Here is a 72,089-nt window from a genome sequence, read left to right as displayed (position 1 = left end):
TATCTATTCGAATATTACAGAATAGTCGCTTTATCGTAGTCCTTACTGGTTGAGTTTTTCTTAAACAAAGGACTGTTCTGATAATTAAAAGCTTTTTATAATTTCTATCGATTTAAGTAAGCATATGAGTTCAAGTACAACAATATAGGATCCCTTGAAGAAAGAAGTAGAAATCGAAGTATAATAGTAAAAAATAATTTCAGTTTGTTCCTTCTGCAATAAATTAGCTTTTTTCTCAGTGTAATTTATATCGAATGGGATTAATAGATATATTTTAACAAATCATCAGCTCTTCAGCACAGTTCATTAGTGTAAACTTGAAGATTAAAATAAAGACAACTGTTGACAACTGTTAATCTTTAGCGATATCTCCAACAACTGTAGGGTCAACTGTCTCAGATATCGTCAAGATGTCAGTTAATTAAAAATAATATATTTTTGTTTTTAGATTTTCTTTTATGGAGTTAAACTCTCTCAGTGACGGTACTAGGCACTGGTAACGTAGTCGGCCTTATTTACCATTTCCTTTTTTATTTTGAGAAATCAAAGGAGCCTCACAAAAGTATGTTAATGCTGGTGACGTTCAGTGTTGACTTATCGCCACCTCACAATTTCCATTGATCTATTGCTATTTTTTTTATCTCGATTAACGTTTTCATTTTGATTATTATATTAATCTAGATCTTAGTCTACATACTCATTTTATTCGTGTAGTTCGTCTTGATCTTGTTCTACGTTCTCATTTCCATCTATATGTGAGTCTTGGTCTTGATCTATGTGCTCATGTTTATCATACTGTACATGTTGATCTTAGTCGTAAGCATCTTCTTGTGGGTCATTCATACTGACTTATACTGACTTATACTGACTTATACTGACTTATCTCTTTGTTTACCTATGTTAGTTTTCATTTGTTCGTTTGTTTTTCTATATTCGATATTTATAAGTTATTTTAATGAAATTAATAGTATTGTATTTGATTTTATACTTTTTTCTAGAATTTTGTTAAAAAAATGTAGAGCATATATGGTTCTTTTTAGACCAACAGAAATTTATCAAAATACCTATATGAAAAATTTTTGCAATGGCCTATAAACTAAAATTTACTTTATATTCAAAGAGTTAACCATTTGGAGGTCTAATAGATTTTTAATGGTACGTGCACACACGTTCCATTTCAAAAATTATGCGGTATTGAATAAACTGAATTTAAATTAGTTTTCTTCTCGGAAAATTTTATGGAAAAGTATGAAATCAAATTAGCGAATAGAAAACCAATAAATACATTGAATGTCTTTCATATTTCTACTGTCACATTATACAGTAATTTATATTAGAGATAAATAATTTGACATATTGTTGGCAGGATATATAAGCTACAGTGCTACAGTGATTACGAGATTTATGACTAATAAAATTTTTTTTAAAATTATTTGAATATTAAAATATTTTACTACTCACTTAATTATATAAAAATTATATATCGAAGTTATTATTTTTTTTATTTAATTTATTCTATAAAATAAAAAAATTTGAATAAAACAAAATATTTTGCTACCTAAAATGCATAATAAAATATATTGACGAAATTTTAATTTTTAAATAAGGAAATAATCAGAGATTAAATTTTTGTTTACTCTGTATATAACGTTTATTAAAACCATACATCATCTATAAAAATACAGAGACGAGTCAAATGCTTTAATTAAAAGAAAACAATGAAATTAAATATACATTAATCTGCTCATGTAGGCTTATTTTTTATTTATTTTGTAATACTTTCATATCTTTTCTGAAAAAATGTAATTGCAATGTTTAATTCAATATCAGTAAATATTGCAAATGATTTATTTTTGTATATTTCATAAATGTAATTAAAAATTCAAATGAAATTTTTGAAATATAAAAATATCATAAAATGTTATGAGTACTCAAATGCACTGTAATCACAAATTATTTTCGTATAATTAAAATCAGATATTTCTTCTTTTGGATTTTAAAGAAATTAAGCAGATAATATCAAAAATGTATAAGTTAATCTATAAAATTGAGTTATCTTGATGACTATCGTATTATGTTTGTATATTTTGAACTTCATCAAAGAAACAGACTTTATACAATACTAAAGCTTGAACAAAAGGCACTTGCGTTTACAGAACTATATCTAAACTGCACATATCTACATTTATCTAGCTTTTGTATTTGAAATACATTAATGTGAAATACTATCATTGTGCATTCTTCAGACTAATAATAAAATAGACATTAGTATTAAAGCAAATACTCTGTTGTCCTTTTACTTAGTTAAGTCATTTATACAATTACCATCCATTTGTAACTTTGTTATACTTTAAAAATAAAAACTAAAAATAAAAATAATACAAAAATATATCACGACCGACGTATAGGAAGAAAAAATAAATGAAACTAGAACCACTCCCATCCATTCCATTCCATTATATTTTATCTTTAATATATTGACCAGAAGTTTTCTGTTTTCTTTAGTTTCTTAAGAGAAAGGTTGAATAAAATTCAGTAAATAAATGATTTTCAACAAAATATATAAAAAAAGAATAAAAGCATATCTATCACATGAATAAAAAGATAGAAAAGATGTGATAAGTAGTTGCTAAATTTGTTTCCGAAAATATGATAAATTGTCCTATTTGTTATCACTTAACCCTTAATAAAAGGTCAGAAAAATATATTCTATGAAAAAAGCGACTTTATCGATATGTTGGATACACTCACATCTAGTGACAAGTTTTAGCAAACCTCAGATTTAGTCTTTTCATAATTATTAGAAATGATTAATGTGTTTGAATTACCATTTTATATGTCATCAAAATACTAATTTTTATTATTAATGTGCTGTAAAAACTTAAATGTGAATAATAACTTATTATTTAAATTTAAATTTTCATTTAAACTCAATAATAACTTGATAACGTACCAATAATCAAATCTGATTGAATAAATAACATTATATATTATATATTCAATAACATCATCATCATAACACATCATATTAACGTAATTATTAGAAATTATATGTTATTCGATACTTAAAATTATTAATTATAAATTATATCTTATATATATAATTCTTCTGTACGTGTGTTGACAGTGAACTCCTCCTAAACGGCTGAACCGATTTTGATGAAATTTTTTGTGGGTGTTCAAGTGGATTCAAGGAAGGTTTAGATTCACAATTTGGCCCAATGGATAATGTCTTTTTAATTAATTTTTTATTTTTTGAGTTCCATACACATTTATATTAGATATTTAAAATTTATTCATGCTTACTTTGATTTGTTTAAAAAGTTTAAAATCTTTAAAATGAATCGTAAAACTGCCGTTGCATTAAATGTCTAATATAAATGTATATGGATACCAAAAAACTGCATAATAATTAAAAAACCGTTATCCAGTGGACCAAATTGTGAATCTAAATTATCAAAAAAAAAGAATTATATATATAAAGATATAAATAACGTACAAAAAATAATGCCACGTCTTCGTGGACGAGGAGGAAATATTGGCCGACGGAGTCGGAATTCACAATTACTCTAGAACCGTCGGTTAAATAGATCGGCAAAAAACAATGAAAATGTAAGAAACCAGGATACAATCACACGTACTAATGAAAGTCAAGAGCAACCCAACGAACGCCAAGAAAATTAATTGCAAGGGGAAACAACGTTCGCTGGGTCAGCTAGTAGATATATATATATATAACTAAATATAGATTATTCAATTTTGATCACTTTTTTAAAGTATCACCTCAAAAATATTGCTCTTGTTGAGAGACATACTTGCAGATTCTGTTTAGAAGTCCAATGTCCAGCACTGACAAGCAGGAGTATGACTGTCAATAGAGGATGACCATTAGAATAAATAAGTTATTGGACTGACCGGCTTATAAAAAAATATCTCTCCAATATGAATGAACAACACTTATGATTAGTAGATAAAAGCATGTTTAGATTACCATACTGTACGCATTTTCAGTTTAATTCTTAATAAGCGTATGGCATTTTGATTGGCAAATGTCGAACGAAATGTATATAAGATTTATTTATTACACTCTATATATTTTGCCAGAGTAGCAAGATTACCCTCAAATTAACAGTTGTTTTATATGACTTAACAAATAAAGTATGATTGGATTTAAGTGTGTATTCAAAAAAAATTTGAATATCTACTAACACCATACGAAATAGGCCCCTAGAATGTATATTCTTACGGAAGAGGCAATAAAACTCTATATAGTAGGTTCTATACTTTTTTTATTGACGCAACATGGCTTAAAGACCTACTCTAAGTCCAGAAGGGGGCATAATAGTCCCGACGGTCGCAGTGCCATAATGTTAAATTACTTTAAAAATGTTCGACTAAGCTTTGTTAGGCCAGTTAATTTACTTGAGATTGCTTGAATTACTTGAATCTGAAGTAAGTTAACTGGTCTAACGAAGCTAGTGAAAACGTACTATAATCTAGAGAGTAAATCTAATTTAAATTCAGATTTACCAATCGAAAAGGCTATTAATCTAAAAGAAAGTTTATTTTTTTATTGACTTTTTTTTACCCGTCATTTATTTATTAAATATGGAACGCTTTTATTTTATTGACAGTAAAGCACCTTCAACCATAATACACCATAATATTTCAAATTTAAATTTAAATTATTTATTTTTTTTAATAGTTTTTACAAATATCTTATCATATTTATTTAATAAGGATTGTTGCACTTAAAAATATTGGTAGTCATATTGCATGACAAATACTGCAGTCAAAAGCGTAGAAACGAATATATCGAAAGCCATTGGTTTATCAAACAGAAATAACCCGAGTATTTTTATTTCTAATGGATTTTGTGCTATTTGTAAACAGAACTGTTCCACCTAAATTTAAAGAAAAAAAATATATTTGAAATATAATTCAATATAATTGAAAAAAAAAAAAAATATCTCACTGACACTTTGTTCAAAACGCACGTCCAAAACTTGTGTGGGAGTGCTTAACTTAAGCATCGCGGCCGTATCTTGGTAATATTGCAGTAGATCCAGCATTACGTTGAGAAATTTATTTATATCCGCATAATAACTGACAACTGTTAGTATCATAAGTATAGCGGCCCAAATGCTCATGCTAAGAATAAAAGCATTGGATTTGAATAACGCATATACTATAAAGAACATGCCGATGTTGTTAAGGTACATGTTGAACACAACGCAAATACCTTGTAGGCTAAACATATTAAGGATTCGATTCGTTAAGTCCTGAAGTTTACGATGAGCCACAGCGAGTTCGTCCAAACGGTCAGCGAGTTCGCAGCATTGTGTAAAATATATACCTGGTCGACGCTGACATTGATAACGTCTACCAACCATACAAGCAGTTTGCATAACAATTTCTAACTCATCATTCAGTATGCGAAAATGATGACTGACATAGAGTATGCCAAAATAAAAATGATAAGTCATGACAGTGAGTATATTGGTTAATACAAACATGGAAAAACCACTACGCACAAGACTCCAATCCAGTATGCTATAAAGTGTTTCAAGCGATAGCGCCCATAAAGATATTTCTGCAAATATGCTCAGGTAAAATTTTGTTATGATGCACTTTTCAAATTGACGCTGCAGTTCATCGCGTATCGGCAGATCTGTAAAATGCTGTACACGTAAATTCTGAAACTCCACAATAACTTCCATAAACTTGCAACGCCGTGTCCAGTTGAAGATTAACGTCACGACGACAGTAATACCGCGTATTATCGTCATAATGAAGTAGATGCGATGGTGCAAGTACTTTGAGTTCAGCAAAATTGTGTTGATTTTTTCATTATGCCATAGGACAACCACAACCACCAAGGATATATTCGCCCAAATGCTATAGAGTGTTATACGGAGTGTTGTGCGAACTGCTCCTGTTTTGATGTTGTATGCAAAACGTACAATCCCAAGTAACTGCGAGTAATAATACGAGAAGAGCAACACCAAACGTGACAGACGACGCATTCTTGTGAACTGAACGCATTTTGGGTACCAATTAGCCATGTTTTGTTTTTTCCGTGTATTGATTTTTGTACCATTCCTGCATTACTTTCAATCAGCTGAGTTCCTTTCATTGGAATTTTGATTTTATTTTATTTATCATTACGTGTTGCGGACTATCTTGATACGAGTTGCAAAGATTTGTCAAGTATTTGCCTTTAGCTCGAAATGTCAATAAGTTTGTGCAGTCGACAGGCCTTAGGTTAGAAGGTAATTACGTCATTTCCAGGTTAAGATAAAATTTTAATTTCCTAATTGCGGCTAGGAAAATTGTCAACATGACCTTGAAAATAGTCCATGGGTAGTAATTATGGTACTTTTTATACGTCATCACTTATACCTTCTGGTCAATGTTATTGATATTGATTGTGGTGCTGTCAGCTGTTTGACTTATAGGTCATTTTGTTTTTGTTTTCAATTAACAATGCGCTGGTAAGAGTAGAGTTGCCAACTTATGCTGAATTTTTCATGTAATAATAAGAGAGATTTTCTTTTCCAATATTACGGTATCAAAGAAGTTTCTAATTGAAAAACAGTTTTAGTCACAGAAACCAGAAAATATCAAACATTTCCTGTTAAGAAAAAATGACAAGTTTATTTATTATGAAATATTTAAACTGGCAGATTACTAGGGCGAAGGACTTAGTGTTCCAGTTTCCTTAATCTTAGTTAACTTCAAAATTAGTTTTAATGTTAACTCAAAATTAAATAAATAAATACATAAACAACTGGTAGATATTATTTGGAAAAATATCAAAGCCATTTATTTTAGCTAATCGCCAAAATCGATTTTAACAAGCCGGTACAACAAGCAACATAGCTCGTGCTGTTTAAACTTTATTGAGTGAGAAGATTTTTGGACGTAAACTATATTTTAATAATCTAAATTGTGGTTGGTTGGTAGGTTGCAGTAGCACGCCATTAAATAACTTCCATGTACTTTAATTAGCGATTTTTAGCCATTTGCTACCATATTTCTCGCAAGAACCCTAGTAGAAAAGTAAGGACTAAATCCATCACGCCGAATTTAGATAATTTAATAGGTCTTTTGTCTTCATCGATGAACAGTCTGATAAACTATCAAAGAAGTATCTTCCTAAAAGCTATATCTTTTGAACACCAAAGCCGAACATTCACAGAGAATATATGGTATATTATGTTTTCTTTTTACTGCGGGTTTCCACAACTCCTGCAGTACGGATTATGAGGGGTGCGCAGATTTTCTGCTTGAGTTTCAATACACCAATGAACAAAAATAACTACAGTAAGCCTTGCAGTGTTCACCCAGACTGTTTTGATGATTTCCTAGGATTTCCTATTTTTATTATAGGTAGGCCATGTTAACCTGAAAATTGCACATAATTTAAGTGCTTTCCTTCTGTTATTGGCAAGATGCAAAAAGCAGAAGAAGGTACTTCTCTTAATGGTTTCTAGGGTAACATAAACTAGTACCACCAGGGACACATCCAGGGAAGCACCAGAACTGGATAAGCTGTCAGCTTTCTCGTTTCCTTCGATGTTCCTATGTCCAGGAACCCAGATGAGAGTGATGCCAGCCAACTGATCTAGCTTGTCGATTGCTTCAATTGTGAATTATTATTAGTGAATTCTTTGTGACGGGTTTACGTAAAGAGTACTGATCTGTCAAGTTATGGCCGACAAATTATTGAATATTTGCTCAAAGCATCCAGAACTGTAATGTAATGATTTAAATGATGATAATATTAAGTTAAAATACCTTAAAATAAATTTTTAATGAATGTATTAATTAAAAATTAGTTTTATTGATTTTTTCTTTAAGAATTGCAAAGTAAAAAAATTTATAAAAAAATCATATTCCTATATTTAAGTATTCTTAATACCTGTATATGTCAGATAAAAGTTCGTCACTTAGTTTAATATTCACTTAGTTTGATATTATTATATTTTAAATAATGATTTTAAAACTGTAAGTGGGCTTTGAAATTTTTATATATGAAATATAAATCAACATGAAAAATTTAAAAAATTTTATTTTATATAAATTATATCTCATATTAAGAAAGGTTCGAAATTCGTTCTGGAACAAAATTGTTAAAAAAGTAAATGTAAAACTTTGAGTATGTTTAGCATTAGAAAACTGGGACAACGAATCGCACGTAGTGCGATTCAAGCGCGGGGGATAAGCAAGTCATCCGGAAGTAATGAAAATAACTCGAAAAATGATTCTGAAGCGAAAAAAGAAGAAAAAACTGACGAGACTAATGAAGTTGAATTTGAAGAGGTTGACGAAGATAATGTACCAATCATTGTCGATGTAGATGCGGGCGACCTATTTTTCTGTGAAAAAAAAATTGTAATATTTCCAGATATTGATAGTATGAATGCAGATGAAGGTGATACTCGTGCCGACAACACATTAAATTCACTACTATTGCCATTGCCGTCAACCAGTACTGCTGGTACATTGTTGTTAGATGAAATTCTACCCTCAGCTACTTCAGTTAAGTCTAAAATAAAAATTTTAAGCGACTCAAAATACAAGGGCGGTTCTTTAAAGGAAAAGCGAGGATATCTAACTGAAAATAACAAATCAGTTGATGATGACGATGATGATGATGATGATGATGATGATGATGGTTATGATTACTTTGATGATGATGACTAGCAGTCTTAAGAAAACTATACCTGACGAATAAATGAAATGTTCCTATTTGGTTTTTGCATGAATTATAATTTATAAACACATTGTCTATGTGACAGATAACTCAAGTTTAATTACAAGTTTTTGGACTAAAATAAGAATTTTTATTTCTTTTAAAAAATGAAGTTTTTGATATAATTATTTATTAATACTTTAAATTTTGAATGTTGCCACACCGGCCAGTTAATGCTATTGGATCTACTCTTGTCATACAAAACCAACTATTGATGGTGTATACAGATCAGTCAGTTGTTCTGTTTGGATTTATTGATATTTTGAATTTACTGTGTACCTTTTTAGTGTTTATATAATGATGTCCTTTTATTTTTTAAGATTTTTTTTTATTTGAGAATAATTTTTGTTTTATTTATAAGGCTAAATTCAGTGTAACATTTATTATATTTGTAGTACAATCTCTAATGTCATTTCTCTATTTTTATAAACCTAAAGAAAACTTCAAAGTATGGAAATACAATCATTTTAATATTCGAATTCGAATATTTCCTAAGACCACTGATGATGTGTACGTGGTAATACTCGAAACGGCGTTGTATGGTCAGCCAAATTTCAATAAATTAAACAAAATTTTTGTTCTTGTCTTTTCATTGCTATTTGAATCCGGCTAACTTTTAAATAGTGTCTTTTCGTCATAAAGACGCGTCACTCTCGGCAAGTAAAAGTTAACATTAAAAATTTATCTTTTGTCATTTGAGCCACACATTGATTTCAAGTTGTGTTATTTAACAGTAATAAGATAATAAGAGTTATTAGAATTTAATTTCTGTATAAATTATAATAAAGATACAACAAGTAGGACATTATTTGGAAGTCCGCTTTAAATTTGTTAAATGCACGTTTAAATCTACTGCGAATTTTATTCTAGGACTATTAATCCGACTATTTTACATATATTCAAAAAATTATAGTTTTAGTGTAATTGTAATAAATAATAATTTATAATATTTTTTTCAATAAAATGTTAAAAATATAACATTTTTTTTATAATATATTATTCTAATTCTGTCTAGTTTTATTTAAAATTATAATTTCAGTTATATGGTTATAAATAATAATTTTATTTTGTTTATAACTACATATTTAAGAATTTCTTAAATATTTTAACAAATTTTGTTGTGATATATAATATCATTAACAGTCAATTTGACAGTTTAATCATTTAATAATTCTAGAGTACTTGATGTCATATTGCATTATTAAGATTGCATTTGAAAATGTCGAACTTAAGATTGCAAATATCATTGGTTTGTCCAGGCGAGTCATTCCCATCATATTATATTGCAAAGGTATGTTAACAATTTGCTCACAAAAGCTTTTAATCTATAAAAAAAAATAAACATATTAAAAAAATCTTCATATTAACATTGATGTTATATAGCTCACACTTCTCTCTAGTCTGATGTCCATGCACTGCAAAGGCATAAGCATCCGTATAATAAAAGCACCCTTAGTGTATAATTCCAGCATATTCATCATATTTTTTAAAAAGTTATGCAAATCTGCGTAATAGGAACAAAGTATGATGGCGAGTAAGACCACACCCCACCTGTCCAATGGCAAATTAGCTGTTTTGAACTGTATGAATTTGTAAATTGTATAGAATGTGGCCACATTATTCAAATACATATTCAGTATCGAACAAGCACCCTGCGTATTGAACATTCTGTTAAGACGTAATGCTAATTTACGTAATTTATAATGAGCTATCGCTAACTCATCTATATCATCTGATAGTTGACAGCAGCGTGTGATATATACGCCGGCATGTCCATATCGTTTCCAGTTCTTACTTGCACTACGTGCAGCATGCATAATACGTAAGAGCTCATCATTTATAAGTGTAAAGCCCAGATTAACATTCAATACGCCAAAATAATACTCATTGACGACTAAATTTAAAACGCTGGTCAACACGCAAATTGATGCCATACCTACAACATCACTTTTATCTCCTTTTCCCATATACACTTGCATGGTTAAGCCCCATGATCCGAACTCAGTCAGTGATATCCATATGAATTTACTTATTATGCTGTTCTCGAATTGTTGCTGTTTCTCCTGTGATAGCTTTAACCGACTGAAATATTGGCGATGCAGGCGATTAAAGGTACGTATTACGGATATGAACTCACAACGCCTATGCCAGTTAAATAGAAAGGATATTACAACAGCTCCACTCCGTACAAACAGCGTCACTGAGTAGAGTAGTTGATTGATATATTGTGCGTTCCCAATCATTGTGCTTTGATGATATGGAAATAGGATTAACGGCACTAAAGCGAATAATAGCAAGTTTGCAAATATGCTGTAGATTGTGATGGCACGCGAGGTACGTACTCTTCTAGTTTTGGGATTGTAAGAGAATGGCATCAGACCCGTTATGCGTAGATAGAAAAATACGAACCGCAAAATGTAGCGTGTGACTCGACGCATTTTCCTGTACTGATTAATGCGATTGTAATGAAATTTAACCATTGCGCTTGTACCTGTTCAGACTTATTTAATATTAATTTAATTGACATTCGGAGTGTAATTGATAACTGATATTGCCATCACATTGTTGATATATCACACAACTGAATGCAAATCCAAGTTAGGTAAACAACTTTAATTATGTTAATTTGAAATTTATTGGAGAATGAAGTATTTGTACATACATCATGTATGAATGAGAAAGATAAAAATTTTAGATACTCTAGTAATATGAAGTATTGAGGATAATATATTTTTCATTCAATTGACCTGCTTAGGTTGGTACACCCATTTTATTATAAAGTTAGTTAATTTTTTACTCATTTCAATATAAAACACATTTTATTATTACATATTATTTGTTTTTATTGTCTAAATTGCATATAATTTATGGTACATTGATTCTATTCATAAAAAACTAAAAATAGTTGGCATTAAAATTATATTAATCCTTTTGGACTTGCTTGCACTTGATGATGGTCTTCAGTACATTAGGTTTTAACTTACTTAGAAGTGAAGTACGTATTTTAAGTATTATTTAAAAGAATTTCAGATAGACTTCAGAACTAAAACAATATCACAGAGTTTTTAGCGATGAACTATGTATTATAAGCACTGACCTAGAACTTAGTTTGATGAACTAAACACAGTAAGGTGTATATTTAAGAGAAAGAGTCAAAACAATGCAGTATTTATAATTATAATATTATAATTTTAATTATATAATATAGTTGTTAATTAATGCTCTTAATTTTTTTTATTCAAGAAATAACAAAGAACAGTTCTTATTAAGTTTCTGTATCCATATTTCATTGCTAAGCACTATATGTATCTTATTTCTAACCAGGGAATATTTTATTTTACAAATAAGATTCACAGGAAAAACGTATTTGTGATTATGTTTTAACATAGAAAAGTTTTTATAAAACTTATAATAAGCTAAAAAGTGTTATAAATAAAAAGACAGAGCTGAGGACTGTTACAAGATTATCTGTTGGGTCACAATGGTTCACGTTCTCTGAACAACAAACCATAAAATATAATATTGATTATATTTGAATCTGTCTGAAGAGATGTAATGTGTACTTTACTTGAAAGCAGTAACCTTTTTTAGTTACATTCACAATGATCAAGAGGATCAAGAGCTCCTACAACATATGATGTTAGGAAGTCCATAATAGGGTTGAATGTCTTCTATTAAAGTTGAAATAGTATTATATGGATATGTCTTCTATTGGATTTGAAGTGGTACAGTATGGATTTGTAGTTGCTGGCAAAAAAGATATTATAATCCATATTCTACTTTCACTGTGATTACAGATCGTTGTTAATTTCTTTTTTTATGATTGTTTGTTTAATAAATTAATATTTTCCTAATATCTCCCTTATTTTTTACTTTAATCATTTTTGATGATTCTGTATTAATAATAGTGCAATATATATAAAAATTCAGCTAAATTTATTATTTTAATTTTATTTATTTATAGTTAAGTCGTAAACTCCAGAAATAATATCTTATATCTTAATTGAATAACAGATACCTTTTTGCATTTTAATAGTCTCATATGTTATATTTCTTGAACCACTTTCAAATCGCGGTTTTATTGCGATTGCATTGCTATAGGTTATTGCAATCAAAATGATTTTCATGCGCTATAAAATAATAATATTTCATCACGTTATTATTTGAATAGAACAAAACTCAATGTTTTAGTGAAATATTGCTATACATAATCATAAATGCACATTAATGATATTTGCATTATAGGGCATACGGTTTTGTATTTCAAAGGATGCAGTTGCATTTGTAAATTTTTCATTATAACAATCCGGCACATTTGAGTTTTGAATTTATAATCCAAGCAATTTATTCGTAAATTGTTGATTATTCAGAACATATTTAGCTTTACTGGCTCCTACTGAGATAAATTCAAACCCAAAGTATTTTTAACGTACACCAGAAGTGCATCTAAACCAATTGCTTTAACTAGAATTTTAATACTTACAAACATTTCTATCTATATGATCATGGTCGTAGCGAAATGGGGTACATGGAAGTGCTAAACTATCATTCCTGCCGTAAACGTTTGGGCTCAGTAATATGAAGTAATATAAAATAAAATATATAAAAAATATATAAAATAATTTATAATATATAAAAGTGTGGTCATAATAAAAAACGGATAATGCGCCACTTGCTAAATGTAATAGATTTTCGGCGGAAATATGCCTATGAAACAGCTGTATTGGCTGCCCAAAAATTTACTTGAGTAAGTATTAAAAAACTTAATGATTTGTAAATATCTTCATTTCTACCATTTCTTAAGATGGATTCCTTGGATTCCTTGTTAATATTAAATTGATTGACATATTAAATTAATTTTCAACATCCGATTTGACGAAAGAAACTAACTTTTTATATAAACATTACATGGACATAAAACTATTACATAGTAAATAATGCAATAGGTTAAATAATATAACAATCTAGTGCTGGTAAAAATTTTATTTGCATTAATGAAAATCGCCTACTGCTCCCCTTCTTGGTAACGCCCATATTCATAATACGAGATGTTTTAATATGAGATATATTATTAAAGTCATTGTTCTGGTAAACAATACAACATTTTATTAATGTGACTACATGACCCAGAGGATCGAAATCCTTTGAAAATCCTTGGAAAATATATGAGATAAAATGTAAGCATTGTGTGAAACAAATAATTAATGAAGTTCATTATTGACTGCTGTTGGTAATATGGCTTCTGATGAAGATTATTTGTCCTTTCATTTAAATAAATTATTTTTCATATTTCTTAGGAATTTATGGAACACTAAATGAACAATCAACGTTCTTTGGAAAACGCTGGTGTTTTTGGTTAATAAATTGTTAATACGATTATAGTAATAATTTATTCATAGATGTGCTCTTGAAAGGATTTAAATTGATTAGGAATGAAAAACATATTTGGTATAAATTACAATTTTGTTTTTAGTATAATTTCTTTGAGTTTTATACTTCTTTACCGAATACATTTTTAAGGATTTAAGAAATGTTTTTCCTCAGTGGATTCTATGTAATTCTATACAAGATATTAACAAAGATCTTCCATTGGTAAGTACAAGCTTGAGTATTAGAGATTCTATAGGCGTAAATAAGTAACGCCAAATAACATGATGATAAATTGAAGATATGTTAAAAAAGTGCTGTATAGCATCATAATCTACAAAATATTAACATAATTAAAAATTACAGGTATGTGAATTTTATAAGCGTAGAACTTTTTTATTGGAAAATGATTTTGAGGTGCTTTAGTAATAACATTTAATATGAAAATATTAAAAACCTGCTAATTTATCGTGTAATGGAATAAATATTAATTTGTCGATCTTACACTGCGATGTTAAGATCTAAAACGTCCAGTGTTATATTGAAGATCTTAAGTTGATATATTTCATATATAAATAGAGAAAACTATTTAAAATTTTCCTCACTGTTGCTGGGATAACTTAATACTTTTTTTCTCTGTTGCATTAACTTAAGAGTTTAGTGGGAGCTTAGTAGCTCTATTTTGGCAAAGCAGATATAATTCATACTTACTCTTTGCAATCTTTATTAAGTAATAGCTGTGTCACCATATTTTGTATTTAGTAAACTTGATATTAGTTATAGATTTAGTTTAAATTGATAGTTTTGTCTTTAATTTGTCGGATTGTTAAAATTTAATCAAAGGTTATACTATTCAAATGTTGATCCATTGTTTATAAATTAATTTATCATATATATTATTTTTATTAGTAAAGTTATACTACACTGCGATCTGAAAGATGAATTGTGGTCCTTAATTGGATAAGAACATTTCTCAAAATCTGATTTCTTTAATGAAAGAGAGTTAAAGCTCAACCTTGTTTAACTTCGAATCCCTCTGTTTCATTAAATACCCTCCAATGTGTTTCTTCCACTTGTGCATCAGTGCCGAGCAATTCCCTAGCACATGGAATATGGTTTCTCTCTCTTCTCTGCAGTATCTGCAGTCTAAGTTGGATTGGATTCCAAACTTTGTTAGTTGATTATTTAATCTATAATGACTGGTAAGTATTCCGGTAATAATTCCTATGTTATTCTTTGTTAGTTCTATGCAATCTTTGAAGCGTCTTAGGTTTTAAGTCAATACAAATATTTTAGATTGCAATAGTCTTAGTATTTCATCTCAAAATAGTTTTCTTTCCTCTTCCTTTGCGCAGTTCATAAGAAGGAATAGAGTTCGTTTTTGCCTAGACCACAGAAAACTTTTTGGCTTATAATTATTGAAGCGGCGTTTCTTCTTGCGAATTTATCTGTTACTTCATTACCTTGTATACCAGCATGCCCCGGAATTCATACTTTTATATATATTATATACTGTATTACAATTTTTTTTTTTGTTACCTGCTAGTACTTTTTTGACTATGATAATTACGGTTCTGTCTATTTGTAATTGTGGTATACTAATATATTCTAAGCAACTAGTCCATTCCTTTTACAATTTAAGCATTTAGAAGATATGCTTAAGTGGACGTGAAAGATAATAGTAAAAATAATAGTAAAAAGGTACTACTAATAACACAATACGACGTGTCTTGGCTTCGTTCCGCACTCATGAGCTCTTGTGCACTTACGCTAGAGCTCATGTTTAAGCGGATAATCTTAAAACTTACGATTACTTTGAAAAGGAAGATCGATCAAGTAATTGCTAAGTTTTTGCCAGTTCACCAGCAGTTCGTAGATAACTGCCCAAAAATTTCTGGAAAAGGAAAAATGTATTATGACTCAAGTAGAATATTTAAATAATATTGAGTCTGCCATCAAATAACAGTTAATTGAAATAAAAATTTTATCGAAATTTAAATCATATGTGTATTTTATTTAAGTTTATTTTGGCAACCAAGTAATGAATACCTTCTTTCAAATAGAAAAGATAAAAGCAAATTTATAAATCAATATCAAATTACGAAATAAATATGCGATTTAAAAACTATATTGTTTATTTACTTACAATTTCTAATAAACAAATATAAAATGCACTTAGTTGATTAGATTTATGAATTGAAATTTTTAAATGACCTGGACGTGACTATCGTAAAAATATTACTTTAATCATAAAATTAAATTTTATGGTTATCTTTGATTCATAAGGTTTTGCCATTATTTCTAAATAAAAATTTTAAAAAGTTTATTCATAGAAAGATAAAACAAATATTTATTTTCTTAAATTAATTAAAAAATGAACTCAAAATTTGTAATATTTTTTTACTCTTTGCAAATTTAATATTTATTTATTTATTAATATTTATTAAATTTAATATTATTTATTTGTACTTTTAAATTTATAATATTTAAGTATAAAATTTGTGATTTTGGTATATAAGTATCCACTACAAAACTTCAGACGTACTGTCTTTGCATGAAATATTCTGCCGAAAAAATTCAAATTTATATAAAAAACTTTTTTCCTAGTAACGGTTCCTCTCCAGGTATTCAAAGCTGTAGCTAAAAGGAAAAATATATGTATTATTAACAAAAATTTAAAACCACATAAACTAGAGCTTCAAATACTACTCGAGTGTTAAATATGTCGATATTCGAGTATTATTGTTTCGACCTTTTGGTTTGAGCATAGAGAACTGTTCGAAGATATTCGAGGTACCAATGGTATTGAAATATTCGTTTATCTTTGAATAGCTCACACTTTTTTGAATAGTTTAAACATTTAAAATATTTGGTCGAAATCATCGGATTCGACTTTATTTTGTTGGTCCACCAACATAATACCCGAATAATTTGAAACACTAGCATAAAGTCGTTAATATATATGTATAATGTATACATGTATATTTGCATATAAGTATATATAACCTGTGACGAGTATGGGTTCATCTGAAGTGTTAGAAAAGGTGATGCTAACTACTTACACATATTTATTACGTGCACCAAATTATAAAATGTTGTGTTACAAAAAAAATTTCTAAAATGTTTATGAGAAGGTTATTTTCAGAACTTTATCTTCGACCCATATCACTAAAAACTATTTAGGAAATTTTAAAAATTTTATTAAAACAATTCTGCAATCGGTTGGAACTGTTCCGTTATCTTACAGGCTTAACTATAAGTTAAGCACTGATCGCATCAATTTTCAAAAAATTCGAATCTTGGCCACCATTACTTTAGATGTGCTGTAGTGTGTGAGTAGCTTATTCTAGCAATCAGTATCTGTAAATCTTATTATCATCTCCAAATCTATAACTTTCTGTTAATTCTTCTATCTTATTTTTATAGTAAACAGAACAATAAGTAGCAAATTCTTCGGAAGATCTATGATCCCTTACGCGTTGGCAACGAGTATCGGATTATCGGAGTAAATGGAATATAAGCTCTATGAGCTAAATCGCGACACAGACATATTTAAGCACATAAAACATCAGCGGTTTCGCTGGCTTGGTCACGTCGAGCAACTGGAAAAAGTGCTTTAGTAAGAAGGGTGTATGATTCAATACCCGCAGTTAGAAAATGCCATAGAGGACATCTATATTTTCGGTGAAAGGATTAGGTTACCAACTAAATGGCGATAGCAAGTCACTGATCGGGCTAGCTGAGGGAGGCTACCTGTCACTACCAAAGACGACTCACCTCTGTAATGGCCAACTAAGATGAAAAGAAAAGCAATGAGATAAGTGCATTACAAATTCTGCTTTCAGTATAGAAGTATGAGTTTATCATATGAGTGACTGTTTTTATTGCTAACTGGAATTATGAGATAAAAATATTCTCCAAGGGGGAGGGAAGAGGTGTGTTTGTGTTAGTGGGATTGGTTGATATGCGCTGTACTAGTAAATAATTTTTGTCGATGTTCTTTTACAGATAAATAAATTAAATTTATCAATAGTTAATAGATTGCGCTAGGGTGTGGACACGCCAGAAAACATTTTTATGGAACTCTCCCTGTATTATCCAACCGTATCACAAATTCCAAATTAAACAGCATTTGTTCACACTTTAAATTATGTTAACAACTAATCCACTGAATACCACTCTATATCTAGCTCTTTAACTATCCCCTTAACCGTTACTTATTCCTTGAGTTTTAGTTTAGACGAATTAATTTATTAAATATGAAGCCTACAATATAAACCCTGTAGTTTTCTAATAGAAAACTTATGAATGTTAAAAACAGTATGTATTTACCTTAGATGTAAGTTTTGTATACAGTGTGTACATAGTACATTAATGAAATTATACATAATACATAATATTTAAATAAAAATTGTAATTGTTAGGCTGTCTTCAATATACTCACATTAATCATTTATAAATTAGAATGTAAAATATAGATATGAATGTATGAATTCAGTTTTAGTGAATGAAATTTTAAAAAAATTTTATTTAAATAAATTAACTAATAAAAAAAACACATTATATTCCAAACAATATACAATACCGTATCTTCCATAAATAATGAAACCAAAGTAAGTCACGTATATCAACTTCAGCATTTCTGTGTGATTTTAGTAAACAATTTTCGCTGTAAATTAGTTTTGTAAAAGTTTAAAAAATTAAAAACAAACAAAATGTCATAAACTTTTAATTATGTGAGTTATTTACTACATAATTCATTTCTGAGAACAACAAACATTGTTTTGCATATAAACCCAATTGCAAATAATAGCAAATATTGCATTTTTTGGCTGGAGGAATGTTTTTCTGAATAATGAGTAGACAAAAAAATTCAATCTGTTTTTAATTGGTTATTTCAAAAAAGTAATTAACAGAATTTTTAAAGTTATGGAAGTGTTTTTATTTGAATAAATATGCAGAAAAACATAAATAGGCTTTCACTCACAGCATCGAGAATCATCTGCTCATTACAGATTTTTCTTATAATAAAATCTACCGCCGTATTGTTTAAAGTATTAGTAACATTAAAAATCAAGAATATAAACCGTATACGTCTTTGAAGTGGTTCGGTTTCTCGAGTCAACGACTCGGTTCAGACTTCTCTTCATCTAGCAAAATTTAAAAACGGGACTGATTCGGTTTGTGGTTTGTATCTGTGCAAATACAATCAGAACAGACGTATTCATCTCTATGGAATTTGTTTAGAGAAAACATATTTAGCTTAATTTATCTAAGTAAATTTAGTAAAGTGTGGCGTCAATATTATCATTTCACTGTTGCCCATAGTACGTAGTTTATAATATATTAAAAATTCCAAGTCAACTTATAATTCATTAAAATAAAATATGATGTTACACCAACTGTGTGCTGACTTATACAACTATTTACCTAAACTTTATGAGAATAGGAACGCTAACTAAGACATCACCTAACTAAAAACTCTAACTCAAACAATTACTCATTAAAATAAATTATGGATATAAAATAATTGTATGCTAATTTAAAAAATGATTGACTTAAACCTTATGAGAATTGTAAAACTAATAGCAATATTATAGTGCTATAACGCATCTTATAAAACGTGAACTAAAATGCTGCTGACATTGAATGAATTTAAAGTTGTTAAGTGCCATATTAAACAGCTATCATTTTGATTTTAGGAATATTTGTTTTCAATTCAACTATTATGAAATGAGTGTTGACATCTATGTTATCCTGCTAGTGCTTTAATATTTGACTTAATAGAGAAAAATGTTTAAGATTTTTAAAACTGTGTTCCTAAATTGTTTTACCTTACGTTACATACAGTGTTATGTAAAGTTGTATATTGCTGCCTACTTGTTTTCATATTCAGATATCATTAATTTTCAAATCACATAGAAAGATTTGTTGTTTCACTTAATAGATGTACATATCAACCCCATATTCACGGTCCTTAAAAAGCTGTTCGATTGATATCTTACAGTAAAATATTACTATTTAGCTATAGGACATCATACGTGGGCTACTAACTTAGGAGTTTTTGAGTTATGCTACCAGTACTGTTACCTCTATTAATATTTAAATGAAGATATGCATATAATAATCAAGCTCTATACAAGTATGCTAGTCATGGAAGGTAATTGAGGTAATTGTAAGAGTAGGTTACTGTCGCTTATATATTCTTTTACACGAAGGTAATACTATGACATATTGAATGGAATTGGCATTATATATAGTTATTACAGTGAATATACTCTGATATATATTGGTTTCCATTGCGATGAGCTTCTGTAATTTGTCGTCATTGTGTTATAATATTCAAGCAGATCAAGACCCGCTATTAATTAAGTTGCTGAACATCTTGTAAGTAAATAATAATATAATTCCAAAAATCGTTATTAACACATGTGGATTGTAAATCAAACATAAGCAATTTTCTTACTTATTAAAATAAGAATTCTCAAACTGCTAATAGAAGTTACCATTTATCTATAAAGTATAAATCCATAAAACTCTTATAAGGTGAAAAGCAGCGTATGGCTACGAGACAGAGTCATTAATCACAAATAATAAGTATCATCTTCTGAGTTTGAAGTATATAATATGGGTACTGATAAGTATGGTATTTTTCGCCCCTTACGGTCTTAGAAAATAAGATTTATGTGCTAAATTGAGCAATTGCTAAAGCACAACGACTTCGATGAAAAGGATAAATCCGTATACTCAACGCACTTTTTGGGTATAATGACTGAATAATGGCTGAAGTCTTATTATATTCTTAATATTATATTTTTAAAATTGTTAAGGGATTGTTAATCATATAGTGGGCAGCATTACTGAAATATATTTATCCACTGTATTTTTGATTTCTGATTTCTTGCTACCGCATAAGCGCCTATAGTTTAATCGTGACCTGAGTTTCAGGATGAACGATAGTAGAATTACTGAGCAGAATTTGCATTTTATATTGAAGAATGAAATAATATTCATAAATAATAAAATAGGTTGATTAATAAAATAGGGGCTACATGAGGCAAAATATTCCAGTGTATTGTTGGTAGAATCAAAGGATTGCTATAACGAGCGCAATTATAAAACAAGTAGCGACAAAATCCGATATATGACTACTATGATGATGGTAATGATTTTAATGATGAAAATGATATGATTTGTATATATTATGTTAGTGATATATTTTCTAAACAGTTTTCGTCATTATATTATTATATTAGTAAATTAATGTAACATAATCAGTATTACAACCAAGTAAATTTCTTGGACGCAGATATCAAAGTGCATATTTTGTACTTACCAACCATATGTAAAATTTATTAAACAGTAATATATATATATTAAAAAAAAATAAAGCCGTATGTACTGCAAATAATAAAATCTTTACAAATTTTGATTTTGTGAACATTTATTTTAAGTATATACGAATAAATTAGTTACTTCTTAATTAGTAATACTAAGGAGTTTTTATTGAGCTAATGTTTTTATAATCCTTTCATTCTGAAATTAATTTTATTAATTTTATAGCAAATAATTCACATTTAATGCTTATTCGAGTAACAACTATACTAAGTAAATATATATTTGATTAATATATATATTTTGGTATTATTATAAATATATTACAGTGCTTAAAGTTACAATACTAATACATTTAATTCAGTTGTTGCTTAAAAAACTAACGTGAGATACATTGAAATTGCATTAATTTATAATTCGGTGGAATATCTAATAGATACAACTAATTTAAATTAAATTCTTTTTTTCTTTCAACTTAATTACTGTACAATTAAATTTCGGTTGAAATTTCCAACTGAATGCGGCCCGTTTATTTGTAAACGAGACTAGTGACTTTGTAATGCTCCTGTTGTTCCTCTTGACGATGCTGCTATTGTCCCATAAAATTCACATTTAATAAATTCAAATACATAATAAAAATCAATTAAAGTGTCATTACAACACTTGCCACACCCACATAAATCACACATATTTTATATATACAAAGACCAAACACTACACACTGAAACACCCAGGGACATTTAATATTGCTGTTTGCATTCATCATATGAATACGCAATCCGACAATATAAATTAAAGAAACTCATCTTCCTGCAGCACCATCGTAACTGTTCCTCACCTTTTGTCGCTCAAAATAATGCTCTGCTGAGCAGAGGAGGCGTTGCCACTACCAGTACCATTTCCCTCTAAGCCACCCTTATCATTGCCTGTTGGTTTGTGATGCAATTGCATTGAAGGTTGTCTATAACAGCCAGACATGCCAACAGCTGTTGTATTGGCAATCGTATTGCTGGCTGTGCTGTTTTTCAAGTGTAAGGATGCACGATTATAGTTTGTAGTTGTGGTTACTGTATTTGATCGACGCATTGACATGATGCTGGTGTCCATCATGCCAGTAGCCGTGGAATGTTGACGTTTGCGTGGTTGACGTTTGACACATAAACAGCAAAGATAACAATTAAAATGCTGACGAAATACGCCGGATATAAGATAAAGTGCTACAGGATTTACGCATGAGTGTAAAAAGCTGTAATGAATATATAAAAATTAAGATATAGAAGCAAACATAGTCAACAAAAAAGTAATTAAAAAACTACTACAAATGTAACTTTTCTGTTGTGATATATTTTGTTTCGAAATCTGTTCCTAACAAATTCATCAGTACGAACTTTCTGCAAAGTACACAGGATAATAATTTTGGAAGAATTGTTTGGATTTGAGAATTAATTTATAAAGATTTTATGGAGCAAAAAATCTATTATAGAAATTCACATATACGACTATCTACAATTTGCAAATTAAATACATTTTTTTTAATTTCAATATTATAAAAGATACAAGCAGATTCTGATAAAATTACATTTACAGTAGTTTTAATTTCTTCTCTTAAATTCTGTGTCAATTATTTGAAATCGTTATTTCTTGTGTATGTCTATGGCTTTACTTACCTTGCACAAAATCCTATCATTCGTATGGCATGCCAGAATTCATCGAAGTCATCTTTAGCTGTAGGATTCAAATGAAACCATAATTCAAATAGATGGTATGGAAAGAAGCAGACAAAAAACACTGTAATGAATGCAAGCGAACAAAAAAGGATTAAAAGTTATTATTGCTTTTCCTTTGTACTTACAATAAATGATATATTGAATTATTGTTAATGATAAAAAATGTCTATTAAAGCTAATAGAGATAATTAAAGATGAACTCACAAAAGTCATGTGAGAATCTATAAAAGCCTGAAATAGTCTTTTATACTAAATTTGGAATAGAATACCTTCATATTAGGAGTGCATGAATTGTATTTAGTTTTAATTCAAATTTTATTAAAATATATTCAACCTTTTTTATGGGCACAATATAAATACTGTGATATTATCTAGTCTCACTATGATCATCTCGATTGGTCATTTAAGTTTTATAAAAAAAAATTTTATGCCTCTATAAAATTAGAGCAAGCCCCTTTATGGTTGAAAAAAATTATTGATTTGAGGTTGAGAAACAGCACCGAGTTATTTGAATTCTTAATATTATATGCTATCTGATTATATGCTATCTGATTTATATATAAGATATCTGATTTCATCAAAAAATGATTTTTTTTGATTTTGGTTTATAGTTGGTGGCACCTGTGGCAGTCTATCTTGCACAAAAACGCGAATAACTGAGGTCATGTTTTTATGATAAAACTGTGATACCACAAATTTGTGGCAGTCAAGCTATTTTAAAAGACTTTAGCTTAAGATGTTTCTATTTTAAGCAAAGAAATCGTTTAGTTGTTTTTATAAAAGCCTAATCCACACAACACATATAAAATTGAGTGTCTCTTTCATTCACTTTCAATCGGACTTGTCGGACAAAATTAGAAGCATTGAGTATTTTATTGAAATCCAACATTATAGATAGGATACTATTATACTAAACTGTATAATAGTACTACCGTACACCATACTGTACTATTATTGTATACTGCTTAATATACATAATATGTATATTATACTGTTTACTTAAATGATATATACCATACTTATTCTTATTTAGTTTATATTGTAAATCTGCATTCAACTTTTATTTTTTTTACATAATACATACATAAGGATTTGCTTCAAATTAATCTCTTGAAATTCGATAAACCTATCAAAAAATTAATATAGTTCAATTTACTACCAATACCTAAAAGATTAAGCTGTTAAGCATTACAGATTTTTCAATTAACCTAAAAAAATTGACCTCTGTTAATGTTGCTGTGCAACAAATGTGAGTAAGATTAACATTGGTAAAGCACCAAAGCCAATAGTCACAAAAGTTTGTAATTAAATGAGCCCAAATAGAAATAATAATATTAGTGACTCTTACTCCTTTAGTGACATATGGTAGTATTACACCAATTGTAATATGAATGGCTTAGTGCCAACAACATGTCTAAATGGATTTTATTAAGGGTAAAAAAAATCAGAAACTAATTGAGTAAATGTTAGTTATGCGATTGTTTTATTAATGGAATTAACTTTATTGGTAGTGAAAATAATTTGAGAAAGCTAAATATGTTTCTCAAATAAATATTATATTAAACATATAATATGAATATAGTTAATTGTTGAATATTTGCAGTATTGATACCAAACTAGTATACTAATTTGGTATATTAAACAAGTACACTTTTACATAAAAACTAATATATTTAAAATATTATTTTGAACTCTATAGGTATGGACGTGACTGAAGAGGCGCGCACCCAGTAGAGGCACCTGCAGAGACCTGCTGTGTTAGGCCGAAATCCGGTAGCGGTTTGTTATGGTTAAACAAGTAAGTAAATAATATAGTAATGGTAGATTCCTATTTATATTACTCTCAATTGGAAACTAGATGGTTAGAAAATGTACTGCATGAAAAAAGATTCTTATTTTTATATCTAAAATTATGATTATGATTTGATTATGATTTGATTGCCAAATAGTTTATATGCAGCAATGGAATATATTATATTATTTGTTTAATTACTTTACAGAAGCTGTAGGTAAGAGAGAGAGAGAGAGATTATCTTTTACAGTACATTTTATATAAATTTTATATATAATATAAACCCACTGTTGTTAAATTTTTACTTACTTTACAAAAGCTGTAAGATTGGCTTTTACAGCGTATTTTACTTGTGAATGTTATATGAAATTTAAGCTCACTTTTAAGCTTACTTTACTAAAATCTTAAACTTCATAAATCTGACTTACTATACAAATGTTTTTATAAAGACTTCTTTTATAATAAATATATAATTTAAATAATGTTTATTACAAATGATTGAAGTTTACTTCTCTAAATATCGAATTCACCATCAATTATACACCATAATTAATTTAGTACTAATATTGAGGTATTTTATATGATATAGAACTTTTTTTCATATAATTTATAATTGATAAGAGAAAACTTTGAACTTACCAACAACAAAAGCGACAACCATACGCGCCACATGGCGTCTTGCTCGTGCTTGTGAACGGCTTTGTATTCCTAACATTTCACCGGGCATCTCCCTAGCGCTCATATGTAAACGTCTAGCCATCAATATGTAAAGGGCGCCAATAATCGATAGAGGGAAAATATAATAAATAAGCGCTTTACTAATTACGGTGTATCTGAAAGTAAATAAATATTAAATACATTTTTCGACAGAATTTCACTTTAATCTAATATTATTAATAAATTAATGCGAGATAAAAATGTTGTTAACAGAGATATGTTATTGTTAAAAACAAAAAAGCCTTCGATTTATATAATTTATAAATTATTCTATTTTAAACAAAGATTAAAATATTATAAAGATTGTAAGATTATAAAGGTTATAAGATTATAGAGATGGAAGGTTATAGGGTTAAAGATTATAAGTATAGAGTTATAGTGTCTTTAACTTTTTTATGGGTGAATTTAACATTTAAAGAGAGATCTTGATGCTTCTATATCAATAACTACATAACATATATAAAAATTTCAATTTTTATTATAATAAATATAAATTTTAATTTTAATCACTGATTATAATTTTATTGCGAGAATAAACATAGATTATAAGATTATGAGGATTAAATATTATGAGATTAAAGATTATAAGTAGAGGAATATAATTTTTTAAGGTCGATATACTGTCGTTTAAATATGTTTAACTTTTTTTGTTAGTGAATTTAGTATTTAAAAAGAGATCTTGATGCTTCTATATTCACAACTACATATAGATAAGTTTATATTAATTTTAAATTTTATCACTGATTATAACTTTATTGATTATAAGATTATAAAGATTAAGCATTATAAGATTAAAGATTATAAAAACAAAAACATCATGTTTTTAAGTTTTATATATTGCTCTTGAAATATTTTTAACTTTTTTATGACTGAATTTAGTATTTAAAGAGAGACTTTTATGCTTTTACATCAAGAACTATATATATAAATAAATTTCATTTTTTACCATTTATAAAAATTTTAGTGCGACATTATTATTATTTTTATTATTTTTAAAGCTTTAACGTGAAATCGCCCAGCAACCGGTATTACGGCCAAAAGAATCCTATTGCAACCATTTCACCTTACGCAAAGCCCATTAAAGCTTTGTGAACAAAGTCCAGAACTAAACCTAAAGAAGAGCTCTTAATCTGTTATTACAGCTGAACAGTCACAAAGAATATGTCACAAAGGTATAATCTGCATTTCGAATTAGCAAATAATCGTAGTTTATGAAGGTGATATTTCAGGCCATAATGATCCTTAATGAAACCCGTTATCAGCCTTAAATCACATTTTGAGAATTTAAGAATATTTTTGTAGGAGTATTGTTTTATCAGTGCTTTACTTTGTCTTTGTTCTTTTCAGTACTCCAGCCGCATCTTATTTTCCCTCTCCGTAATAGTTTGTTTTGTACTGGTCTAGTTTAACTTACAAAAGGGTTGAGGGCCTGTGAAAGCAGTTTTTGATGCAGTTCTGGCTAGCTCATCAGTAACCCAGTAAAGGCTTACCTTATTCCGAGCTGAAAGTAACTGTAGGAGCTCTTACACTTACGGATCTGTTTCGAATTGAAAGCCCAAGAAGACAAAGCTTTAAGAGCTGGCTGTCAGAGTAAATGACTATTCTGGAGTCAGAGTTTTTTTTGATGATATTGGATCGTACGCATATGTTGATTGCGTGAATTTCAGCTTGGAAGACATTATCATAACGACTAAAATATTAATTTAGAGAACATCTCATAGATACCTTATTATGTAGTAACATATTTAAAATTTACAATAACATATTTTTATTCCTTTAAAATTATTTAAAGATGAGATTTCTGTTTCTGCTTTTCTCACTTTATAAAGTTAGTTGAGTACATTTTTTAACATAAAAAAACATTTTTAATCCTTTTGTGTATATTTCAATTTCTGAATCATTTGCTTTCAAGACTGAAAACTTAATGGCAATCCGTACACAATTTGCAGATGTGACACTTTCTTTTTGATAATGTAGTTTCGTGTCACTTTCACAAAATCAACAAAACTCAGACAGCAGCCAAAAATAAATTTCCTGTAGGATTATTTCACTCGACGACAAGGTGAACACTTGTGTATAAATTACAATAAATTTTCTGATTTGACTTTGGGTAGGACGAAATATGACAGGAAGCTGTAATTTATTATTTTCCAGTTAGACAGAATTTAAATCAAAATGCATTAAAGTCTGCTATATTTAAACTTATTTAATGAGAAAATAATTATTTAACTGACAATGTTGTTATTTTTAGTTGCTGTGTTAAAATCTATAACATAATTCTAGATATGTAAATTATGAGTTAAGTGTAGGCAAAATCTGTTGCAGTTGTGCTGTTATGTTAATTAATTATGTTATGCTATGTTATGTTAGTGTTAATGTTAATTAGTTACTGTTTAAACGATATACAAAGATGTTATTAACTTTATTGTGTTGGTGGGGATTAAGTAAGTTAAGTAGAAATTGCACATTAACCAATTTTTTGCACGATACATATTTTAAATAGTAAAAATTAATTACATTAAAATTTTAATGTAATTAATTATATTTTTTTTTTATTTAACAAACTTTTTTAAACAATATAATATATAATATATGAGGAGTGTTCGAAAAGGATACCAAAAATGAAGTGATAAACAATAATCCAGTCCAAGTGTAGATAGGAGTTATAAAGAAACCAGTTAATATAGAGTAAAAGTGCTTAAGTGCACTGATTCAGCTAGCCTCAACATAACAAATATATAAAAAGATCGATATGTAATAAGTGTTCTCTTTAGATGCATGTTGTATATCAGATTAACAGTTTCGAAATATACTAAGTTCGGAAATAAATTCTGTGCGGGGAATATAGCAGTTTAACATTTAATGAAAGTTATTTTTTTAATATTGCAATAATTTGTTAACAAATCTTTATAATTAAAATTTGAAATAAAATTTTTATAAAAAGATTGTCTAATGTTATAGCATTGACAGACGGGAGCTATATTATCATTAATATCATTAATATAATTTATTTGCTCATTTAGCAGTTTTAAATGATCATTTATGGTTTCTTAATGATAATTTATACCGCCTGTCAGTGTATTTTAAAATGATCATTTAAGGTTGCTTAATGATAACTTAGTGCGCTCGTCTGTCAATGCTATTATAATAAAATATATGAATATAAAAGTTTAATTGGCATTTATAATTTGCACCCAAATATACCTTGAATATGTATCCAAATTCGTACGATTTTTGCCAAATGGTGAACAAACATATATTGTGAGATTACGCTTATCGTTTATGTCAATGTCCAGTACATCCGACACAACAAGTGATGGTGTGGCTAACAAAATAGCCACGAGCCAAATCATAACAGCAGTAAAAACTGTAAGTGGTTTAGTCTGTAAGTAAGAATAATAAAAACAAAAAATATTTTTAAACACGCGCAAATATTAAAAATGTAAAAACATGAAGCATTTATTAAGACTCTGTAAAATTTTTATTGTAATTTTATGTGGTGTAGATAAAAATAATATTGTGATAAAAGACTCACCTGCAGTTTACGTAGCGGATTTACAATGGCGCAGTAACGTTCACCTGACAGTGCTGTCAAAGTAAAAACTGACACTCCTATTGATATATCCTTGAATGACTCAGTAAGGCGGCATACAACGGCACCAAATGGCCAACTTTCTTGCGTGTACACAATTGAGGCCACAGGAACACAAACAATGATAACCAAGAGATCAGCGAATGCCAATGAGAGTATATAACTGCAAGGAGGAAATTGTTGTGCCATTATTTTAATATAAAATAACTACGATGGCGTATGAGTGATTTTATGTTAAATATATAAAAAATTTATGTAAATAAAATAGGTAAGTTAGGATAATAAAAAATTTTGCTATGCCACAAAAAAAAAGACGAAATTAGCATATAATTTTTTATTAGAATATGTAAAATATATTAAACAAAATAAATATTTGGCAGAGGATGTGCTGCGTCAGCTGTTGTTTTGTATGCCAGCCAGCATTGGTTTGGTACCGGATTTTCTTGATTGTTGCTGGCATTGGAAGGAGAAAAGCTAAGTATGTTAAATAGCATGAATTACCAATAAGTTTCCCACCCACACTTATTTGTTTGTAAATTTTAGACTTAAAATTTTGTTGCCAAAATATAAGAACGCGACACACAAAAATATCTTAAAAAATTTGATGAGTTTCCTATTTTATATTTATATGGTAATATATCAGAAATAACTCAATTGTTCATTATATCTCTTGTATATTACTGTACATCCGGTAACACATGTGCACATTCTAACATTAACGGAAGTCAACGCATAAGCATAAAATAAAATGCCACTAGGATATATGAAAGTGTATTGCTTTGCCATAATGATACATAAAGGCGTATAAGTAATATACATAAAATTTTATATATATAATAAAATTATGTAGTAAATTCCTTTGTTAAGTTTTTCACGTAGTGGTTCAGAATATTTTTGTTATAATATTGTATATTATATGTGGGAAACAAATTTCTAAATAACCGCAAGGCACTGAATCTGTAGCATTCAATGGTTCATCATTACTTCATAATAAAAGTTAATGTTATTAAGTTATGGTTACTAATGATATGCTTAAGTAAATTTTTAATTAAATTATTTTTTAATTATATGCATTATTTTTCATATAGTGGATAATCCATTACATGGCACTAATTTGACAGCACTGTCATACACGTCAAAAGAACTCTCTGCCAAAGTAACGTTTGTTTAGGTCAAGGCTTGCCCATTTAAAACGTGTAACGCTTTACAACCGCTGAACGTACTAAAATTGCAGAAACTTACTATTAAAATGGTAAAGATTTTTTGTATTTTTAAAATTTATTTTTTGGGATGCGATTAATTTTTCGCGTATAAGAAAACTGTTACATCTGAAGCAATGAAAATTCACAAATAATTGTCGAGACACTATTACATTGAATCACTATAACATATTGCGTAGCATTTGTTCTGAAGAAATTATTTTGGTTTTACTTTTTTGAATATCTCTAATCCGTAATTTCTTCTAAAAATCTGCAAAACAAACTGTTAGTTTTGATCATTACCGCTACATGATAACCATGTAAAATTGGATAGACATATGAGGAAAACATATTGTTTACCCTAGTAAAAGTGTTCTGCATATACCTTTAAACGTTAATGTTTTAGTTTCGTTAAAATTTTTTAAATATATGAGACCTTCTATACAACCACAAATAATTTTGCCAAATATCAAATAGCAAAACATGCAATTTACTAATAAAATAGAAGCCCAAAAAAGTAAATATGAAATAGTTTGGAAAATAAATAAAAATATCTTTTCACGATTTTCAATTTCAATATTTTTAGAAAGAAATGGAGTCCCAATATTTGACTTTCATTAGCAGTAAAAAAAATTGTTAGATTTTATGATAAAACAAAAATGGCTTTAAATGACATATACTAAAAAAATATATGTAACTAAAGGTTAACAAAAAATTATTTCATTTTCAGTTGTTATATTTTATTTTGTACAAAACATATTTTTAAATTTCATAAAAATTTTTAACGCATATTTGTTTAAAAAAAATTTGAAAGGAAATATTTATTCATAAACAGATTTAATGGTGTTTCCAACCGAAAAAATTGATAAACTTATTTTTTTTTTGACAAAAAAATTTTTATAGTTGTCATTATTATTTAAAGTGTTAAATGATGATTTACAGCAGTAAATTTTTTTTTTGATACTAATTTATATCATTTTAAGTACTTATTCAGTGGAAAAACTATTGAGGTAGAAAGATTTATTACTGCATTTTTTTATATACATAAAATTCCTGATGAAGTTGCAAATTCTATTCACAAAAATATTGTTATCACTTAATTTATTTATTATATATCTTATTTTATTTTTTTTAATTAACTCATAAAAACTTGCATAAAGCATATTTATTTGTATGGAATAATTGTAATTAGTAAGAACTTCAAGAGCGCATACACGGTACAATCCCAAATTTTATGATACTAGCCTTAAAAAAAAATACAAAGCCTTTGTCTTGGTTCTTCTTTCCTCCTTTATTTAAAACAATTTTCTCCTAAATTAACATGGCACTGAAGATGTTTAACAAACTTTTGATACATTTTTCATACTCATTGAACGAAATCGCATTTAGTATCTGTCGGGAACTCATTTTGGTGCCTGGAATGGTATTGAAACGATTTTCTTTCATAAATGTTATAGTAATTTTGGAGTACAATAGTAATAATAACTTGCGTTGAGCTAATTTATTTATTTATAGCTAATGATCGATAACAATGATGTCTTCTTCTACAAATTCAACTTACATATGAGATGGTGTATTCAGGTGTAATAAAAATTAACTGCCCACTGTTCGATATTTCAATTAAATCTTTCGAATTTTAGCCTACAATACCTATAGAACTCCTAAATGATCGTCTGATCTTCTCCGATGAATGCGTTGTGAAAATGTTTCCTGTAATTCGAAGCATGTCTTCTTTTTACTTGTCACTTGACAAGTGACTTATGCGACACTCAAATGTTTTTTTTTTTTGAATCGTATAATCTGGAATGAATATGTTGTGAAAATTATTATTTGAGTAGAAGAACACACTCAGCACTTTATTCTTCCGAATGCATAATTTTCTTTCCACTGGACTTATGGAATAAGCCAGGTATATGATTTCATATAAATCAAATCACACATTTTGCAAGTATACTAGGGTATGGTTTGTGGAGGAAAACTTTAAATGTTCTACTCATTCCAATATCTTGTTAGTCGAATTACTGCTTGCTCTGCTCTTTTCGGAATCTTTTAACTGTTTTATCGGTAAAGGTATGCTTAATTTATAAATAAAGTTGTATACTTTTAGTATAATTTAATTATACGAATAAATATTATATTATTCAATAAAGTACCCTACAAAATTTTAAATGGATGATTTTCAAAATTTAAATGAATAAAAAAATGCTGACCAGAAAACGCTTGATACTTTTTGTCCAGCCAAATATTCTCAAAAAATTTTGTAAATTCAAATTATGAATTTTTCATATTGCTATTTAGTTAATATATTTATTATAGAAGATTCAAATAATAAGTTTAATAAATATTTCGAATTTGCTTTTCCCTACAAATATCTTAACCTTTCTATTGTTCCGGAAAATAAACCTTAAGTTCAATTTATACTTAATATCTTTAATTTTTTTTAATGAAAACTGATACTTTGGCTTCATGAATTATTTCATTCATCTGTCTTTCTAATTTTAAGATATTAAATTTGAGCACTGAGGCGTATGAGCAATTCTAACAATCAATTTCTAAGTGGTTTCACTTGTAAAAGGCAATTTTATTAAACATAAATTAAAATGAAGTGATTTCTGTTTACAACTTCTTAAGATTGAAAAACAATTTCACAAATCAATTTCAATTAAATGTGAAACTAAGAGCACAGCAAGGAAATAAATGGGTAATTTAAGTAAATTCAATTTTCTTATATATTTGATGGCCCAATAAATCAAATTAATCGTTTAAAGTGGTTTTGTCGAAGAAATAATTTTTAATGTGTAAGTAAATAAAAATTTAACAAAGCAAAATTAGAGCTAATAAGTTAAAACGTAAAAGAACTTAATATTACTTATAAATGTAGTGAGTGTAATAGGAATTTATCAATATCCGCATATAGGAAAAGAGTCTACAGTGGTCATAAATTATGTCGATAGACTTACTCAATAAATGAAGAAAAAGATAAGATGAGCAATAAATAAATATCATAAATACTGCCAATTTAGCAATCCAATGAACGATGACTAAAAAAAGGTCGGGAAGGTTGGGAACTATTTTATAATATAAAAAACAGTTCCCATTTTCCCTTTTTATGAAAAAGTTTCAGGAATTTATTCAGAAATCTGAAAATACTCAATATTATTCTCTACAGAGTACTCTCCATTAACGGTAATGTACTTATGCTAGCGCTTGATCTAATACTTGAAATATGTTTTACAATCGGATTCTGGTATATGGCTACACAGTCTTCGAGTTTTGTATTATAATCTCCCGGCTTCCAAAATACATTATATTAAAGACTTTCTTGAGTCGGCTAAATAGAAAAAAACCACAAGGGAGGCCGAACAGTTATTGATCAAAAAGATAGAGATACCAGTGTGCAAAGGTTTGTTACCGTAATATAAAGTTAATAGGTTATTTCCACACAACAGAATTGATATTTTTTGGAAAATTGCTTCACGCTAACGTCAAATAACCCCCAAAGGATGACCTCTGTTGATTGTCTGTTCTTTTGGAAAGAATTTATGTTCCACAACACTGTAGCAATCCATGAAATCCGTGTGCATATCTTTCTTTTTCTATTGAAGTCGTTTAATGCCATTCACTCGCTTAATGCTTGGATTGCATGTCATACGAGCATTTACTAACCCATGTTTCGTCTCCAGTAATTATTAGTTTCATGAGTGTTGAGTCGGATTAGTTATTAAAATCATGTTTTCCATAATACTGACATGGTTATTTTTTGCATGAAACTCAAGCCTTTCGGCACCAGCTTTGCAGCGACATGTCTGAAGGCTTAGTCTTTTATCAAAATATCTCGAACAAATCCATAAGCTGTACCAGTTCTCCGATTGTTGTTTTCAATTGCAATAACGAATGGCTTGTAGAATTATTACGAAGACTACAGTCACAAAAATATACTCTAACCTGGTTAGTTAAATTGACCTGCTAAATTTTGTTAACAAAATTTTAGTAGTAAGTTTAGTGGTAAAGAAGATATAAAAACAAACATGTGGTATTGTTGAAACAACACGATGCGTCGAGTAAGAATATTTTGACTTGAGATTTCGTTAAAATTCGATTGAATCAACCAAATTATTTTTCTGAGTGTATAAGATCATAAGTACTGTATGGCTTAAATTAGATAAGAAGAAGGAGAAGATAGAAAAAAAATATATATTAATATATTTTTGGTTTCAGTAAACTTTTGCTGTCTGGATTGCTAGTGAGACTCCATGTTGCTGCGCTGATATTTCAAAAGAGTGGGTTTAAAGAAATGAGCTGTGCAGAAGTTAACAGAATAAGTCCTTTCTATGTGCAACACCTCAGACAAAATGATTATAATGCCTAGAAGATCGTTGTTTCAACAGTCTAATAGAGATACTGAAGCAAGACTTGCCGAATTTCCTTAACTGTATCTGAAAAACTAAATGGTCTTCAGGATTAGGACACTGCACTAAGTTATAATCAAAATAATGGTTACTCTAGTTTGCTTTTTCCATTTAATTTTGAAAGCATCACATTGGGAAAGGGAAGTCTCTGAGTGCAAATATTAATATTTCTTTAAACAACAACACTTTCAATCGAACTTAGCCTTTTTAAATATTTATGAAACTTATACCAAAGACGGTTGAAATTAAATTTTAGTATTAGTACTAGCATATTTGATTTGGTTATAGATAATATATGCAATTTTTTTTTATTTCCCATTTTTACTTTAAATAAAAAATATATTATGAATTGTGAATAACCTTCGCCATGTGTTATTCATACGGTAAATTATTTGAACTCAGTAATCTTCTTAGATGATCATCTGTAATTCTAAGTTATTCAACATAAGAAAACACAAGCACTTGCTTCTTTTCCGATGTTTATATGTCAATATTTTTTATCTAAAAACTTTTCAATCGCATTTTTTTCCTATTTCGATTTTTTAGTTTAAAATATTCATTATTATTCAGACTCAGTTAATAATATATCTTTAATATATGTGTTATTGAATTTTTTAGTTTCACCTTACAAGTTGAACCAATTTAATATTAAGCGCATTAATATTTGAAATCCTCTTTGCAGTATAAGCTCATATATCATAAGCTTTCAGTGCTTTTTTCTACTCAGAAATTGATGATTTTTCTGCTTTAAACTCGATTTTCTGCCATTCACCATATGCCAGCATATTTTCTTACCTTTCATATCCGTGTCATGCCTTTGTGTTCTGAACTCCTGAAATCTTAAGACAACTTTAAAAGTCATTTTCCTTGAAAAAGGTACGACACTTAAACGTTGCTATGAATAAAGTTTCCACGCTTATGAAGCAAATATTTATATTACATGCGATGAAGTGTCCTTATTGTCACGCGAAAAATTGTTCCCAAGCACATTTTGGGTATTAAAATTAAAAAAAAAGACGGTTATAAATTCTAAAGGAAAAAATAAACGTCTAAAAAGGCATCAGAAAACGCCGCCTTCATTAAAATTATTAGATTTTATATTTTGGTGGCATGCTTTCAGGCGCACTTAAGGACTTTTGAGGTAAATGAAGTGTTGTGGAATCCTGTTGGCGGTCGCAAGAGGTTCATTGTAAAATGTTCGCCCAAAAATTTATGTCACTAAAGTATCAGTTATGTTAAGAGCTCTAATTTAAGCTATTAGTGTTTTGTGTAGCAAATTAGAAATTAGTAGAAAAAAGAAATAAAAAGAGCGCTAATGACGAAGCCTAAAAATAAACACATTTAATGGGTTTTTATTCTTGAAAGGTTTATATCGAATATAACGAAGATGAGGGCATTTTTGATGTTCAATGGACATCACTTTTAACGGCGCGAAATATTTTGAATGATTTTTGATAAGCATTTTTTTTTTGGCGCCAATGATAAAAAATTTATAAAATATAATAGATTTGATTTGGTAGATACTTTAAAGTTGAAGTAAAGTAAATAAAATTTTTTATTTTATGATTTTTGTAAATAAATTAAATGATTTCTGAAATTACAATACACAAAAATTTAAGGAACTGATTTCAAAATTTATTTATAAGATTTGGTAAGAATTGAATCGTTTAAAGCTAGAACAACGCTTTAAAAATTACTTTAAAAATTTACTTTGTAACAACAAAAAAAATCTGTTCACGAAGTTTATAGAGCATTTTGACTATCTTACAATCAACATAATAGGCCAAGCAATTCGTATAGTTATTGACCGTATTCGCACTAATTTTTGTCTTTTCGATTTAAAATCATTAACAAAGCAAATAAATGTGTGTACCGAAGAACAGTTAAACATCGACAATATTTGGTTCCCACAAGACTGCACAACTTACAATACACCGCCATTGTGAAATCAAATTGGGACCAACTTTATTCCCAGAACTGGTCCTGTTGGATGGCCCCTCGTTACCCTATTTTGTGCGATTTGACATCTCTCTGTAACGATCACTTTTTATGGACCTATGTTAAGTCATTGGCATGATGGTTATGCCGACAAACTAACAACTCTTGAAGCATTGGAAGCCAGTGTTCTTGACACCATTTTGCTATACCTCCTTCAACACATAGTTACGTCAGCAGTTGGAGACAGAAACCACTGCCCTACTTTGACGTGTCTATCTATTTGATACTGCAACGATTACTTTTTATGGGGCTCTGTTAAGTCATTGGCATGATGGTTAATACAACTAACTAGCACCTCTTGAAGCATTGGAAGCCAGTGTTCTTGACACCATTTTGCTATACCTCCTTCAACACATAGTTACGACAGCAGTTGGAGACAGAAACCACTGACCTACCTTGACGTGTCTATCTATTTGATAGTGTACTTTTAATACTAATGCTAATTATTAGACAGTAAAAGGTAAGAAGGATTTCTTATGCTAAGTTCTCTTTTAATTTTGTTTGGTCAGATACATAGTAATTTGTTCTTTATTAATAATCCGTACTAAATCAATTAAGAGATTTCTAATGTTGATTGATCAGACAAAAAAAAAAATTGGTGATGTTATGTGATGGCTAGCTTTTTGTTAGCTTTTTAAGACATGATCATTTTAATACTTTTTAATACTTTAATTTTAATACTTTATTAAATATCATTTATAAAAATACTGAAAAAATATATATATTTTTTATTGACATACTCTCTATTCTATTAACACAAATCCTAGAATATAAACAAAATTTTAAATCTGACTTATACATATAAAATAGAACAGTTCAGTTCTACTATCAAAAATAGAATTGTAATCTTTTATATTATAAAAATAATTTTTGCTAACATATTAACCCCCTTTAGATCACCGACTTGGGAGAGCTATCATCATTCCAAATCAGTGACGTAGTTAACCTTATTGATTTTTCAGATTTGTTAACTTTTAATCACTTGGATGCTTGGAGCCGGTTCTTTTCGATGTTGCCGATACGCTGACCGCTTTGGTTTTTACACCTGCATTGGTGGCGTTCTTGTTCAGGCATATAAACACCATTTTACCTTTGGTATAACAATGGATTTTTATTTGACATCAGTAGTTTCAAGTCTGCCACACCCACACCTACTTAGATATAGACTAAAATTATATATACTATATATATAGTGTTGGTTATTTAAAAAGAGTTTATTTCTAAAAATAGTTTTAAGTTCATAATTAGTGAATGGTAAAAGTGTTAAAAATGATTCAATATAAAAAAGATTTTTATTCTCTATTTTGTTTGGAAATCCCATCCTTAATTTTCTTATAATTTTTATTGCATTAAACATGAAAGAAGAGAAGGTTTTACTGGTAAACTCATCTGTAGAGTAAATTCCTTCAAGTAAATAAACTTAATAAGAAACTGCTGTGACAATGGCAATGGCAGTTTTTATAAAACAACTTGTACCGATTGCTTTTAAGATAATTGTAATGTTGTTTATTATAATAAAAAATTTATCTTTTATTTTACTTGTACTGACATGAACCTAACACAGAGCACAACACCAGCCCTCTTGTATGTACTTACGTATTTGGAATGTTACGCATGGAACGATGTCGAAAGAAAATTATCACCAAAGTTCCATTGCCCAAAACACCAACAATAAAGATGATAGCAAATAGAGCTGTGATTATGTAAGTTTCTGCACGCTGAAAAGGCGGAATATAATCATCTGAAGGTTCGATGTTATAGGTTGGTGTTATGCTAGAGTTTAGCGTGGTGTAGTCCTCAGTAGTTGACACAGATGCGTCAATGACGTTCGCATTTGTTGCTATTGTGGCAGTAGTTGCCAGCAGCGTTTGACTAATGTCGGCTAATGTGGCAAACATTATTTTTCACAACACAACAGCAATCAACAATTGGAATGAAGACAATATATATACTTATATATATATATTTATATATATTTGTTTTATATTATTAAGTATTGTGTTGTTAATCCAACTGTCAGTTGGTTTGTTGCTGTCTGATGTTGCTTCCTTCTCGATTTTTCTCCTTTCTAATTATTTTAATTTTGTAAACTACGGAAATACATACTTCCGTGTCCGGTTTAGTGTGTTTGCTGACCCTTAAGTATCATCCATGATGTGTGTGTGTGCATATTGAGCTAATGCTGCGTTCTGTAATGAAACAAAGAAATCGAAAAAGTTTAAGAAAAGCATAAAAAATAATGTATTAAGTAAGAAATTTAAAAGAAACTCAAAGATAAAAAATAAAATTGCTTAGAATTTTAGGTTTTGTGTATTTTCTGGTCTGAAGATTTTGATTACAAATCGCATTTGATTGAATGGACAAAAGTTTTTGAAGGGTATCTGCGATGTTGTTATCTTACATCTTTGTTTGCAATTTGTTGAATTTTCGATTTGCAGTTTAACTAAATAAATACGTAATATGACTAAATTTCCAATTACTCTTAATAAATTAAAAACTGAAATCAACATTGGATTATGTCCCTGAAATTTGATCTAAAAATGATTTAAAAAATCATTTCTTAAAATTGTTGTTAAGTTAAAATTTAAATATTTTTTCAATATGTTTAATTTAAGCATTTAAAAAACAATAAAACCATTTACATGGATTAACTACTTTGCTTTCAATGTTAACGACAAGACTTAAAAGGCAGCCCTCGTATAATACTAACGAAAAAAAACATTTTATAAGCTAATGAACTTATTTTGAACAGAAATCTTTTATCATTAAATGAATCTCTGCATATAGAAGAGTAATAATACTATTTAAGTTTAAGTAAAGAATATTAATTGCTTATATTTGCTTCAAATTTTATTTTATATTTGACGAAGAAATTAAAAAACCATTCGAATGAAATTTGTCATTTCTATATAGACAATGATGAGGAAAGACAGAATTTTTTGTTCATTTGTCTTGGTCGACAGCGGGTTGTGCTTCATTTAGTATCATCTTTCCAGGTAATTTTGTGTCTTCAGCAATATTTCATTTTGCAATGATTTTATTTTCTTTCTTTTGTCTTATATTTATAATTAAATCGGAAATCAATGTTAAGTGATCTTCATTGTTTAGCATGTGCATTAGAACGAATGACATACTCAGGTCAATTATTGCTTAGTCTGATGAAGTGATAAACAATAATCCAGTCAAGGCGTAAAGAGAGGTTTTGGAAAATACCTCGAGTTAAGAAAGAGTAAATGTCCTCAAGTGCACTGGCTCAAATAGCTTTAACATAATGTTGTGCAAAAATATATACTATATTCCATTTATCCAGTGGTTGACAAATATAATATAATATAGTATTTATTAGTTCTTTAATTTCTATTTATTTTAAATTGAAGCAAATTGGCGAATGTTTTGACGTTAGTTTGAGTACACTTATGAAAGTATACCAAAGTGTCAATTTAGACCGGTACATAGGTTTATTTTCTTCGAAACGTTTAGTACATTCATTGAGCAATGTAATGTATTAAGTCGTTAGTATATTTGCGTTGGTAGTTTACATGACGGGTTATCAGATTCCATGTCCTCATCTTAATAATAAGAGTGTATTAGAGGAAACAAAATTTCAAGTCTGTGAGAAGCGACCTTTATATACATATACGAGAGGATTATTGGCCTGGGAGTTCCTATGCCCAACTTATGCTACAACATTCTTTATAGCTGATAGACTTATTTTCATTCTAAAGGTGTTACGTTTTCTGTTCAGTTAATGTCGGTTAGAAGCACAAAATAGTAGCAGCTACTACTAATAGCTACTTTTCTATATTTAGTTTTTTGTAAAATCTTTTGTCCTCTAGAAGTTTGTTACGATTACCGCAGTTGAATGAATCATAAGCTGTATGAGCTTTATCATGATATTGATATAATTTTACAAATTAATATCCAACAGCTTCGCTGGCTTGGTCATGTCGTGAGAATGGATGAAGATGCTCCTGCGGAAAAGGTATTTGAAACGTTAGTGGAGTAATCAAATTGAAGGAGCATTAAGGCACGAAATTGTAGGTATCACGCATGTAGCAGAGATGCCTGGAGAGCCATGCTGCATCAGGCCGAAACCCGGTAACGGATTGTTATGAACAATATAAGTAAGTAAGTAAATATATTTATTTTTTTGACGTCTACATTATATCTAGACTTATTCCCAAATTCTTCACTTAGTTGCTCGAATATACTGTCTTTTGGTTAAATTTTTTAAATTTAAATTAAATTTTTACAGATGACTCATCTGCAGTTGGGTTTATTGATATAAAGTGCCATATTTATAGCTACCACTCCATTATTCAACCATGGGTTACGTTGCGTTTCCGCAGGATCTTTTTGTGAATATGATATTGCGATGTCGTCATTAAATGTTGCTGTTAATATGTGTTTCGATGCTGCTATGTTACGTATATACAGTCAATAGAGGAGTATCAATATAACATTAGGTATGAATTAATTATAAATATTTTTATAATTAAAAATGAAAAGTTTTCGCAATTTTTTTTTAAACAATAATACTGAAACAAGTGAGCTTCTAGCTCTGTTAATTTAAAAAAAATTTTTTTTGCCGAAATTTTCATATTAGTTTAAACATTTTTACCTGAACATCCAGTTAAAATAATGTTATAGTTTCTTATTTTTCCTTTTTATATTTTAAATAAGAAATTTTAAAGATTAATTGTGATTTTATACTTGAGTTATAAATACTTAAATTTATATATATGAAATGGATTTAAATATTGTAGTTATTAGGTCCACATATATAAAAAATTTGCTTTTTAGTCTATATAAAAAATATTTAAATTTGTTAAAAAAGATTTTAATCATTCAATAAACTATTTTACATATATTTAACATATATCTCTAAATCAATTTGTTATACAACTATTCTGATTATTATTAGAAACAACTATTGTTGTAAGCATTTCTTAATTAATTTTCTAGATAGAGGAAAACCAATGAAAATCTAAAACTATGCCTTTCATGAAATAAATACCATTTTATCAAAGAATTTATTTCGAAAATAAATTACTCTAAATTTTCTATTCATTCGCATTAGAAGAATTTTCTAAAATTATATAAAAATAAAACAATTTAATTCAGTTTTGTATCATTTTTGATTAAATTTCAGAGTAAAAATGTGTTTTTACAATTAAAACGCGTGCTTAGCAGCGGGCACTGCTCTCATGTCTATTGAGAGTCAGATATACATTTTCTGGTATTTGCTAGCATTTGTTTCAAAATTTTTGGCATCAGAACAGAATGTCATGTGGTGTTAATCCAATTCGGATCTGTGAAAATTTTATGAGCAAAATAAATTTATAACAAAACCGCTTTAATGCTTATTGTTTTTAAAGCAATGTGGGAAAAATTATTCAAATTGCATGTGGATAGGTTGGATTCCCGAGATAAGAATGCAGCTTTCATATATGAACATTTATGGACTTTTAATATAGTGTTTATAACTACAATTATTTTTAATTTAAACTGAATATGTTTACAAAATTTATTCTGAACATTTTCTGACCATTAAAAGGCCAGAGGCTCTTTTAATTTGTTTGAATAAATTTATATAGTTTATAGGATTTTTTGTCATAGGACATAAAATTTTTAATTATAAATTATAACACATAATTTTTTAAATTAATTTTTGAGTTAGTACACTGAATATAAGATATAATTCTTTCCTAAGTACTTCTTCACTAGTTGCAACTAATGCCTGTTATCCCAGGAAACTATGCATAAAAAAGCTTTCAGTTAATAAACTAATATGTCAAAAATGTCTAATTGAAAGAGCTTCAAACATAAACAAATTTATATCTATTTCTATGGATAGAACAACTATTTACATCTCAAAAAATTGATTATTCAAAAACTTTATTCATTTATCAACTTTTTGCTCATGGACTTGTCGACTGCACTTATGTCAATTCGTGAGGAAACACCCTTTACAGGGAAGTAAGATTGCAAGGTGTGAGGAGACACAATAATTTTTATATTTCTTTCTTAAAATTATTAATAAAAAATTATTATTTGTAGCACAAACTTGGCATTCTTTCACTAACAGGAAAGAGTATCACATCTACTACCTAATAATCTACTCTTCCTGCCAACTAATGATAGTAAATTATAAAAATGTGAAGTGAGTGTGCCTCATGCATTTCTTCTGAATAAATTATACTAAAATAATTAATTACCAAAACTATTTAAGTATATTTCAAGACAATATATTTATTATTGTTTTAAATATTTATTTTTGTAGTAAACAAACTAAATTCTTTCCATAAGCAATGGAATGTGGTACATAATTCAGTAGATAAATAAAAATACTACATAAATTTAATTTTTGAATAAAATTATTTTTGTTTTAAAATGTTTAAAATATGAATCATTTAAGTATACATATAATATACAGATACATATTCTGTTATTTGTAAAATTTAATATAACTAAAATAAAACATCTTGAATAAATAAACAAATTTCATTAAAATATGCTTTAATCAATTTATGAATTTTGTGCAACAAAAATTATTGACCTTACAAAGAACAAATGGTTTGTGTTAAAAAAAAAACACTCCAATTCTACAACTTACAATGAAATAATTTATCTATTTCTTCACTTTAATAAGTATCTGAAGAAAAAATATTACTTGCTTACTATAAAATAATTTCAAAGCAGAAAAATAAAAAGCTGTGATTTAAAAAAAGTATCTCATGTGAAAAAAACGCAAACATATGTTTGCATTTCTTTAGTTTTATTTTTGTATTTTAGTCTTATTCATATAGTATACATTCCTACATTCATATATAGTATACATGCATACTTGTGCATTTTTATAAACATTTATACTGCGATATGAACTTGTCGACTTCTTGGCTTTATTAGATAAAATGACAACATAAGTATTCTTCGGAGAACATAACGCCATTTAAGAAATTTCTCACATAAAGTATGATTTTTATTGACCTAATATTGGATTATTGTATGGAGTAGAAAAAGATGATGCGATATGTATTAGCAACTTATATTTTAAAAAAGAATATATTTTAAAAAGAAATTGTGTGCAAATACATTTCACAAACTTTATTTAAGTATGTTTTTTTCAACAAACAGATGGGATTTATTTTTATCTGGAAAAATATTGGTGTTCTCCTACTGGACTTAAACTTTTAAATAGCAGATAGTTCTATTACAGAAGTTGTGCGGACTTCGCTGCCATTTCTATTTTGAAACTTATAAGTACGTTATTATCTATAAAAATTATTTCAGATATATAAGATTAAAATCGATATTTAAAATTAATAATATAATAATAATAATATCATATTATAAACATATAAGATATATATATATATATAGACCTATATATGTAGATATACATATAGACCTATATAATTATAGTACATAAGTTCAAAAATGATTAATAATGATTTAAAAGAGATACAAATTACATTTTCTCTTATAGTTGTTAACTTTGTCTTAGACATTATTAAATTAAACATTTTTTAAGAACTTTGACAACTTTTCAAGAAAACTCCCTAGTTAATGCGAACTTGATAACTTTATTATGTAGTCTATATTTTTTTATATATTATATTTTTTATAATATAAATGTGATCAAGTACAATGTACACTCCAACACGCTCATGACTTTTTTTCTGTAGTTTTCGACTGCGGATTGTATAAACCCTTTTTATAGAATCCTGTCAGATGAAAAATATGTTATGTGTGTATATATTTATTTATTATTAATTGAGGATTTGGCACTGTCCCTCCTGGCTTAAGACTAAGTCTCTAAGCCTTGTTAAGTCAATAAAAAGTAGTATAGAGCCTATTTTATAAAATTTTATTGCCGCTCCTGTATTCCCCTGCGGAATGGAGGAAAAAATCAATCCACGATTAGGATTGTCAGTCGTAAGTGGCGACTAAAATCCGCCAGTGCCAGTCTGGCACTTATGTAAGAAGTACATATGGTAGTGAGTGAGGTCTGCACTCGCGACATCTGACCAGAGATGATCCGATCTGGCACTGCGGGGGTCAGTGGCCCACAGTTTCGGCTGGACTGACCATTGCCGTTGGCTTCTTAGTGGCTGCTGGTTGAAACTCAAACTTAGGCTGGAAGAAAGATTTTGGTATTGGATTATTATTCATTCGCCGTGGAGTGCGTTTCATACCGGGCGCTACAACCCAAATTGTAGCAGAGATTTAAGATGGGCCTCAACATCAAACCAAGGTGGAAGTTATGTCTTACATGCATATCTTCATTTGGCACCGGCGGAATCACCAATGCGATTTCAATGGGGCGTTGATTGGCACTTTGTATCAATACGTGTGTTTTGGAACACCGTGGTTTTAAGTCTCCACGACATAGAAAGCCACGTTAAACAACAAAGGACTCTCGCTGCTCTCTTGTATATCTTACATTCGCAGGAGTTTATTCCGTGTGTGCAGAGCATTCTAACATATATGCCCAGTTTCGTTAGGTGGTATTTTAGTTTAATTTGATTTAATTGTGCTAATCCTAGCAGGCTTTCCCAATATTCCTTTTTGTCTCGGCTCTCCTTCATTTCTATTATAGAGAGGTGAGTACTATGTCCTAGTCCACAGAAAGATTCAGCTCCCAGCAACCACACCGCTGGCTGCTCTTTTCCTGGCTAGTCTCTCTGCGTATTCATTTTCGCGTACGCCAGCATGTCCTGGTATTTAGAAAATCGACGTCTGATTTAAATGTGTGTACATATGTGAATGTAAAAATGATAAATTAGCAGAGTTTGAATCTTTATTCTAGTGAATAAGGTCATTTGGTAGTTGTAACGCTAGTCCAAAATTTTTATTAAAATAATTTATTGTTGACAAGAATTCCACTTCATAATTGTATTGTTGTTTTGTTACAAAGAAACTGTGTTCAATGTATTGAAAAAATTTCAATTTGGCTTCTTATTATTATTTTATAAATATTTATTTCTTATTAAGTTCACTGTTTACTAACAAAAAAGTATTAATTATATTTTTCAAGAATTACATTGTAAGCAACTTTTGTTCATTTGCTCTTGCTTCCTTTCATAGAACTATTGGAAAAGTCATGTCCTTAAAAAATATTTGGCAAAGAAAGACGTCGTCTGCATGTAAAGAAAATAAGAGAAAAAAATTTATAATTTAGAAAAAAAAAATAAAGGAAATATTAAAAAATAGAAAATATTCAATAAAATTGTCTGCCCTTTCCAGTGCAAAGAGTAAGCAAGGACAACAACAAGAAATAAGCGAAGTTCATGGTTGCTTTGTGCGTTTGTATCTGAAGCTGAAAACACACGTAAAAGTCATAAAAAAGTTGTCGGCGCCATTAAATTCCATTGAAAACGACAAATAGCGCTAAATTGTAAACACAACGCAAACACAATTGTAATTGCGTGCGTGGGAGGACGTCTGTTAGCAACCAAATCTCCTTCCTTGCAGTTGGAATGATGTCCTGCGCTACTTGAAATTAGATTATAACGTGTTATTTGGAGCGAAGTGTTGTTAGTATTGTGCCAATGAACTTGCTCTCGCCGACGAAGCTTGCTTTTTTCTTCATTAAAAAATATTTTTACATATCTCTCAGCTTCTTCTTTTGCAGTGCAATTGGGAGGCAAAAATTAAACTTGGCAAATAAAGTCAGAATAAATAAAATGAACCACATGAATTGGCAAAGTAATTTGTTTTAAATTAATTTATTGCCTTAAAGCGCATTCAAATAAAACTATGTCCTTTTCCAATTATTTTGCTGTCAATGTACCAAAAAACACAAATATCTGTTAAGAATACTTGCAGTTCTTTTTTGCAATTACAGAAACTGTCAAAAGGAATAGTAATATATATGATAATAATAATGAAAATAATAATAATAAAATAATATGCGAATGTAAACTGATTTGCACAATTTATTTTGTATGGGCTGTATATGTCATAATCAAATAATCTTATCAATTTGTCAGAGTAGCCCAATTGGATTTGGAACAAGTCCTTGTGCAAAGCATCATTCGATCAGTTTGAAAACTGAGCAACTATTTGCATATAGGGATGCATATTAATTTGATAGTAACGTCAATACGACGATAGTGACTATTTGATTTATTAGAAACTATTGTATTTAATAGAGAGGTTTCGAGAAGTAGTAAACTACAACAACAAAAATTATTTTTATATTATTTTTTAATCAATTGAATTTTTTTGGCTACTGTTTTGCGGATTGCCAAATACCCATTATCAATGGTCTCGGAATTGTATCTTATATTTAATTATTCGTAAATAATTTTTTAGATTGCAAGTACAAACGGTACATAGAAACGCAGAATAACATTAAAATAGTGTTTTTTTTACAATTTATAGTTTGGAATATATTGCATCAGATAATTTGTGTTTTTACTACTTTTAAAATTTCTAGATACAATTAATCTATCTGTTACTAAAAAAAACACAGGCATATTTGTAATAAGTTTAAGTAGAGAAAAAATAAATTTAAATAGCATGAAACAATAAGTATTAAATATAATAAAATGTATTAAAATTAAATAAAGTTAACATAATATAATATAATAATATGATATTATAAAGTATCCACAGTTCCTTGGCTTATATTTAAACAAAAATTTTATTTACTGAAAACTAATTTATAATTCCAAGTGTGTAGTACTTCTGTGGTTTATCGAGCAAAAATTTAGCCAAAAGTCAGCGGTTTTTTATTTGGCTAATTTTATGTCATTAGGATAGTCTCGCAGAGACTGAAACATATGGTAGTCAGAAGATGCAAGCTTTGGACTATAGATAAATGCAGTAAGAATACGCAACTAAGTTTTGTCGATTTCCTCTATGTCTTCAAAGATATGTGTTCCCTAAAATTGTATAGGAATGTACCTTATTTATTGTTGACCTATTTTTGTCATATTTCCTTGATAGTATCCTTTAAGCGGTATCATTTGCTTGCGGTTAATTCAAGCTTTGTAGTCGTTGATAAAATCACTGGCTTTTGACCATGAATATTCTTGTAATTAATAGCTTCAAAAATGGTACAATTTTGTTGAGTGACGGCAGCGTTTCACTGATGGTGATTCTGTCATTCAAATTCCTTTGTGGTAATTCCAGTGCTATTTAAATATCGACCATAATTGCGTAGCTCTCTTTTCATCTTTCTCATCATGTGGTTGGAGTTTATTGCCTCCGATATTTCCTGATAGTTTATATCTCGATCTTACTCCACTTGCTGCGAAATTTCATCGATTCTTTTAGTGAATAGTCCACCAGATCAATGTACATCTTTGATATCGAAATTTCCAGGATTGAATCAAACAAACCACTCCAGAAGCTGGCGTATAATTATGATTAACTATAATAATTATAATTATTTATTATAAAACTAAATAAAATAAAATAACAAACTAAAATGAAATGAAATAAAGTAAAATAGAATAAAATAAAATGGCACATTAGAAACTAACACAATTGACTAAGTCTTAATAGTCAATACTTAAATAGTCTTGAAACTTAAATTGTATAATGACTATCTCCTATACTGTTACATTGTTATTATATATGAAGATCCACAACATATGTCTATATATTGACATAAGTCTGTATATTGTGCAGACATATTATATACATTGTTAACATGATTTCACCAATTACAAGAAAAATAGCCTTCCTTCATTTCATTTTTTACTTTAATCATTGCTTAAAGGCATTAGTTAAGATACACCGAAATAATTTTATTTATTTAAAAATGTTTAAATTCTTAAAGAAATCAACACTTCATCCTTTAAATTCATTTTACTGTTTTATTATTCTGAATATTATCAACCAAGGAAAGATATAAATTTTTATTTGCTTGTGTAGTTTTTGGGTGCTTAATTCATTCAAATCTATTCATGTATTTGGAAAAGATACAAATATATGTATTGAGAAATTGGGCAGTTTCCAGTATTTAAATCGACTACATAAATGTAAATTTATTCATAGATTGACAGCTGATACGCCTTTGAAATACGTAGTTTGTTACGTCTTTTTTTTTAGAAAAGTTGAAACATTTAAATGTTTGAATTCAAAAAACTTGATAAAAAATAAAAGAAATATAAAAAAAGGATATTAAAATTTATTTATTTTGTATTCTTTTTATTTTATAGCTGCAGTATTTTCAATAAGCGATAAAAAATGTTTAATGGTTTTTTATATTTTAAATAATTTACCAAAATTTAAATAAAATCCTATCTAATAGCAAATTTTTTTTATAACTTAAATTAATTTTATAAATTTTCTTTTAAATGTAAATAATGTGTTAATGTCTTATAGTATTTTTGTACTTAATGTAGCCGTCCACTCTATTTTTTTACACTCTATTTGACGCCTACTGAAATAGTTTGCGTTTTTCTGACAGCAATAAATTTAGCATTCTTTGGAAAAGACCTAAAGAATTCTTTATTAAATTATATTATCAATCCCAAAAAAAAAACATTCTTTTTACTTTTAAGTGCTTGTAATATGAATAACAAGTTCCTTGCTCTTTGTGTACTTATCCTTGAAGCATTCCGACATTTGCTGGTAAAGTCAAGTTCTATGCTTTATTCAAAGTTATCTGAAACTTTTTAAGTGTTGTGTTATGTTTGGCGACTTTTGACATGTGCCAGAAAGTAAATAAAAAACACATTGCATATATTTACTTATATATATATATTAGAAAAGTGAATAAACTAAAATATGTTTTCATTGTTTTCTGATTTTTTTTGTAAGAGATTTGAAGTGCTATTGACTAGCAAATCAAGTGCTTGACTAACCGATAAGTATTTTCGGTTTTTAAACTTCCAACACTACTCCCCTAATTATATTCTAATATTTTCTATTTAAATATAGAAATATGATATATAAGTGTAAATAAATTTTTTTATTATATTATGTATATGTAAAATTATTCATGGTATTGCTCACAATACACCGCACTTAGATCATAATCTGAATCGCTACGTTCATATCAATAAATGTTTTTTGCTTAAATGTTGTACTAAAATAATTATTTAATAATATGTTTATTATTTTTATTTAGTAAAAGATTTTATTAGTATCTGCAAAAACTCATTTCTGTAATAATTTGTTGCACAGTTCATTAAGTTGTCATCACAAATTTCCCCTTAAGTACTCATACAATTACTGGTTGTAATTAATTGGCACATAGGAACACATCGAACAAAACACATTTTGTTTCTAGTCAATTTAAACTTCAGAAAAACTTTTGCTTTCGCAGTGTGCAGAGTAATCTGCTGCTAAGACCGGAATAAATTTTTGCTCAGTTAAACAATCTATTGACTTAGACTTGATACAGAATTTATGTGTCGGATTTAATGAGAAAACTATTTGTGTTTAGAAGTCCCAATGATAAACATAACATTTTGCGGAAATGTTTTCATAGTTAAACTTGTCATACTAAATGCTCATAAAGTTTTTTTTTACCTAAAAAAAAATAAATCCTAATTAAATACAATTTAGAATAAATATAAATATTAACAAAAATTTTCACAAAATTTTAAAATTAAATATTATCTTTTCTCTTTTTTATTATTAATTTCAATCCCTATACTAACTGCTAAATTTTAAAATTTATAAATAAATTTCAAAACATAAATTAGATAATCAAAGCACTTTTCAATCATTGTCACGAAAAACTCTCGACTTAATGACCCTCATATATCTTACCAACACATTTTAAATTCTAAACAAAGAAAAAAGGGAAGAGCCCTTAAAGTCAACTTCACGGTAAAATAAAAATGCGCTTATGAGTCGTTATCACTGTTTGGGTCCAGCTGCTGCACACTGAAACGTGAATGATGAATGTGTTTGACTTTCAAATCAGTCCACATGGCGTATGAGTATCTAAACGAAGCAGAGAAGAAAAAAATGAACCAAATTTTGTGCTTTGTTGCCGTGTGAAGGATATAAATATTATATTTTTATGATTTATAAAAATAATGCAAAATATATAAAGAGACAACATTAAGTACAATAATGAAAAATTAATGACATTAAATTATGTGTAAGCAATGGGAAGCCATTAAAAGTTAATGCCACCACTGTGCATCGTACTGTTCGCTGTCTGTGCGATTAGATGCTTTATTAAAGTCTCTTTCAGTTTTCTGTCAAAACTACCAAATGAAACTCATGTGCTTGGATACTAAATTGCAAAACGTTCATCATTCAAAATGATCCGAAGGCTTACTTTAATGAGTGCATTCAAAATTTCACCAACAGTGTTCGGTGATTATTGTGAGTATACTGTTTACTTTAGAAAGCAAGTAGTAGAAGCTGAAGCAGACATATTGACATTCTCATTACAGCATCAATTTAGGATTTTTATTCACTAAAAATAGCTGAATGTAATCTACAATTGTCATTGATGAGGAATGCGTGAGTGGTGTGTATCGATTTTATTGGTCTACTCAATTGGTGCAAATTTTACAATAGTTTTTAAGGTAATGATAAGTTTAACACTACTTGGTTTTAGTAGAGTGTTTAATGCAAGAAAATTGCTATAAAAATAGTTAATATATTATATTGGTCAAAGAAAAAAGTTTAAGCAATGCGTTTTTTAACAACAATAATGGAATTTTCTTATTTTTTGCATTTCGGATATATGGTTACCCTTTTAAGATCTCTCATGATAGTTCGATTAACTTACATCTTGAGTATATAATAAGAATTACGAGTTTTTGGATAGTGCACCGTTAAGTTCTGTTTAGATTTGTACAGTGAAAATAACTCTTACAAACTATTATTAAAATTATAAAAAACAATCAAACAAGTGCTAATATTAACCATTATTGTTTAATTGAAAAATGTTATATACCGTAACTTTCTAAATTTGAGCTCCTTAGCCTGTATTGTTCCATAAGCTATGAGAAGTAAATATTATGCATCTCACGTAAATAGGTTTTTTGATGGTCAGTTTAGGGCGTTCGCAGAGGTACGTACTGCTCTCTTAAGCATTCATTTTATTGGGGTACCTCAAGTTCAACTTGCAGTGCCCTGTTAGCAACCCGATTAAAATTTAGATGTCATCTCTGCTTAATGTGAGCAATCTATTCTTGACTGTCTTAGTTGAGTTTCTCAATCCCTTAGCCTCTTTTTGGCCTTTACAATTCACCCAGTAATTTTTAGTTTAGTCCAAAAATATGATTTTTATTTCACTTCAAGTTATAACAATGAATTCTGATATATTTCACTGCCATGATTTCTTCAAGTGAAATATATATATTCATATTAACTTCTCAAGAAAATGAATTTACAATTTTTTAATCTACTATTAATTTTTCTGTTTAAAATTTGAAACAAAAATCTTTATTCAAAATTCACTCAAATATTGAGTAAAATATTTTGTGCAACATGTGCTATGAATTGTTGTTTATTGTGGTTGACAGTTGTGTTTTATTTGGGTTTCACAATGATATATACTTGAATATGAGTTAAGGAAGGACGTGCCTTTATAAAAAGTTATGAAAAATATTTCGAAGAAGCCTATCAGCAGTTGAACTTTTCACCGCAATATATTAAGTTTCAAATAAGTTTTCTCATTAAATTTATATTCTAAAATTTATATTCTAAAACTTTTGTTCTCAACAAAATGCATCAAGTTCGTCGTCAGAATGAAAAAAGTATTTTTTAATTACTTTTTAAGTTATTAACATAATATACGTACGTACAATTTGCAAAGCCATTAGTATAATCATTGCAAATTTTATAATTAAAGAAATTTTATAAGATTTTATATTAAAAATTTGAATTTATTTCTGTAATAAGGTATAAGATAAAAGGTTATAATATATTTAGTAAATTTAAGTAGTTCTTAAATAGTGGTATTTTATTTTGGAACTATATACGTTGAAGGTAAATGTTGTTAACCATGGACATTAACTTCATTTCTGTTGATCAATTCCGATCGCTTCTTTTTGATTATTTTGTTCAATCGGTTAAGTTGTGAGCAGGAAAGGATCGAATACCGTTGCTTATGCTAACGCATCTCGTTATAGACAATTTCTTATAAATCCCAGTAAACCCACAAAAAGATGTGGTTTATCATCAGACATCACCGGACTTTGATTGTGTTCGCTTGTGTTGAGTATTATTATATTAAAACCATTTTTAATCGTTTGTAATGTTACGCTTCGGAAGTGATTCGATTTCGTTTCGTTTCACCAGTGCTTTATTGATGGAAATTTGGTCATTCAATGTATATGCCTTTATTCATATAGGACCCAAACATCCAGCGTCTACGATAGGTTGCTTTTCTTAAATGATTTCAAACTGTCTTATGGTTTAGTTTTAGTATTTTAGGTTACTTGTTTAGTACATGACAGCTTGCAGGTCGGTCTTGCTTAAATAGTTGTAAAGTTTCATCGACTTTTTTGCTGATAAAACACGGCAGATATCTTATATTGATATCAAATTGGAATATAATTTTAATTGATATCAGCACCTTCCTAAATATGCGAATTAATAATGTGTTAACTATGTTTTCAAATTAGAATAAAATTGCGTATTATAGTTTCAAAAAAAAAATTGATATGTTTTTAAACAAATTTTCTATTTCATCTTAAATATAAAAATTTTTAAAAAAAGTCTGAAATTTTTTAAGAAATTTTTATTTTGAATATATTTTGAACAGCTTTCTTTCACTATGTGTTAGTGATTTTCACACTTCAGATTGCTGTCAGTTATTTCAATTTGAAATGCTTCTTCATTTTTTGTTTATAAACAAATTAATTTTATAGTTGCAATATTTACTAACAAACGAATTGGCTGCTTTATAAATAAAAACATTATTTTTTAAATAAATAAAAAAGAACTATTTTTTTTTTTGAGTTACTTTAATATATATTTTATTGAAACTTTAAAAATGTGATTTATTTTATAAAAAAAAATTATAAACGAAAGAAACTTTAAATTGGAATGTAATTTAAAATACAATAAAAATATCTTTATTTCTTAAATTTATACTATTTAACTGAATAAGTAATATTTAAAATTATTTAACAAAAACCTTGAATTTTAAAAGGAAAACATTATGTATTGTAAGTGGTTTGCGGCGATGCAATTACAATGAAAATAGTAAATGAAAAAGCGTTTTACTTGGCATTCCACAAAGAAATTTCATACCATCACGCCATACCCTTTCAAATAAATAACGATGACAGAATAACATCCAAGCCGATTGCCAATAAAAATTACCTTTTTCTTTTGTTGCTCTGCGGTTCCATTCAAAAGCTCATAATTTAAAATGAAGTTGCATTCTTTGCACACAAAAATTTTTATTCTCAGGTCAATAGTAGTTCCGGGCACCAAAGTAGTTGCTACACACAGTAACATTCGTGAAGGAAAATGTGCACACTTTAAAATAAAAGACATTTAATGAGGGCGGTACTCGCATGTGGAAGTTTGAGAGTTCCTTTGCTGTTAACATGGTTGTGTGGTTGATGTGGTTGCCCTCAAATCTGTAAAATATTTGCAATGAGGGATTTGATACACATATGGCTTTTCGAGTTTATTGTACTTAAGTGCGGTTATACGGCAAGGAAATATGGCAATGTATATATTGATGAATCCTTAAGGATGGTATGACTATCTTTAATGTAAGCTTTAAGCGATTTAATACTATTGTCAAGTCTTTTTACTTGTTTTACATTTAATCACTTCACTTGTTTAATACGAGTAGTCAACAAAGATAATTAAAGTTTAGCGGTTTTCATAAAAACTGTTATTAGTATAGAGATTTATATTAATTGCTTAATTAAAAGGTTTTAATGCGATTTATACTCTTACAAACGATTTGGGATTGTATAAATTTAAAAAGTACTTCGGACCCTCATAAAATTGTAAAACTAGTTAATAAAATAAATGCAAAATAATATACTCTAAACACTTTTAACAATTTTAACACTTAAACCCAAGTTTAAAATGAATATTTATGAAAAAGTTTTTGGTTAAACAGATATAAACCGAAACGTTCAGAAAGTTTATATAAATTACATTGAATAATAGTAATTGAAAGTTATTGACAACCATTGAAATTAACACTCATTACAAAAAAAAATTTTAATTTGCTTGTTAAATGTGTCAATATTCAGCTTTTACCTCATCTATAATAAGAATTTCAAATACTTTCAATAATTAAGTGTAATAATTTTATCTAATTCCAGATATGAATCACAGTTTCTTCTTCATTTTATGAGTTGCAACTAAAATGTTGATCCTAATTATCCTCGCTGAGGATCAAATAAGAGAGGTACTACAGAAGTACCTATCTGTAGTAAGCAATATCTACAGAAGACTAGGTGAACATACTCAGAAAAAATGTGAGGTTTGCTAGTGTTATGTACATATCTCTCGCTGATATATATCCTAAGCCAAAAACATTCAATTAAATTACAGCAAGAAGAACAACAACACATGAAGACTATATTTTATCATTTTGCATTGCAATGTGTTATTTTCTATTAGTAATATCTTTATTACTAATATTACTTTATTACTAATATCTTGAAGTAATATCTTTAAAGCTGTACTTTTATTAATTTTATCTAACTCCAAAACGATGGTAAGTTACTGTATTTTTAGAAAAACAATATTCTTTGAAACAGAATATGCAGTAAAAAATATTTAAAAATATATTCCAAAAACTGAAATACTTAACATACTATTAGTCATACTTAAATATTTTAAGTTTATTAAAATATGTGACTTTTGAAAAACCCAACATAATGCTCTTCACAACCTCTATAAAACGTGCTATAAGCAATTGTGTGTTGGAGTCAAAATTGTCTGTGTTGACACGAAAAATATTATAAATAATATAAATACTTCACATCATATTAACCACATATAACTTTACTAACAAAAAAAAAAGGGTTCAGATAATACTACTATTTGTTTTCCATGCTGCTATGCACAATATCACAACAAATTTTAAAAGGTAAGAAGTTTTTGGCTTATTTCATGGAGTAATGCAAGCATATGTGCTTAGTAAATTTTTAAAGCAAAAATAAAGAACATAATTTTGTTTACTTTATAAACTTATATGCTGGAATCGAAAAGCACTTATTGCAATAAATGCTCATAGTAACCATTAAACCAATTTCAAAATTCATGTGCTCATATGTACATTTTCTGCAGTAATTGTCACTCATACGCACCGTTGTTTTTAAAGAAGTGCAATCTGCTTTATAATTTTTTGGAGTTTTAAACACACATATTGCTTCTTGTTGCAGGTTCATAAAGTATTAATCGTATAAAAGGGGTATTTTATTTTAGCTTTGAGATAAGCATTAAGCTCTTGTGCATATTTAAAATTTTAGTATTATGCTTCTATAAATGTTGGTAATTGTAAAATAAATTTATAGAAAGGTTATTTTTAATTTTTCAAAAATTTATTTTATCTAAAATTAAGGACCCTAACAAGGATCATGTAGTCAGCTATATTAACAGAAATCTAGCTCATTATACTATATACTTTTAACAATAAAATCAATTTTTGTTCGATATTCTTTAAAATTCTAGATAGAAACAATGCTAACCAACTGCTGGGATTATATTGGAGTTGTGAATTAAGAAAAAAAATTTCTGTCACTCCACCTCTTAGGATTTGAGTTTTAGCTTTTCAAAAACAAAATAAATTATATCAATTATATTTAATTTCATTGAAATTTGGTTTAAATAGATATCACAGTATTAAAGCTTTGGTCCAGTACTTTGTCTGTTGTCTGCCTGAGAGAGATGGTTATTGTAAATATTAAACAAACAAATTAAAATTTTAATTTTCAAATATTTAAATGACCCTTATCAATTAAAGATATATTTCAAATATGTGATCGGAAATATTGAACATGAAGCAAAGTGTTTTCTTTAATCTGTAAGCGCTAACCAAATATAGCACCACAAACCAAGCGATTTTTAAAGGGAAGATAAAAATAAGTTTATATTTACCTTAGGGGCAAGATGAATAGAAAACTAATTGAAACGTCAAATTATAACAGATGTAATTTTTAATTTAATATTGTTAGAAGTTTATTTCTAAATAATCATATATTATTCGAAACTGAGCTTTCTAAGTATAAAATTAAACAACACTTCTGCAGAAAGAAGTCAATAAAAGTTTCATATGTCCGTGCTGTGTAATAGAAGACATTAAGAACAAATATGTCTTAAGTTATATTTAAATTCCTTTCACAATAAGCTTGTATAAATTTTTTATATATATTATAAACAATCAGTGATCTGTAAGATAATAACAAAAATGTAAGTATGCGAAACCAGCCATTTAAAAAGGAATGTTTAATTCATCCATTTTGCAGAGTCAGAAAAAAATGGATTAATATGAAGTGCCACTAGAAAGGGTTGACTGTTAGAAGGATTAGTTATAACTTGTGATATGTTAAGTTTCTATTCAATATAGAGAAAACCAAAAACATTGTGCATATTTTCAAAAAAAAAAAAAATTCTATCGGCTTATCATTTAAAATTGATTGCAAACTAATTGTAAGGTTATTGGTATTTAACAAAAATGCACTAAAAGAGCTCAATAGTGCGATATTCAAACAATTTTAGTGCAAGTTTAAAAATTTAATTCTCAAAATTTATATAAAAGCAATTGTATTGTCACAGTCTTTATTGTCACAATTCATTTAATTTTAATATAAAATTACGGAAAACAAATTATAAATTTCAATTTTTTTATTGTTGTTATATACAATATAATATAAGTTATTATGAAATCTGATAATTTTAATATATTTAATTCATACATTTATTAAAATTAAATTAGTTAAACAAAGTGACAGATGTAACTCAAAAGATCTACGAATTGCTTGTAGATTGATTGAGTCTCCAATAAATGTAACAAATAATATGCTAACTACAGACTTTAATGATCTGCTGGATAAACTAACAATACTGCTTGAATAATAAACTTGAATAAGTTTGGTTTCATCTATATGTGTTTAATATAGATGAAACCACAAATAAGAATCTTAAAGAAATATGTGTTATTCTAACAGTTATAAATTTATAATATATTAAGTCATTCGCTTTCTCTAATCAATGTGCATGGGAACTGTGAATATATTTAAACATTTAAACAAGTGTGGTCTATTTGTCTTCGGAGTTCTTTTAGAGACAATTAAAGAAAGTCCTCTCCATATTTCATCAATTCTTGCCATAATCTTTGAACCATTTTGTAAGTTTTCGCGAAACGTCTCTTTTAAAGCAGTGTAAATAAATATATAGTTCGTAGTGCAACGAATGTTCTAGCGGAAGAGGTGTTTGAAGCAGTAGTTGGAGAAAGAAGGCATAGAGGTTGAATGTGTCTACCACTACGTGCGGAGTGATGAAGTAGAAGGAGCACTAGTCACACTTGATGTACGAGGGTTGAGAAACCACGCAAGCAACAAAGGCGCCTGGAGAGACATGCTGCGTCAGGCCGAAACTAGGTAACATGTTGTTATAGCTAAAAAAGTAGGATACTTTCATATACTACTCGTTACTTTCCATTTTATACAACAGTCAAACTTCCATAACTCTAAGTGCTGTATTGCAAATAAAATGGAGAGACACTTCAAGTAAAGAATTTTTTTTTTAATTGTATGTAATTGGGTTTCCAAACACTGTTTGTTATAGAAAATTTGAGTTATGGAAGTTTAAGTAATGTAAGTTTGACTGTATATTAAATTTCAAGTTTTTATAATTTTTTGAATGCTATTTATTTTAATTTATTGCTAAATCGAATGCAAGTATTAAATATAAAATAGACTCACACTATAACCTCTCTGTTTAATATACCTTCATTAAAGTTTATTTGTTCTTCATTTCCACTCATGATTCTATTTTTTCTTGGAATTCTATTTTTAATAAAATTCTATCATTTCGAAGTATCTAAATTTAACAGCACACATAGAAATGCTAACTCATTTGCATGCAATCGACTGCAATACTTAAAATGCTTATCGTAGATGCACTTGAATGCATTTACAGTTTAAATGCCCTACAAATTCGAATTTTATTTTCAGGTATATAGAAAATATAACAGTTCATTAAAGTTTATTCAGAAGTCTGAACACTAAGCCAATTATTTTTAATTTTTATGTTTTCAGTCTTACAAAAAAAATAATGGTTTAAACTGTACTTTTTTTTAAATAAACTTAACACGGTTTTATTTTTGCATAAGAGGAGCACATTCCTTGGGTAATACAATATCCTTCATCCTATACACTTTGTTTTGATTTTCTACTAATAACTTGGAGCACATAAATTTATTACTACTCATTTGTTATGACTCAAAGGAACTGAATTCTGAAGATTAATGGCAACCTTTTACAAGAGTTGCTATTGTACTGTACATTGCATGATGAAATGGTAAGCATGGCATACTGACAACGATTCAAAAGAGTGCCGAAAAGAAAAGGAATCATTAAAAATAGCAAAGTAGAAGAACGAGAAAAAATTACTGCAACCCCAAAAAAAATAAATTTATTAATCAAGTGTCATATGAGTAGCACGTAGGCGTATGAGTGACACAAAATTAATGAACCTCTATCCAGAATCCTTTTGGCAAGATAAACAATGAAATGATGTATTTAATTTTAATAAGCCAGATGCATATATAACACGTAAAACATATTTCTATGATAAAATACTGGTATATAAATAATAAAAGAGGAACTTTAATTTAATTAATTCTTGGCTTATTAATTTTGAGGAGTTTTGTTAGTTTGATATTATACAGATTTTAGTTTGCTTTTAATTTATGTAAATGTAGAAAGAATAAATTTATAGCACCACTTTTCTTGTGAGGAGAGGCAGGATTCGATTTATTTGTGTTTCTAACTAGAGGATATCCTCCTTTTCAATGAAAGCATGTAAATTTGATCATTTATCTTAATTCTTCGTGGTCAGTTTTTGTCTGAATATTTTATTTTTTTTGGTTTTCTGTGCTACTCATTAGTTTTTGAATAATGGCCGTTGGCTGACCACACTTTGACGTAATCACATTAGTCGATTTGTGGTAAAATGTGAAAGATTTTTAAATAATTTATGGTCGAGCTTTCTGCATTACATAGTAAATATGTAATATAATGCTTAAATTAATATTTGAAATAAATGAATGCTTTTAGCAACACGCAATCAGATTAACAATAATAAAATCTGAAGCTGGTGAAATATTGAGAAGAACATTTGCAAATATTCATATTATAGAATGATTTTTTCAAAAAAGTTTTTGTTTGTTTCAAAAATATTTGAAACTCTATTTAGTTTCTGCTTTTATTCATCCATCTGATTGATATGTAAAATATGTTCACAGTAAGATATTTAAACTGTAAAATGATTTTACAGTAAAATGCATTCATACAAAATTCATATACCAAAATTCATATATCAAAATTCATATATCAAAATTCATATATCAAAATTCATATATCAAAATTCATTCAATCAAATACATTTTGCCACCGAATACGATAAAGTCATTTCTCTAGAAATAGAAAAGCTTTCATTCAATAAAAACAAATTGAAATATGTGTTTATACAACATCACTTATTTTTGCTACGTATATGAGCGAATTTTATATAACATATGAAATATAATACCGATTTTATCAAAGCTTAATAAAATCAAATAATAAAATCTGAACGGTCGCTTTTAGGGCAGTGATAACAAAACAAAGGCTAATACAAATTTTCAGAAATTTTGATAAAAACTCGCCGAATACAAAAGAAAATCCATTTACGAGTACAATTTTTTCCGTACAATACCATTTAATAGAATAATTTTAGGTTATTTTGTTGCTCAGCTGACAACTAAATAAATTAATTGCACACACGTATAAAAGCTACAAGCGTTTTCACTTTACTACATAAACAAACAAGTAAAATGAAGTGCACACGTATGAAGCCAACGCGGCCACCCGGACGTATGAGTAACATTCGCCACACATTGGCAACTGGTTTTTACGACTTGAATTGCAAGTTGTAAAAAATTGTATTAGACATGGATTGAGTATCTGTGCTAAAAAGGATAAAACGTTTGCTTTTTATTATTTTAATCGAAACACTTTCATATATCAACATTGTGTTTTATGAGTTATTGCCCTTTTGTCTATTTTTAAGGGAACCGCAAACATTTTTGGGTTCATATAAAATTCTGTAGCTTAAAACCTCAGGGAATATTGTTCGCAATTTCTCATAAATTTCTTTCAGTCATAGAATGATTTTATCCAGTTTATATTTTATATCTTCAATATGTATTGTTAAAAGGAAGTGAGTAATAAAAAAAAAGGCGGTGTATAAAAAAATAAGTAAATAAAAAGAATTAATTTAATTTTCTTATTGAATTTGCTTTTAGAATTGAATATCCTCAATTTGTGTTTATCACTTTACTGATGAGAGATTAGGTATTTTTATGAATCATAAAGAAAAACTCTTGGAATTTAGTAATAGAAATATTTTAATTCTAAATTAAAAGGTCCTTTGGATAAAAATTGAGTTTTAAGTGAACTAAAGATGGCAAATATAAGATGGCAAATATAAATTAAAAAAATGTGAACAGTTGAAAAAAATAGTAAATAGTTAGTAAGGAAAATTATACTAAAGAAAGAGTTAAAACTCTCTCTTCAAACTCTTTCTTAGTTATATGATCTTTTCGTTAAATATGTATATTGAAAACCCTTATTGAAAAGATAAAAATTAAAATCATTATGCAGTATTGACTAAAAAATATATAAATTGGTTCACAACAAAGCTTCCGAAAAAAAAAATGATTTATAATCGAAAAAAAGCGGCTACTCCTAGGAATCACTAATCTAAACAGCTGGTATAAGTATGGTATAGTATGGTCTACCTTCTTAGTATAGCAGAATTAAAGTTTTTGGCAGCTTATGTAACGGATACCATGGCCTACATTATCACCTTAAAAAAATTTCACTAATAAGGTATCTCGTTATATTTTTTATGACATCCAGTCTTTATGTCTGTCTTCATGACAGACTGCTAGGCATCCAGTTCCTACCCTTGTCTGAAGTTACACTGAGTTCAACAACTGTCACTAACGGTCACCATGGTCTACATCATTATCTTAATAAAATGGGACTGTCTGAAGAGATGGATTGTTTATGCTTGTGAGCAAATGAGGTCTCTAGTCATATTCTTTGTGATTGTCTGACTTTGATCTGGGTTAAGAACAGGTTGCTTGGCAGCTAGTTCCTATACTTGTCTGAAGTTATACTCTGTTCAACAACTGCCACTGATGGGCACAATGGGCTACATAATCATCTAAGTAAAATCAGACGTCTGAAGAAATAGATTGTTGTTTTTGCTTGTGAGCACTCATTTGCTCACAGACATATTCTTTGTGACTCTTTGGCTTTGATCTGGGCTAACAGAAGACTGCTAGGCAGTGATCTCCTATCCTTGTCTGAAGTTGCGATGTGTTTAATAGGCAAAATGGGCCACATTATCATCTTAATAGAATTAGACTATATAAGGGGATAGGTTGTTCTTTTTGGTTTTGAGCAAATAAGTCTCATATTATTTGTGATTGGCTTTATTCTGAACGAAGAGGAGGAGTGAATTCCTACCCTTCTCTGAAGATAGGGTATCTTCAATAGCTGTCACTGACGGGAACTCAGGTCTACATTTCCATTTAAAAAGAATTAGATTGTCTGAAGTAATATAATATTGTTTGTACTTAAGAACAAATTAGATTTCAAAATTTCTAGCCATATTCTTTATGATTGGCTTTGATCTGAGCTAAGAGTTGACTCATAGACTAAAAATTCCTACCTTTGCCTGAAGTGATGTTATTTTTAACAGCTGCGAGTTTAACTTTTCACAAAGACAGTTTCTGTTCAGTTCTGTTTTTCTCTTTCTTCACTATACTACCAAATAATAAAAACTGCAACAGCGTTATATGGTCACCTAAATTTCAATAAATTAATCAACATTTTTGTTGTTGTTTCTTGATTACTGTTATAACCCTTCTAAATAAAAAGTAATGTTTATGCTGACTAACTAAAACGCTCACTTTTACTGAAACAAATAAAACTAAATTATTTATTCATCATCAAATGATATGTTAGTGATAACAATTTTTTTTTTTTAGTCTTGTGAAGTAAGTAGACCTGCGTTTCAAACTAATACATAAAACATTTTGAGCAATCTTTTTTCAATATTTAAACATTCAAATTAAGTGAATTATTCACCTGAGTAATCTTTATTATAAATACTATTGCAATCGAAATGATTTAAGGACAAAGCCACAATTTTTACTTATCGCTTAGCAATAAAATTTTAAATAGAAATAATACTCGTACTTCCTTTTTGGTCCATGGCTACAAACTTTTCTGTTGACATTTTCAGAATCTTTATTTATGTTTTAATTCTTTTTGTAATATTCCAATATAATTGATTTTTCTTATCAATATTGACAACAGTTCTAAGTGTTTATTTTGCGGAGAATGTCACGAAGTCCTTGAATCTAATATTTTACTTTTTACACTTATTGACAAGAAAGATTGAACTTGTTTATTGGCATTTATTGCAGTACGAATATAAATGTTGTGAAAATATTTATTAAATTTTCAGTAAAATCACTTCGAGTTGAATAAATCAAACATAAAATGAAATCTTTTGAAATAAAATCTCATCAAAGTGAACAAATAAGAAATGAAGTGTTTTTTAATATTTGCTTTATTTTTGAAATGATTGTTATAGCTTCAGTTCAAATGAATAAAATATAAATATCAAATCATTTATTTTACATTAATTTAAATATATTTTTTATATATATATATTTCAAAAATATTCAATTACAAATTTAAATATAAAGCTACATAAGTTTTGTCTAACTTTAGGTCTCATGTATCTTATTGTAGCAATTCTACTCTAAGGAAGCTTTACAGTCGAAAGTATTGTCAGTCACTATCGTAGATTGGTTGAATAAACACTTCCATTATAGTTTTTAGATGGTCCAGTTTATTTTCTTATATTTTATGTATCATATTTAATGGATATACGTTCAAGTAGTTTTTTTTAAACTAATATTTAAAGACTTGTATTGCTTCTTTCATCAACAGATCACTTCATAGAGCAACTTCATTATTATTTTCTTTAATATAATATATAATTTTTCAATGAAGCCTTCAAATTATTTTAAATCTTATTACTGTTGTTGATGCTGCATAAGAGAAAGAATAGTATAGGTAACATATAGCTCAATGATACTAAACAATGGTTTTTCTCACATATGGTACATTTATAGTGATAATCATATAAGTGAGGGACAAAATGTAATCAAAAACTTTTAAAATCAGCATTTCAAATGACTAAGGCTTGTAAAAAGAATACGCTTGCATCCTGATCATGTGCAAGACAAGCACTTAATGTAAGATGATGTTAAGAAAATAGTTGTATCTTAATTAAGAACCATTGTAACAGATTGGTTGGATGGAACTTTTTGCTAAGAAAACCAAAAATCTAACAATGACTATAAGCTGAAAAAGTAGAAGAAAGATTGCTATTGATTTGGCTACTTGGTTGGATACCTTGGGACTCGACGTTACCAAAGTAACTGACAAGTTTGAAAAACTGAAATATCGTCTTTTCAGACTAAAGTATTACTTCAAAACATAGATTATAAGCTAATCGATAAAGTCTATGTCGACTCTAAGAGCCTAAAGCAGTCCAAGCTTTACTAATTAAATTGACTAGAATATTTTGTTAGAAAAACTTTAGCACATGTGGTAAGGATAACATAAAAACCAGCATTGATTGGTTGATTGAACCAACTTGATGTGTATGAGATTTATTTAAAATCTGCTCAAATCAACCAAATTATCTTCCTGATTGCAGTGTACCATTGTTTCTTTAAACAATAATAATAATAATAGTGCTAAAACGTTTTACAAAATTCATTGGTCACTTTATAATCCCATGAAGCAGTTTAAAATTTGACGGCAGATTTAAAGGATCGTAGAATGAATACTTTGTGTATGAAACACAGTTTTGTGATCTGCGAGTGAAGAAATATAGAATAGTGCAGCTATGTTAATGTAAAAAATGTTTAATAAAAAAAAATTTTTAACCAAAAATTAACTGTGACATGGTTGTTAAATTCACAACTAAAAAGATTTTTTATTGAATATTGAGCAATTTTGTTTTATGTTTCAAATATCTAGAATACTCGTATGTTAAATCTTACTTTGTTGCCTAAATTGGTTTAAGTTTACTGTAAAAGCATGCGGTACTGAACTTTTCTTATATCAGAAGTTTTTTTTAACTGCAAGTAGTGAAATGCAGTTTTACTGCCAATAAAGTTTTGTACTTTTGTATAAAAAATAAAATCGAACTATAAGTTCGTAAAACTAAAGTATTAAATGCATTCAACCCAAATAAACGAACTTATGTTAGTCGTATTTTTATTTTTACTGCAAATTTACGAAATCTTTTTATATCCTTATGTGGTTAAATTTAAATTTAATACGCTTTTTTTAAAACAAATTTTAAATGTTATCACAACTTTTATAACAACACCTAAAAATGGAATCATAGATATCCGAGAATTTAAGACTTTGAAAACTCGTTTCTTCCTCAGAAGTTTCTCTTTGAATAGAAGGTGTTGTTGGTATCCATTTTTTTGTTAAAAATTGTTATACGCTAAATTGATGGTTTCTATTTAATATCCAACAACTCTCTATAACTAAAAAATCAAGAAAACCAGAGGAGCTAAAAGGACTTTTCAATTATTGAAAATTATTTATCGTGATAGGAAGCTAAGAAAACCGAATACCAAGGAACTAACAATCTCAAATAATGAAGGGGAACTTTTGGTATCAGGTTGTGATTAAAATCAGTTTGTAGACCTAATAACATAGACTTTAGACTTTATAGTGAATCAAGAAATGAACTAAAATCAACTATTGAATTAAGCGAATTTGTTCCACAGCCATTCTCGTAATAATATAAAATACAACTTTTGAAATATTTTAATAGTTTATATAGCTTTCTTTAAAATAGGTATTAAATACTTTAACGGTTGTGTTAAAATAGTTTATTTTATTTTGCTTCATAATTAAATTAATTTGTGTCAAATTATCGTACAAATTCAAATCAAAATTTTATTGAAATAATCACAAATCCTAATAAAATCGACTTTATTTTATAAAATTTATATAATTTATTTTTGCTAGTTAATATTTCAGTGAACATAATTTAGATAATCTTAATTACTTGTTTTCATTTAATATCTTTAGCGCAGTTATAAACCCATAAAAATTTTTATGATCCTTTGAAATGACGAAATGAGCCAAAAAATAATTTTTATTATTTGAGATAGTGTTTAATTATTAAATCAATATTTCACTTAAATTTTGTTTACATAAAATATGCACTCATATAGGAATAATTTTGAATGAAATTCTACAGAAATGTAAATTCTACCGAATTTAATATAAAATTTGATTTAATTTAAATAATAGAATTTATCAAATTAAAATCATAAAACATATAAACATTTAATACTTAAATTACTTAATTTAATTTCAATAAATTGAATTTTATACATAAATACTCCAACATTTTTAACGGCTTACGAGTATTTACTTACAACTGAATAATTGGAAAACTAATTAAAGCATGAGGACAACAGTGCGTATGAGTACTAAAATTTAAAAATAAATTGTTATCAAAGAGTTAACGTAGGCAAATATATATATATAAGTTCGTATATTGTACTATTAAGTATATGTTAAAAGTGTAAATATAATTATACTTAACTATTTTTAAAAAATTATTTAAAATGAAAGGTTAAGGTTCAATTTAATTCAATCAGTAGGTTTGAAAAGACATTTTATCATTTTGATTTAATAAAAATATTTTAAATGTCAGCTGAATTACAAAATAACTATACAATTTATTAACTAAGTTTAACTGAATCCATCAATATTTAATATATATTTAACATATCTATTCAAATGTGTGTTATAAGTAAGCAGCTAATCAGAATGTCTGTTTAAGTATATAATATAAATGAATGTTAACACTTTTTTGTACGAATATTCACTAATAATCAATTATCTTATTATTCACGAAGAAAACTGTACCAATTTAATTAACCAATTAGAAAAAAATTTTAAAATTTAAAGAAAGCAACTGAATAGCGCAGTAAAAATTCCGGAATAGCATTCAGATTTAGCTAAATTTATAAATCATTTTTTAATATTTTCTATGAATCAATTATCTTATTATTTACGGAAAGAACTTTATTAATTTCATCAACCAACTAGAGGACGATTATAAAACTTTTCTGTTGGAGACAGTAGTCAACTAGACAGATTTTTCTCACAAAGCCTAACATTCCACATATTATTTGTACTTGAAAATGTTTGGAAAATTTTCGGGATGCAAATTCATTGAACTTTTCTGCCTGAAAGATATTAATGGATATAATTGGCTACAAAAGACACAAAAGTATTGATCAATATACTGCTTTTGGGAAATATTCGTTGCATTTTCGGTTTCTTTTCAAGCTAATTAATCACATCAAAGAGCAACATATCGATTTTACCTATATATTCTTAAAGTCAACATATTTTCGAAGGGTTTCTCTTTAGATACTATTGATAGTATTAAATAAATCCACAATATAAGAAGTTTCGTAGAAGTTTCAATATTATTTCACCTGGAACAGTTAAAAATTAAATCAAATATTCATTTCTAAAAGTAAATGAAAAAAAATAATTTTATATCGATTATTTTATTTCTGCACAATCAATTGTATAGTCCAAAAAAAATGTTAAAAAAGTTTTTTTAAAAAAAATAAATTATTTCATTTGATTGTATTTCAAATATAAATTTAACTTCATATATATTACTAAATCAAAAATCAATGTAAAGATATTTAGAAAAACTTATGTTGGATACATCATAATACTGAAAACCAGTATGCAAAACAAAAAAACTTCTTACCCCTATATTAACTATATTATATTTCATATATTAAGTTAACCTTTTATTAAATTTAACTATTGTACAGGTTATTGGTTTTCGAAGTACTTCATTTTTAATGTGCATTTCTTCATCCAATATTTCCTGTATTTTCATAAGCAACTTGAACCCAATCAAAGAAAAATTTATATAATTTATTCAATTTATTATATATTGGTTTTGATAAACAAATCCTTAATAGCTTACCTAAAAACACAGCACAGTAGAAATCTACCAAATCTGATTTCAACGTTCTTTTCTCTAAAGTTTTATTGAATTTTCTACACAAATCAAATATTTCTAAGTCACTAGGTCGGAAAGGAGTTTAAATTTACTTTCAATTTTATGAGTTTTTAAAAATTTATTTTCACATATTATTTAATGATATAATAAACACGAAAAACATACTCTAACTTTTTCACAAAGCAGAATTTCACGTGATACTTAGAATCAAAAAAAAAACAAAAAAAAAATCAAATTTTTTTATCTATTATAAATTTCACAAAGATCATTTTCTAATTATAAACAAATTTTTTTAAACAACAAAATATTTATTGTATATATTTTTATTATAATTAAGTTGAGTTGTTGTTTATCAAAATAAACAAGAAACGCTTTCAAATTAATTTTTTATAAACAATCAGAATTTATTTACATATTTGCACTCAACAAAGAAAAACTTTTATTTTTGTATAAAATTTAAAAATTTCAAATTAATTTGTTCACCGCGCTTTTTAGAAGTAACGTCCGCATCATCGGAATCCGTGCAAAGGACTAAATTGAGAAAACTCTACCTCGCCACTGATTTAATCTGAAAATCGTTTGATGATTTTGCGATGTTTTTGTGGATCCGAAAATAGCGCGCGAAAAACGAATGAATTGTGGAACATAAACAAATCTGCCGCTTCTGGATAAATTGTTTCTGTTATTGTTATTGTGTGTAGTGCGCATGTCCCCAAATAAACCGCATCTAAATTTTTATAAACAAAAGTGAATCACACAAATTTTGACCACCTGTTAGATTTCTAGTTAGTATGAATTTGGCGCCCATGGAAATCAAAGCATGGCAAACAAATCAGGGAAAAGTGATTGTTTGTGGGCAGTTAAGTAAAGAAATGAATTTAATTATAATTAACACCTAATTTCTCTAAAGCGAAGATATTAGGTACATCAAAAAATTTCTGAAAGGAGTATAATAAAAAACTCTTGTAAGGGTTTTCAATATACATTTTCCCTGAAAAGAAAAATTCAATCCAATTATGAGGGATTTCTGTTTAGGGGGACATATATTTGCTTCACGACGAAATAGATTAAATAACTTTTTTTAGAAGTTATGTTACTATTGCTGCGTGGATCATACATAAATTTCTTAACAGTTTTTATTCTCTAATATGTCTTGGACATCAATGTAGAATATATTTAAATTATTTATAAAACATTTGCAACAAATGGGAAAAAAATCTTTAATTGAATATACTTTTAACTTTTCGAGTTACATAAAATTAAATTTATTTGTTATTGGGTCTGTACAGAGCATAGGAGAATATATATTTCCTTTGAGTAAAAATTAGTTTATCTTTAATATACTATATTTACTTAAAATTGTGTCTCTGAATCTGTACTTAGATACTTTCTTAAAACAGTACATGTATTTGTATTTAGTTACCTTTCCTTTTAAGTATTTGTATCTGTATTAACCTATTACAACGTTCGATATCAAAAAGTTTTAATAGTTTGAATTATGGATCTTTCGAAGAATTTTAAAATTGCCATGCACAGCTCATGCCTCAATTAATAAAATGAGGGATGTATTCCGAGCTAAGGCCGTTTTTATCCATAAAGTACGGATAAAAACTATCTATTTAGGTTATATCATACAAAATCTCATATATGGGCTGCAGCTATTGCTTAGTCATGAAATAATTGTAGAAAAACGCTGTTGAGAGCAATTTTCATAGCTGCAAAGAATCAATAGGTCGTAATACACTGGAGAGACTATACAAATAATAAGAAAATCCATTCAGCTTCAGTTTAACTACAATATACAATTGGAATAATTTAAACTAATAAAGCAATGAAAATAAAGTGAACAAAATTCTCTGATTACGTGTATCATACGGACCATCTATAAGTCAAAAATAAAGAAGTATTAGGACTTGGTCGCCACTTGGTTCGACACAATCGCCATATCCCCTTCCGATAAGAGACTCTCTGCAATAACTGGAGTCATTGTGTCTGCTGATCTGAGAAGAAAGAGAAAAGTGTTACTAATCTGCTTTGTTACTGCCCGGCGCTTGCAATTCTATTTTAGGGTCTCTCTTTGTAAAAATATTGTCGAATATCACTAAGCAAGTAGCGACACCTGAGTACTAAAGTTCTTATAAAAGAAGGTACTATTTCATTGAAGCATAAATTGCTTTCTCGATACAGTATAGGTTTCCCATCAAAGACTTACCGTTCCTTTATATTTAAGTATATACGCCTATGAATATATGTACAAATAAAAATTGTGGTATCAGAATGAACCCTATTCTTGAAGTCTATGGAGGTAGTAAGAGTTTATGAAAAATTCTTTATGATTTTCAATACTTTTAATCGAGTTGACATATTAAAATAAACAAACTTCGGCACTAAATATATAATTAAATAAGGAATCGATAAATAATCGTATTATAGTTATATATAATAAATAAATAGTAAATAATAAAATATATTAAATTATAATTTTATTATAATTATATAGTTATATATATTAGTATTATAGTTATATATAATAAGTAAATCATAAATAATAAAATATATAAAAAATATAATAGCATAATAATAATAATAATGGAATACTGATATAATCACAATCCATAAATAAATAAAGAATCTATAAATAATAGTATAATAGTAATATATTAGAAATAATAAATAAATAACAGCAAATATTGAAATATATAAATAATATGTTAGTGTAATTGTGATAATGATGGAGTGCTGAAGTAATCACAATATCAACAATTATAATAGTTCAAAATGTTTTAATAATAGTATTTATTTCTGGACATAGATAAAAAATCACAAGAGCATGGTTTGAAATGCCAACATAAAAGAGACCCGCCTCAACGTAATACGAAAGCGGGTTCGTGGGGGAATAAGTCTCACCGAAGAGGGGGAATTTTAGTCCATATACTACATAATAATGTTAGGGAGTCGGACACATCATAATAATATTTATATATTAAATAATATATAAATATAAAATAATATTAAATAAATTGTTATTTATTGAATTGAAATATTGAACTAAATAAATTGACTGAAAAGAAATTTAAATATAACAAGTTGCGTATGACGTTGGGTCAGCTGTATTAGTTAGAGATTGCAGTTTAAAAATTGTTTATAAACAAATAAAATTATTTTTAAATACTATTTCTTGATAATGGCTATTTCGGATTTACCAAAAAAGTTGGCCACACTAACCAAATAAAATTAAGTATTTAGTTATATATATTTTTTTGTTTAAATTCATGAATCCTTTCTAAGAATACATGTTTCATTTAAGTTTTTTTTTTTTATATTTTTCTAACTCTTATATAGTTCTTTTTTTGGAGTACAATAGATTTTTACGTACCAATTTATAAATGATTTTTATTACAATATAACTATGTAATTAAGAGCGGCGATAAAATCTTAACTCAAGGAACGTAATTAACAAATATTTAGACATTTTTTCCTTTAACTTTAGTTGTTAATGTTTTTTACCGTTTACTTAACTCAACGATTGATTAGTATTTTGTTTATTGTCTTTATTGTAAATAATGCAAATTACTTTTTAGAAAACAAAGTATTATGTATTCAATTGTGGTTGGAAATTATTTATTATTCACTTTTCATCATTAACACAATTATGTCAATATCGATTTCTATAACTGTAGTCAATCTATTTCCTTCTAAATTCATTAATTTTCTTTCTAAGAAATTTGTCAATTTAGATAACAGTGGATTTATAGATAAATCACTAGCATTGCGTTTCTTGCATTTGAATTCAAGATTTTGTCAAATTAAATTTGGTTTCGAATTGTATCTCGAAAACTTTTGCTATTGTTTTCGTTTTGCGAACGTGTTTCAATTTTTTCTTTTAACTTTGA

At 28.0% G+C, this 72,089-nt stretch overlaps 3 protein-coding genes across 3 annotated transcripts; all 3 read right to left on the bottom strand.

The window, feature by feature from the left end:
• Positions 1-4,751: 4,751 nt before the first annotated feature.
• LOC119674320 (putative gustatory receptor 36a) lies at positions 4,752-6,065 on the bottom strand. Its single transcript, XM_038085453.1, has 2 exons — positions 4,980-6,065; positions 4,752-4,904 (listed from the first exon to the last, which is right to left on the bottom strand). Exons 1-2 carry the CDS (start codon positions 6,063-6,065, stop codon positions 4,752-4,754), a joined length of 1,239 nt encoding a protein of 412 aa, XP_037941381.1.
• Positions 6,066-9,918: 3,853 nt separating this feature from the next.
• On the bottom strand, positions 9,919-11,238 carry LOC119674319 (putative gustatory receptor 59d). The gene is made up of 2 exons (XM_038085452.1): positions 10,147-11,238; positions 9,919-10,083 (listed from the first exon to the last, which is right to left on the bottom strand). The coding sequence occupies exons 1-2, from the start codon at positions 11,236-11,238 to the stop codon at positions 9,919-9,921; spliced, it is 1,257 nt and encodes a 418-aa protein (XP_037941380.1).
• Positions 11,239-21,838: 10,600 nt separating this feature from the next.
• Positions 21,839-38,792, bottom strand: LOC119674318 (neuropeptide CCHamide-2 receptor). The gene is made up of 6 exons (XM_038085450.1): positions 38,491-38,792; positions 29,232-29,451; positions 28,901-29,079; positions 25,619-25,812; positions 23,128-23,248; positions 21,839-22,706 (listed from the first exon to the last, which is right to left on the bottom strand). The coding sequence occupies exons 1-6, from the start codon at positions 38,790-38,792 to the stop codon at positions 22,295-22,297; spliced, it is 1,428 nt and encodes a 475-aa protein (XP_037941378.1). The 3' UTR covers positions 21,839-22,294.
• Positions 38,793-72,089: the final 33,297 nt, after the last annotated feature.

The sequence above is a fragment of the Teleopsis dalmanni genome, chromosome 2 (assembly GCF_002237135.1).
Source record: "Teleopsis dalmanni isolate 2A chromosome 2, ASM223713v2, whole genome shotgun sequence".
Lineage (NCBI taxonomy): Eukaryota > Metazoa > Arthropoda > Insecta > Diptera > Diopsidae > Teleopsis > Teleopsis dalmanni.
This window is presented reverse-complemented; position numbering and strand designations above follow the sequence as displayed.

Coding starts and splice junctions, on each gene's coding strand:
- LOC119674318 (XM_038085450.1), bottom strand. CDS start 38,792: ATGTTTGCCACATTAGCCGACATTAGTCAAACGCTGCTGGCAACTACT. Junction 29,452..38,490: donor ATGCGTAACATTCCAAATAC/GTAAGTACATAC, acceptor TCCTCCTTGCAG/TTATATACTCTCATTGGCAT. Junction 23,249..25,618: donor GGTTGTCGCTTTTGTTGTTG/GTAAGTTCAAAG, acceptor CATTCATTACAG/TGTTTTTTGTCTGCTTCTTT.
- LOC119674320 (XM_038085453.1), bottom strand. CDS start 6,065: ATGGCTAATTGGTACCCAAAATGCGTTCAGTTCACAAGAATGCGTCGT. Junction 4,905..4,979: donor ACGTGCGTTTTGAACAAAGT/GTCAGTGAGATA, acceptor CTTTAAATTTAG/GTGGAACAGTTCTGTTTACA.
- LOC119674319 (XM_038085452.1), bottom strand. CDS start 11,238: ATGGTTAAATTTCATTACAATCGCATTAATCAGTACAGGAAAATGCGT. Junction 10,084..10,146: donor ACATCAGACTAGAGAGAAGT/GTGAGCTATATA, acceptor TTTTTTTTATAG/ATTAAAAGCTTTTGTGAGCA.